This window comes from Spinacia oleracea, chromosome 6, assembly GCF_020520425.1.
Source record: "Spinacia oleracea cultivar Varoflay chromosome 6, BTI_SOV_V1, whole genome shotgun sequence".
Classification (NCBI taxonomy): Eukaryota; Viridiplantae; Streptophyta; class Magnoliopsida; order Caryophyllales; family Amaranthaceae; genus Spinacia; species Spinacia oleracea.
The window spans coordinates 27,517,691-27,589,779 of record NC_079492.1 but is presented as its reverse complement, the minus strand read 5'-3'; the positions used below and the strand labels follow the sequence as shown (position 1 = coordinate 27,589,779).

At 40.8% G+C, this 72,089-nt stretch overlaps 1 protein-coding gene across 1 annotated transcript; it reads right to left on the bottom strand.

The window, feature by feature from the left end:
• Positions 1 to 24,875: 24,875 nt before the first annotated feature.
• LOC110784017 (prohibitin-2, mitochondrial-like) lies at positions 24,876 to 56,518 on the bottom strand. The gene is made up of 7 exons (XM_056832043.1): positions 56,414 to 56,518; positions 49,837 to 49,870; positions 49,641 to 49,747; positions 38,136 to 38,252; positions 26,040 to 26,210; positions 25,740 to 25,952; positions 24,876 to 25,076 (listed from the first exon to the last, which is right to left on the bottom strand). The coding sequence occupies exons 1-7, from the start codon at positions 56,516 to 56,518 to the stop codon at positions 24,876 to 24,878; spliced, it is 948 nt and encodes a 315-aa protein (XP_056688021.1).
• Between the last annotated feature and the right edge of the window lie 15,571 nt (positions 56,519 to 72,089).

Sequence of the window (72,089 nt, the reverse complement as noted above, 5' to 3'; positions counted from 1 at the left end):
ATGAATTTTCGATTCATTTAATTCGATGATCTGTTACATGCCATTGGTGTGACCTTATAGGTTCAGTCAAGAGTAAGCTGTGAGCCTAATATAGATTAGAACTTACTGATCGAAAGCATTGCTTAAGCTAGCTGTTTCGATCACTTGATCTCACTGAATTAATTGTTCGTAATTAATCTGAACCTTGGTATTAGACTAATGCACCTTGGGTGAAGGACGCATTTCCTTCAGTTTCTCCTCAACTAACTGATCATGGGTAAATGCTTAGAAGTTAGGAAACTTACTGTTAGTGGAGAAATAAGTGGGATTATGGTTAAGTCTTGTGGACGCTATAAATAGAGGCTTATATCTTCATTCAAAAGGGTCTGACTTGTGTCATTCCATAAGGGTTAGCTGTGGAATAATGTTATAGAAAAATATGTTTTTCATTCCACGTTTTTGAGTCAGTTCCTACGAGTTCCAAGTTCCTACAAGTGACATGTTCCTCTTTGTTATACATACCATAGGGATACTAATCAATTATCAATCATCTATATTTTGAGAGTTGGTCAAGGGTTGAGTGAGCTCTTGTAATGGGGCATTGGTCAAGGTTTTGAGTGAATTCTTGTATCAAGTTGTGGGCAGGAACTTGAGTGAGTTCCTGATGTGTATGGGGGTAGGAACTTGAGTGAGTTCCTGTTGTATTTGAGTAGGCTTTCAGTGAAAAACAGGGAAGCTTTGAGTGAAGCAAAATAGTCAAGAGAGACTCATAGGGAAGTCAATGAGAGCGTAGTTGTTTGAGGAACAACTATTGGGAACTTGAGTTCGTAGAGGAACTCCAGTAATACCCGAGTTCAAGAGAGACTCATATATAGTGACATGTTACTCGGGTATTACTGGAGTTCCTTATAGGTTTGTAACAGAATTGTTGCCCTATAGTGAAAAGAGTTTAAGTCCTAGTGGGTCGAGGTTTTCTTTCTAGTTGGGCCTAGAAAGTTTCCTCGTAAAATCTCTCTTGCATTGTTTCTCTACTTGCTTTAAGTTCCTTTATAATTCCGCAAAATTGGCTAGCAAGATCCATATTACAACTCACCCTCCTTCTTGTAGTGTTCCATCCGAATAACAAAAGCCATATATCACAATTTCATAACATTTTTTGTGCATAAATATAATTTCACTTAACTTAAAGGGTTTAGTATAGCCAAGTAATTATGTCGTGCTTTTCCCTAAATACAAATGCAGCCCAGGAAAGGCTGACTTCGAGCCCGTGGCGTGCTGTTGCGTGCTTTTTTGCGTGATTTTAATTGTGTCTGGCATAGTGCCTTCTTTATCTACGTCCAACTGAAAGGTCCCTAGCTTGTGTAATGTGTATTGGTATGGAACACCCTTAATTAGTTTGCTCATTATCATATTTGATGTTGATAAGACAATAGAGAGTATTTGAGAAGTTGTAGTCTTTTTGTATTGCCTTGGTTTCTCAACAATCACAATCAGATATTTATACAAGGAATTAGGAGACTAGTAACCTATGGAAACTAATGGCCATAACGCTAGTAACATAAAACTAATGGAAACTAATGGCCATAATGCTACTAACATAAAACTAAATGGCAATAATACTAGCTAGTAACATAAGGAACTAAATGACACTAATTACAACGTTAATACTATAGTTAGTAATAGTAACCTTCTTCTAATACTCCCCCTCAAGTTGGAGCGTGAAGATCTCGAATGCCCAACTTGTGAAGTAGTGTCATAAACTGTGGTTTACCAAGAGCCTTGGTAAAAATGTCCGCTAATTGATTTCCCGTACGAATGTGGGATGTCACAATATTCCCAGATAATATCTCATCGCGAACAAAGTGACAATCCATCTCAATATTCTTCGTCCGTTCATGAAAAACGGGATTCGCCGCGATATGTAATGCAGCCTGACTGTCACAATACAACCTCATCGGACGATTATGTCGAACACCTAAGCAGAAAAGGATCGACTTTAACCATTTTAGTTCACACGTAGTAGTAGCCATCGAGCGATACTCTGCTTCAGCAGAAGAGCGAGACACGGTTGGTTGCTTCTTAGTCTTCCAAGAAATTGGGGTAGAGCCAAGCAATACAAAGTAACCCGTCAAAGATCGTCGAGTCACAGGACAACTCGCCCAACCACTGTCACAAAACCCATATATATGCAAATTACAATCTCTTCGCAAAAGAATTCCTTGACCCGGACAACCCTTTAGATACCTGAGGACTCGTAAGGCGGCTTCCCAATGATCAATCTTCGGTGCTCCCATAAATTGGGACAAAATATGTACGGAATAACACAATTCTGGACGCGTTATGGTCAAGTAAATCAAACGACTAACGAGTCGTCTATACTTCTCTAGCTCAGAAAATAACTCCCCCTCACAACGAGCTAGTTGATGATTTTGTTCCATAGGAGTGGCAGCGGGCTTAGATCCCAACAAACCTGCTTCACTAATAATATCCAGAGTATATTTTCGTTGATTAAGGAATAAACCCTCATTGCCTCGAGCAACTTCAAGACCAAGAAAATACTTCAGAGCCCCAAGATCTTTCATATGAAAGCATGTACTAAGATAATCCTTGAACTTTAATATTTCATCATGAGACGATCCTGCTATAATTAAATCATCAACATATACAAGAACATGCAATGAGACTGCACCCTTCGTATAACAAAATAACGAATAATCTGCATATGATTGCTTGAACCCAAAATGCTTCAAAGCTGTAGAAAGTTTAGCAAACCATTGTCGGGGAGCTTGACGAAGACCATATAATGACTTTCTGAGGCGACATACCTTACCTGGATAAGGGCAATTGAACCCTGGGGGAAGTTTCATGTATACTTCTTCTTCAAGATCGCCATGAAGAAAAGCATTGTGAACGTCCATTTGATGGAGTTCCCAATTTCGAGCAACCGCAACTGCTAAAAACCTTCTTACTGTCACCATCTTAGCCACTGGAGCAAACGTCTCATTGAAATCAATACCTTCAATTTGACGATTACCAAACACAACTAGACGCCCCTTTAGACGTTCAACAGAGGCATCATCCTTGAATTCAATTCGATAAACCCATTTGCATCCTAATGCCGTTTTTCCTGGAGGTAGGTCCTCCAAAGTCCATGTGCCATTTCGTTCTAGAGCATCAATTTCTTCTTTCATAACTAACCGCCACTCTGGACTTTTATTTGCCTCCTTAAAAGAGATGGGCTCGTCACCTGCCGTGATAGCTGCCAAAAATTGTTTGCGTCTCACAGAAAATGCATCACAATTTACATAATAAGCAATATGAAATGGGGTACCTTAGGACCGCTTTGAAGGGGGTGAACAAGTAGTAGTGAGAGGGTCTTTGACATGAATAGTGTTGGTGACGAAGCCTTTGAGTAGAGACGATGACTTCTTAATACGATGCCCTCTACCAAGTATCTATGGGGAAGAAGAAGTCACATTTGTAGGTGATGTGGCTGAATTATCTACAGCACACCTAGGTTGTGGTGATTGTTGCTCATGTATTTGTGAATGAGGGTTTGTGTCTTTGGCTATTGAAATAGGTGATATGGGTGGGTCATTCATGGGAATGTTAGGATGAGTTTGTAGCTCATTTTCCTTGTCTTGTACACTAGGGTTACTAGCATCCTCAAATAAAGTGTGGGAATTATCGACAGTATGCAACGGCACATCCTCACTACCAACATTGACGTGGTCAGCAAAAGGGAATTTACCTTCTACAAATAATACATCCCTAGAGAAAAAGTACACTTTTTTTTTTCTATGTCGTATAACCTCCAACCTTTTTGACCAAACGGATACCCCACAAAAACGCATTTTCGTGATCTTGGACCAAATTTGTCCTTCACCGTAGGTCGATTATTTGCATAACATAAACACCCAAAGACACGCATAAGAGAGTAATTTGGTGATTTTCCAAATAAAATGTCACAGGGAGATTTGTTTTGTAACATAGGTGTAGGAGTTCGATTAATAATGTATGCCGCCGTTATAGCGCTGTGAGGGGGTCAAAAAAGCACGAGGCTAATGCGTGACCTTGTCCCTCGTGGGTGGGACGTTTCTTTTTGTCAAATCAAGTGTAATTGGATTTCCTGTGAGTTTACACCCAATTGACTAGTAATATAGGAGTCGCCATTCAGTTTTTAACGACAATGAGAAAAACTGACAAAACCTGGTTATCGTGACATAAAGGGAGTGCAATTATGTTTGACCACGACGGCCGTAGGTTCCCTTGTGATCCCTGGTGTGGGGATCTCTCCACATACACCCGCAAGGTAGAGATTGAGGGTTCGGGGGACTGTAACTACCGGGAGGAGTACTCACTCTTTGATAACTCCAGAGGCAGGATATCCTTACTAGCTCAGCATAAATAATTGAAGGGACATGTGTTAACTATTAAACTAATATGAGTTGATTTTAACAATATGCAACATATAGTACTAGATCGAGCGAGATTATCTGATTTAGATTGTATTAAGGGACCTAGCATGATAATCCAATTTCCCAAAAATATCATATTTATTAGGCGTGATAGAACAATCAGATTTAGTTAGTTTAAAAGTTCATAAAAAGGGCGAGGAAAGCAATTAAATCATAGAAAAGGGACACGTTACGACGCACCCTTGAGAGGTGCGTCACGGTTCTCAGAAAACTAACCACTTTGACTTTGCTATTTCTCCTTTTATTTAACGAATCTCAAGTTATGGGACAGGATACGTTCTGTTCGATTTATGGATCGATTGCGACAGAACGCGTGATTAGTTTTGCAGCGTGAGGCTTAGGCTTAGGGGTTTAGAGTCAATACTCAGAATAATAATTGTGTGTTGTTTTCACGTCGAACTTAGGGCCCTATTTATAGAAAAGAGTTCGTGGAAAGATAGAATTGTAGAACTCTAATCCACGAGAAATTAGGAAACAACACGTCCCAGGTATTTTCAGCGCCCAGGCCTGGGCGCCGAAGATTTCGGCGCCCAGAGCCAGGCGTTGAAAATAGGATCTGGGCTGTTTTCTTAGTCAGATTCGGATTCCTAGAATCTGGAGTATTTGAGACTTAATCGATTCTTTTAGTGCGTATTAACCTTGTGACGGAATGCGTCTGGGCCCGTTACGAACTCTAGGCTCGTTAGAATTTTAATTAATACGTGACTCTTATTTTCGAATCATATTAGGAATAGGATTCTCTCGTAATCTCTATCTCATTTAGGTTTTATGTTGGAGTGCAACACCTAATTATGACAGGTTTCTATCTTTTATGACTTGCCACTTTTAACAACTACCCATTACGGCAGTTACTATTTTTAGCAGGTTTCCATAAATAGCAGGTTTTTATAAATAGCAGGTTTCGGGTGAAATGAAAAGGGGTGATCGAGATTCGTTATTTTATAGGAGATGCGTTGTCAAGTGGAGATTTATGCTCTCATCATCGAACCTTCCCTTTCGGGAATGGGGACAAAAGTAGGTGTCTACAGTTAGCCCCCACTTTGACTGAGTCTTGGAGTAAGACGATGGTCAAAGTATTAGACGGAGTGCGTCACACAAGCCATGGTGATCTGCTTTTGCGAGGGTCTCACGAGCCCCCGAGTGATAACATTTGACTTAAGGGTCATCACTTGAAGTGTCGACATATCCCTCACGTGTCATTGGGATTTGTCAACGGATAGTATAGAAACTCCCTCACTTTGTCATTGGAAGTATCTAAAGAAGCGTAGAAACTCCCTCACTTTGTCATTGGGACTAGCTACAGATGTTTTCGAAATCAAAGCTATAAAGTGTAATTGGGCCTGACAAGCCCAACTACGAGGTAAAAATGTTTTTAAAGATTCTCATTTTCAGGGTTAGCTAAATGAGAAAACCCCCTTGTTTTTACGGGACGTAAAACGAAGGAAAATCCAGCACATCGTTCTTTTTTTTGGAAAAACGGAAAACCAATCTTTTAAATTTTGGAAAAAAGGGAAACTACTCACATCGTTTTTTTGGAAAAAACGGAAAACCAAAAGCTACTCACATCGTTCCTTTTTTGGAAAAAACGGAAAACCAAAAGCTACTCACATCGTTCTTTTTTGGAAAAACGGAAAACCAAAAGCTACTCACATTGTTCTTTTTTGGAAAAACGGAAAACCAAAAGCTACTCACATCGTTCTTTTTTGGAAAAACGGAAAACCAAAAGCTACTCACATCGTTCTTTTTTGAAAAACGGAAAACCAAAAGCTACTTACATCGTTTTTGGGAAAAACGGAAAACCAAAAAAAAAGTTATCGCTGCAGCGACTAAGGACCTGCGCGGTTAGTGGCGCAGACCCCGTCGGCTAAAGATGACGAGCCTGTAAACATATATTTTTTTTTGAAGATTCTTTTTCGAAAACTGAGGACCTGCGCGGTTAGTGACGCAGACCCCGCCCGCTGAAGGTGGGCGAGCCTGTTTTTGTTTTTTGAAGAACTTATTTTCTTTCGAGGGATGCTCGGATTTAGTTGCAACCTGAATGTGGGTTGACAACGTGCTTAGACGGACCATTGTCTTGTGGTCATCATGTTTCATGGTTTTAAGCTAGTCTTTACGGCTCAATTTTGCCACTACCTGGTTCCTTGATTAGGGGACCTGTATAAGTATCAACGGCGACCTTTGTCTTGAGGTCGTAAACCGGTTTTATCTTTTGAGACATCCAGACACGGGACTTCGTACAGCGTAGTCTGGCAATATTGTTTTACCTTTGCATAATATATATTTTCTTTCGAGCCCCCAAGCACTCGTGCTTGACGGTCATTTCTTGTCAAAGAGGTTCCTTGGGGGTACGCATTCTGTAATGTCCTTGATCGTGTTTGGGATTGTGCTCGTAAGTGCGAGCGATCTTTGTAGTGGTGTGCTACTCTTAACAAAGCCGTGAGGTGCGACTTTCAGTAAAGAAATCGGCAATTTTCAAGTCGATTGAATATGGCAGGGCCCTATATACGTCGGAGCTGTTTTTGGGCCTGGGCTCAATTTCGGCGCCCAGGCCTGGGCGTTAGAAATAACTCACGCCCAGGTGGGGCGTTGAAAATGTTGTTTGGGCTGGTCTTTTAATGACATAGTTGGCCTCTTGTTCGTTCGTTCGTCTACTTCACTTGGAAATTCTACGTATTCTCTTCTTTTTTGTTTTTCTTTATTTTTTGGAACGTAGAATTTTATTAGAGATTATAATGAGTTGAGTGATCGTGATGATTTCTCGAAAAGCCGTAGCCGATTGGTGGACTACGGTGTTTGTCGCTTTGGGGAGATTTTAAAGGAACTGTCGCTCTTTAAGGTGTACAGTTATTGCAATAGCTGGGCGAGTCTATATGGCCCGAGGAACATACCTTGAGGCGTATATTTTGATCGCTCGTATATATTTTTCTTTTGAACGCGTTCGTGAATGTTCGATGTATGTGCGAACGGGCGTTCATAGAATGGCCATTGTGTGCGGTCCAATAATCAGTTTGCTTGAATCATTTTTTGAGCAATGACTGATTTTGAATAATTTGCTTAGAGGCTTGATAGGGTTCAGGCCCGTTCATGAAGTGGGCTTAAGCATCATGCCCTTTCAATCGTTCATTTGCTTCGAGATTTTTATTTTGCTATGGTCGTTTCGTAGCTTGGAGCCCCAAGTATGCATGTTGGGATGCTTCCTTTTGGCGTACGATTTTTGTAGGTTCTTTCGAGGAAGATGCCTTGGTGTTCCGCTCGTGTAGGTGCGAGCTATCCCTTCCGTGGTAGGTAATATTTTGCTACCTTTAATCCTTAAAGTAGGAGTCGTGTGGCTTGCATTTTGAATTTGGGCGATAAGTAGTCTTTACCTCTTTTACACATGCTCTTTGGTCGTGCCCGCATTAGTGCAATATGCCTTACTCTCTTGTTTTAGACTTGTACCGTGGGATGGTTAAACTTATGGTGCGACGTAGGCTTGTGTGGCCTAACCGCATGTATTAGAACATTTCTCCAGGTGTTGGGATATCATTATTATTTTTTGCATTGGAGTACTTCATCACGCCTCGTTCAGGTGTTCGAACAAGCGTAGCACCTTCTGTGTGGGCGTGCACGGTTTATTACTTCGTTCGATGCGAGGATTCATAGATGTTTCTTTCTTTTTATTTTCTTATATATCCTTGATTTTTCTTTCGCTTTTGCTTTGGAACGACTTAGACTGTGTAACGGGTGCTTGTAGGGCGAGCGTTATGTGCAGTAGTTTGATCGGAGTTTTGGTGACTCGCGATTTTCAGTTACCCTTGTTAGTGGGGCGACTTTATATACTCTAAGTAGTGCTTAGAATTTGAGAGGGGTTGTAGTCATTCTAAGGTTCGTTTTACATGATCAAACCTTAGGATTGTGCCCCTATGACGTGTGTATAGCATTAGCGTCGAGAATTTGCGATAAAATCGTCATTTCGAGCATTTTTAGGGTGTTTTTCTCAAGCCCCCAATTGTAGCTACGGGATTGGCTTGGTGCTATAATGTTTGGCATACGTTTTTATGCATTCATGGTGACACGGATCATGAATAGTTTGAACCAGACTCGTTTAGTGCGAGGTACGTTCGAGTAGTGATTTGCTTCTTCTCTTGTAAATGTCGTATTGTGCGACATTGCCATGGTCAAGGTAGTCACATGTTGGAGTGTGCCTTGACCAAAAGCTAGGTGCCTTTCTTTACCCATAATCATATTTAGAAATCTTTTTGACTCACTTGCAACATCGGGATAAACGCATACTTAGATTAAACCAACGACACTTTATTATGTTCGAAAAAGTCTTTGAAAATTATTTGAAAATTATTTAAAATCCGAATCCTACTGTGTACAATCCGAGGTGTCCTAAGTAAGTTGACTTATAGAAGGGTTCGTACAGGATTACATGAGTGAATCAAAATACTGTTACGATTTTTGGAATGCTGTCTAAGGATTTGCTGGAAGCCGGGGTGTAGATGTCAAGATATTACTTGTGCCCGTTTGGCATATGCTTTTAGGCTTTTAGGGCCATCTTTTCCAGAATTGCGGGAATATGAACCGCTTTCAAATTGACTTAGATTTACTTGGTGTAGGTCTGTACAAAAGGTCAAGGTATACTTATTTCTTTCCGTAGTTCTTTCATTTCAATCTTTTAGCCCCCAGTTGCTATTGTGTTTCCCATTAATGATGCTTTCAGATTTCGATTTTAGATGCCAGTGTCATATGTCTGAGTAAGGTGAGCCTTGGTTAAGTGCCCAGTCCTATTGACAATGTCTGTTTTTTTTCTCAAAGGGGATTCGCAAGCATTTGAGTTACCATGAACGGGTGCCCTGAGTTCGAAGGAACGATGGGGCGATGCCGTAGAATAATCCTTTTTATTGCAAGCTTTACTGCCTTTACTACTTGTTGGCGATTGTGACTGTGTCTAGTGGTGAAAGAAGGTCTTTAAGCGAACGACTATGTCTAGTGGTGAAAGAAAGTCTTTAAGTGAGTTAGTTCGCTTTAGGGAGGGTCAAGTCGAGTACTTTAGAGGTCATGGACGCTTGCGCTAGCCCCCATTCAATTGAGGCAAAGCGATCTTTTTGAGTCTTGGCTAAGTGCCTAGGAGTGTGAGTGCTCCTTCTGGCAAGGGTACGTGCCCTTATTATTTTTCGATGTGTGCTCGTTTTGGCATCTTGATGACTTGGATTCTTCCTTTGACTTAAATTTTTCTTTCGACTTGGGTTGCAAGTAATTAAATTTCAATAAGGGACTCTATTTCTTATTCTTGTTATTCTATAGGCTTTAATATTTTTGCAAATTGGTTGGACCGAATCATGGATTGCCCACGTATCCGCCTTAAATAGATTTAATTTGGAATCAGGTCTTGCGTAGTTCTTAGCCTAGAAAATGGTTTCTTAGAATGCCGATTTTAAACAAGTACGTTCTGAGGTGGAAACATATTATTTGAAACGGTAGAATAAGTGGAGTTTATTATTATTTTAATCTGCTGCCTTGCCGTAAGCCAAAAATTTGTTTTATATTTTTTTGAGTACATGTATTTTTTGGTGGTACGTATATCTGAATACGTGTTGTACCCCCCCAAGTGCTCGTAATTTTTCCGTGTATATGCGGATAAAATGACGAGCACTTCTGAACAAAATTTTAGCAAGCAGAGAGATTCAGCGCCCAGGCTGGGGCGCTAAAGATTTCGGCGCCCAGCTCTGGGCGCTGAAAATGATTTCTGGGCGGATCTTTTTTGGTGCGCTAAATGCTTCTTTTCCTTTGTAGACTAACTTTAGAGGCGCTTTGCGAAGTTTCTTTTTTATTATTTATTATTTTTTTGTACTTTTCATTTGTCTTCTTTTTTTATTCGTGACTCAAGACGGTTTGATAGGATAATTTGTATAGGTATTGGTCAAGCATGAGGATTACATCTGCTAGGACTCACAATTTGCAGCCTCAAGCTAGTGTCTTGAGTTTACATCAACCAAGGCCGATGAGTAGCATGGGGACGGCTCAAGGGTATATCAACAGGATGTATCCAAACAAGTTATATGGTCATTATGCTAATGGTGGTGTAAGAGCAGGTTTGGGCTTTGGAAGTAATGGGTACGACGCACGTGTCAATGGTCGTGCATGGTTTGCGGTTGACAACAAGTTCAAGAACAAGAGTCGAGGTAATGGTTTCTTGGGTTATGACAATGAGAACATGGATGGGTTAAATGAGCTGAACAGGGGCCCCAGAGCGAAGGCGTCTAAGAACATAAGGATTGGAAAGGGTAGACATCGTTGAATTTTATGATTTGGATTGGTTGACTCAATTCTTTTCCTTCGTTTACTTGGGTAAATTTCGCACTTTGGGAGGTACGGGCTATGTATTTTATGGCTCGCTCCTTTCGCTCTCCCTTTTCTCTTTCTATTTAAGTATTTCATGGCTTGCTCCTTTCGCTTCCCTTTTCTCTTTCTATTTTTTCTTTTTGCTTGGGATTTCTCCCCAACGTAAATCCTTCAAAAAATTTTATTTGGGCTAAGAGGTAGATGGTTGTGGTCTTTGGGTCACGAGGCGAGACTGAGTGAGCCTCGTTTGGTAGGCCTATAGTGGACCTTTAATTTTAGCGGGCCTAGGGTGGACCTTTAAATTGTCTTACTTTGCAAGCGTATTTAGTCGTTTCTTAAAATGTGCAAATAGCGTAGATTCAAAATGTTATTTTTACCTTATTGAAATTTAACGAAAGAATTACATCGAAAATAATTTTTTTCGTTTCTTTTCAGACTCCAGTTTCTGGGATTTAATTGGAAGTTGTGATTTAGGCTCGAACTTTCATTAATCTTTCTGATTATAACCCGTGTATGAATAAAAGGAGGTGGCCTAGACTCAAAATAGTGACGTGGCGTAAGCCTATAATACTTGACCAAGCAATTTTCAGACTTAGGCTAATTGGACCATAACTTTCGTTGGTTGACACTTTAGATTTTAACCCTTGGCCTTATGGTATGCCGATTTGGGTATTTTCATGGTTGGTCATGTTGCATTCATGGAAAATCTTTTAGTCCGTACTTAGTAGTATTTCAAGGAGCGAGTGACTAGAGAGGACTATGATAGTCGTGACCCAATGTGACCATAAGCCTTGAGGCATTTAATTTTTGCTAATGGTATTGACACCTTAGGTTCACTTTGGGGGTTGTGCGACTATGGAGGAATGATTTTCAGAATGTGACTGTTTCCATTTTGCAAATACTTGAATAATATATTCTTTTTATTGGTGAGAGAGAGTATTGGGGCCGTGGATTCTTAGCAAGGGATGACAATTACATATGGGTGCTTATTGATTTAAATGTTAGGAAGGGAGACTCAATATGGTTTAACCTTTTAACTTGCAGAACGACACCAAGCATTAGGACCGATTCTATGGATAAGACAACTAAGACTTAGGATTTAGATTGTACTTTGGCATAGCCTAGTCTAGACTCGGATTTACTTATTTTTCATTTGAACATTATTTTTCCTTGAAGACTCTATTTGAACATTATTTTTTGAATACTTTACCCATGTGACATTCATAGTTATTAGCATGTTCGGTTTTGATGCCGAGCATTGTCGTCGTAGGAGGCCTAACAACGACACAAAGAGTTATATTTTTTTTTTATATAAGTCGCTTTTGGAATCGAGTGCTTTTTCATACGCCCTCGTAGCAATTTTTTTTCATGAAAAGTTTTTTTGCTACGCATTTTCTTCATGCGTGGGCACCGAGGCTGCTGTGCCTGACCAAAAGGCCAGGCAGCAACTTCAGCGCCCAGCGTAGGGCGTGAGAAATTTCGGCGCCCAGCCAGGGGCGTTGAAAATGCGTCTCTGGCTGGTTCTCGTTTTCTGTTTGCGTCTACTTCTTGTTTATGCGACTTTAATTTTGCGTGCTTGCCTTATAACGTCCTTCACGCGTTGTGCAGCGTTTGTGGGATTCGTTACAGGCCATCCCGAGCGTCGCTTATTTTTGTGGCGATCGTTCGGGCTTGCGAAACACGTATTTTGGTATAACTCTTTGGCCAATTGGTTTATGAATGTCTGGGCAATTTTTTAAGGTCGTTGGTTTTCTAGGATTGTTTGTCACACACAATCACATATTTGCGCCTGGCTTGGTACCGCTTCTATCGCAGATCCAACACATGCCCCGGTCGAGGTAGTGCCTTAAACAGACGAATTTCGCCCAAGAGGCCAATCACGATGTAAGCCAAGGGGGCATGCACCAATGAGAGGGACCTAATGGGCGAGCGATTGGGTTTGGGACGGGTGTACTACTAGCAAAAGTGCCGAGTGGACAACATTCGAAGCGTATGCACCCCCCGGTTGGCAATGGGTATCCTTAGTCCCAACTCCCGAGATGAAACTTCCCAGGGAGCCAAGATTCGTTATGCGGTTCTGTCCGTTAACATTAATATGCTGATTTTCAGGTCGTCCCAACTTGATGGGGAAATAAACGCGGGGTAGGATCGTTTAACCCTTCGGCTATTTTGATTACCTACGAGCACGAGTATTTCCTTCACTATCCTCAGTGGAGTCGCCACTGTGAGGGGGTCGAAAAATCACGAGGCTAATGCGTGACCTTGTCCCTCGTGGGAGTGACGTTTCTTTTTGTCAAATCAAGTGTAATTGGATTTCCTGTGAGTTTACACCCAATTGACTAGTAATATAGGAGTCGCCATTCAGTTTTTAACGACAATGAGAAAAACTGACAAAACCCGGTTATCGTGACATAAAGGGAGTGCAATTATGTTTGACCACGACGGCCGTAGGTTCCCTTGTGGTCCCTGGTGTGGGGATCTCTCAACATACACCCGCAAGGTAGAGATTGAGGGTTCGGGGGACTGTAACTACCGAGAGGAGTACTCGCTCTTCGATAACTCCAGAGGCAGGATATCCTTACTAGCTCAGCATAAATAATTGAAGGGACATGTGTTAACTATTAAACTAATCTGAGTTGATTTTAACAATATGCAACATATAGTACTAGATCGAGCTCGATTATCTGATTTAGATTGTATTAAGGGACCTAGCATGATAATCCAATTTCCCAAAAATATCATATTTATTAGGCGTGATAGAACAATCAGATTTAGTTAGTTTAACAATTCATAAAAAGGGCGAGGAAAGCAATTAAATCATAGAAAAGGGACACGTTACGACGCACCCTTGAGAGGTGCGTCACGGTTCTCATAAAACTAACCACTTTGACTTTGCTATTTCTCCTTTTATTTAACGAATCTGAAGTTATGGGACAGGATACGTTCTGTTCGATTTATGGATCGATTGCGACAGAACGCGTGATCAGTTTTGCAGCGTGAGGCTTAGGCTTAGGGGTTTAGAGTCAATACTCAGAATAATAATTGTGTGTTGTTTTCACGTCGAACTTAGGGCCCTATTTATAGAAAAGAGTTCGTGGAAAGATAGAATTGTAGAACTCTAATCCACGAGGAATTAGGAAAGAACACGTCCCAGGTATTTTCAGCGCCCAGGCCTGGGCGCCGAAGATTTCGGCGCCTAGAGCCAGGCGTTGAAAATAGGATCTGGGCTGTTTTCTTAGTCAGATTCGGATTCCTAGAATCCGGAGTATTTGAGACTTAATCGAGTCTTTTAGTGCGTATTAACCTTGTGACGGAATGCGTCTGGGCCCGTTACGAACTCTAGGCTCGTTAGGATTTTAATTAATACGTGACTCTTCTTTTCGAATCATATTAGGAATAGGATTCTCTCGTAATCTTTATCTCATTTAGGATTTATGTTGGAGTGTAACACCTAATTCTGACAGGTTTCTATATTTTATGACTTGCCACTTTTAACAACTACCCATTACTGCAGTTACTATTTTTAGCAGGTTTCCATAAATAGCAGGTTTCTATAAATAGCAGGTTTCGGGTGAAATGAAAAGGGGTGATCGAGATTCGTTATTTTATAGGAGATGCGTTGTCAAGTAGAGATTTATGCTCTCATCATCGAACCTTCCCTTTCGGGAATGGGGACAAAAGTAGGTGTCTATAAGCGCATTCACCCCAAAAATGATAGGAAGATTGGCTTGAAAACGTAAAGCTCGTGCCACATTTAGGATATGTTGATGTTTACGTTCTACCCTACCATTTTGTTGAGGTGTATCAACACATGAAGTTTGATGCAAAATTCCATGTTCAGCATAAAATTTACTTAAACAAGTAAACTCCCTACCATTGTCACTCCTCAAGATTTTTACCCTTTTATTAAATTGTGTATGCACCATAGAACAAAAATCCTTAATTATTTGTCCAACTTCACTCTTTGCAGACATTAAATACACCCATACAGCCCGAGAAAAATCATCAACAATTGTGAGGAAGTAATATGCACCACAACTCGAAGAAACCTTATAATCACCCCATATATCACAATGAATTAAGGAAAATATATCGTCGGCTTTATTATCACTTAAAGGGAAAACACTTCTAGGTTGGTGAGCACGTAAACATACTTCACAAGCACAAAAATCATTATTCAAACTTTGAGCTTTATTCTCACTACTTGCAAAAATAGGTAAGAGGGACACGACTTTCCGAGAGGGGTGTCCGAGTCGTTGATGCGATAACTCGTATTTTCCAAACAATGTCGTATGGTGAGCTTGAATACGTTGCATCGGCTTGAACCAGTAGACCCCGTCACTTTGTTCACCCGCTCCAATCAGGGTCCTCGAATTGCGGTCCTGTATTACACAAAGCTTATCAGTAAATGTGACATTATAAGGTGCACTTGCAAGTAATTGTGAGACAGAAATCAAATTGCAGTTTAATTCGGGAACATATAACACATCATTCAAGATTAATGTGTCGCTCAATACCACACTTCCTTTCTTCGTCGCTATTACTTGTTTACCATTTGGTAAACCCACCGGTGAAGGAGAAGTATCAGTCAAGAGTTTGAATAAACTCTTATTGCCGCTCATGTGATTCGAGCAACCCGAGTCGATGAGCCATCTAGCGGCAAGGGTCTTACCGTCAAGCTTACCAGTCGAAGAATTGACGTTGTTGGAATTAAAAGCCGAAATAAATTTGTTCCATTGCTCATCCGAAACTGAAGGTATACGGTCTCCCTCGCTAATAGTTTCACTAGTAGAAAAAACCCTTATTGCAGCGGGCTTTTAGACCCCTGTTGCAGCGTACATCGTATGCTGCAACTGGGGGGCCTGCAACAAGTCTGAACTTGTTGCAGCGTACAATATTCGCTGCGAAAAGTGATTTTTTGCAGCGTACATATGCCTGTACGCTGCAACAAGTGTCTAAATTTTGGCCAAAATCTTGACTTGTTCCAGCGTACAAATAGGTGTACGCTGCAAAAAACCCAACCTGTTGCAACGAACATCTATTTGTGCGCTGCAACAGGTCTGATTTTTTGCCAAATTTTATCGCTGCAACAAGGGTGTAAAATTTTAGTTTTAGGGATACCTAGAGTGCCCAAATATAGAAACCTGTCACAACAATAATAGAACATCGCAACCTGTATAACAAATATAAAAACAATAAATGGTGTTTTAAAGATATCCCAAAACAAAAGTGCACCTACCATATACATGTAAATATATGTATGTTCCAATTTCAAAGTACGCATACATTTTAACATAAAGATTGTTCTATAACATCTAAACTAACTCGATCAAGCGCCCTTAGGCCAATAATAAATACTTGCAGCCCATTGCTCACGAACCACATCAATTTCCTCACTAGCATAAGACGTGTTCCTCGGAGTATAGACCCTTACAAAAAAAAAAATTTGATGGGAGCATTAGATTAAAGAGCAGATTAAATGCAAATTAAATATCACATTTTAAAATTCAAGCAACTAATGGCAATGTCCTAATAGTCTAAAATACGAATCAACAGTAATGAAAATTAATTAATTACCTCATCTAGCCTTAGGTTATGCTTATTAAACATGTAATATGTTTAAAATGAGTATTAGGTTCTATAGTTCAAAGTTGAGCGAAAATGCCTCATTTTAGCCTAAATATGACCTACAACGACCAAACAAGCATTAAATGTACATAAGTAGATTAGAACAAGTCTTAGAAACTTAAAAATAAGAATATTAAATTATTAATCATATAATAAGTTTAAAATGAGTCCTTAGGTTATTTAGTTCAAAGTTGGGAGCGAAAATGTCAAAATATGACCTATAACGACCCAATGAGTCTTAAATGTGCATAAATAGATTGGAATGAGTATTATAAAGTTAAAACTAAGCATATTAATCATGTATAAGGTTTAAAATGAGTCTTTATGTTCTTTATTTCATAGTTGGGAACGAAAATATCATTTTAGCCTAAATATGTCCTATAATGACCAAACAAGCCTTAAATGTGCATAAATAGATTGGAATAAGTCTTAAAAAGTTGAAACTAAGCACATTAATCATGTAAAAGGTTTAAAATGACTCTTCAGGTTCTTTAGTCCAAAGTTGGGAACGAAAATGTCATTTTAGCCTAAATATGACCTATAACGACCCAATGAGCCTTAAACGTGCATAAATAGATTAGAACGAGTCTTAGAAAGTTAAAATTATGCATATTCAACATGTAATAAGGTTAAAATGAGTCCTTAGGTTCTTTATTTCAAAGTTGGGAGCGAAAATGCCTTATTTTAGCCTAAATATGACCTATAACGACCAAACAAGCCTTAAATGTACATAAGTAGATTAGAATATGTCTTAGAAACTTAAAAATAAGTATATTAATCATATAAAAATTTAAAATGAGTCCTTAGGTTATTTAGTTCAAAGTTGGGAGCGAAAATGTCATTTTAGGCTAAATATGACCTATAACGACGCAATGAGCTTCAAATGTGCATAAATAGATTAGAATGATTCTTAGAAAATCAAAACTAAGAATATAAAACATTTAGTAAGTTTAAAATGAGTCCTTAGGTTCTTTATTTAAAATTTGGGAGCGAAAATGCTCATTTTAGCCTAAATATGACCTATAACGACCAAACAAGCCTTAAATGTGCATAAGTAGGTTGGAATGAGTCTTGGAAACTTCAAGCTAAGCATATTAATCATGTAAAAGGTTTAAAATAAGTCCTTAGGTTCTTTAGTTCAAAGTTGGGATCGAAAATGTCATTTTAGCCTAAATATGACCTATAACGACCCAATGAGCCTTAAAATTGCATAAATAGATTGGAATGAGTCTTAGAAAGTTAAAACTATGCATATTAAATGTATAATAAGTATAAAATGAGTTTTTAGGTTCTTTAGTTCAAATTTGGGAGCGAAAATGTCTCATTTAAGCCTAAATATGACCTATAACGACCAAACAAGCCTTAATGTGCATAAGTAGATTGTAATAAGTCTTGGAAACTTAAAATTTAACATACTAATCATGTAAATCAGAAGAGAGGGTGCAAGAAAATGATGTGTAACAGAAGGAAAATAATTTCACCTGACTGACGAATCCGGTGTCAAGCATCCAATCAACAGGGATGTGAAAAGACTTGAATCTGTTGGCTGCTGATTCTTTTAGTCGCGACAGATTATAAACCCCGTGCTCTAATCTGTTTCAATTAGCATATCATGAAATTGCATTAGCTAGTTGAAATCAAAATGTTATACAGAATTGCAACAAAGAAAAAATGAACATGAAAAATGGATGTTTTACGGTACCATCCACATCAACAATTAATCCCACTCTTGAAGTTACTACATTTCCAATGTCTCCTAAAGCTGTTCTGTTTCTTCTATCTCCTCCTCCTTAAACATTATTCTGTTGAACTCCACCTGTTCATCCAAGCACCCAGTCATCCTCTAAATTGATTCAACAGTAAATCCAAAATTGTGTACACACACATTACAGGTTCTACATTGAACCAACTATTAATTCAAAGAATCCTACTGTATATGTTTTAACCAAATAGTGCCAAGAAAAGGAGAAAAAAAAAGAGAAAAAACCAGATGGTATAACTTCACATATAAATTTGTAGATGTATAGCATTGTGATCTTAGTATACATGCATAACAGATAGACATCCTTGTATATGTTTTCACAGGTTGTCACTGAGTCAGAGCATTGAGGAATTTCTCGAGTCAGTTTGGCCTCCTCCCGAAGTTCCTTGATATCTTTGGTTAATTTATTATTCCTTAAGACCTGACATCTATGATTTTTCTGCAAATTGATGTAGATGGGATAAGACAATAACAAACAGTCATGTAAATAGGTTGAGAAACCTTAGCTAAACTAATGGAGTAAATAATTCAGGACAAGTGGATAGAACTAAATGTGTAACAAGTATATTCGAGTTGTCAAGTCTAGTGATAATAAGACATCTGGTTATATGTTCTTGCAATTGTCAAATTAGATGGAGACAAAATTCACAATTTACATCCTCCCTCAAACTTCAACTTATTCAATGCAAACTCTAATAATCTCGGCAGCATGTATACTCAACCTCTTATTAATGATTCACTTTTATCATTACAACTTTTTATTCTGCCTCAAAGAAATAGTTAGAGATACAAAATGAAGACCCCAGTCCTCCAATGAAGTAAAGACAGAAAGTACATGCACACACAGTCTCACTGCCACCCTCAAACAAACACATAAACACACAGATACACACACACGTATAAGCATATAGTTCATGCAATATTCTTTAGCAAAATAACATCGTACTGAGGCAGGATCAGACCCTCTTGCCTATCTGCAAGAAACAAATTGACATGAATACCAGGATAATAGCTACCTCTAGAAGAAACAAATTGACATGAATACCAGAATAATTCAACGTATGTGTTAAAATCCTTACAAATTTGCAAAATTAAGGAGAAAATTCAACAAACACTAACAAAGCAGAATCATGAGCCATAAGTTGCAAATCAAAATAGTAAAGAAAAAATTGTCAGGTAAAGTGATAACTGGATTGGATGACAAGGATGATGGGTGTGAAAATCAGGAAGTAGAATACTATAATGTGAAGAAATTGTCAGGTAAAGTGGAGACGAGAGTAATGACTTGTTAATGCAGGATGGTGTTGTTCTCACCATACGTAGTATGCAAAGGGTGGCTAAATACCTTTTGACTGCCAGAAAAGCTTTGTCAAATGACAAATATACTTCTGATATCCTGCTCCAATTAGTAACCGTGAATGGAGGATATCAGAATTATATTTATCACCGTGAAATCCCGTCTAAACAAATCCTTGGTGAAGCGTGAGCAACTTCTTTTGATAGTACTAAACACATAAGTTCTGTTGCAGCAATACAGTTCTAAAAACTGTATTGTGAACTGTTTCACTTATTTTTCTAGAACCTTATAAATCACCAACAATGAATCAAATTGGTTTGCCATTATGGAAAGAATTCTAACATGGACAGAACACAATTTAAATAACTAAAATTCAGCTAGATGTGCATAATACCAAGCTGGAACGAATTCGTGCAGACTTACTGAATCCAAATGGTCGAAAGAAAATACTGATATTTTCCCTCTAAAAATGAAAATACTGATCTTTGAGTACATGGACTTCAGAACATGCATTCTTTTCTATTCCCTAATTCTTGTCGTTTTATCCTACTTTTCTTTCTCCAAATTACTTGTGACTTTATGAAACAAAAAGTACTACTCCAAACTTGTTAATTTTCATTACCAAGAAATACATATTTTCTTCTTTTTGGATAGGAATAACCAACAAATCTACTGCGTACATTAACCTTAAACAAGGCAGTGTAAAGGCAATCCATGGCCTACCATAACCCAACAAGTAACCACAATAACAATAATCGTATAATCATGTATGTATATGTGACACATACGTGATATTTTCATAAATTTATTCTACAAAATAGGGGGGACCAAAACCTTAATTCACAGATTCATTAACATTGATTTCAAAATAACACAGAAGGAAGCTATTCATTGAATCATTGCCAAAAAAAAAAAATTAACATTGAAGTTAGATGAGAACATCATCAAGCCATCAATACAGCTGATATACAGAAAGATACTAGCTAGAGGATTGGTAAAGGTATTCAAGTAATAAGAACTGAAATATTGTATAAACTAAAAACAAAGGTAAGTAAAAGGGAATTTAAACAAACCTGAGACTGATGAATACCTGTAAGTGATTTGCAGAAGTCAGACAGTAGATTATGATGTGTAGGCCGCACATACATCTGAAAACAGTCCTCCAATTGGCCAGTTCTACTGTTCACAAGCACGGATGGGAACTCAATTATTTCCTGTGGGTGAGGATTCGTTTCTTTATACACATCCTCAGTCAACCCCATCTCCTTCATCTTCTTCTTCCTGTAACTGCGTTTCAGCATCTTGAATGCCTCAATCGTGTCCGGGTTCTTCAATGCTACTTCCTCACCCTCATTGAGCGATTTTCTGGCGAAATCCGCCCCAGGAGAGAGAATCTCCTCCCATGGCTCCCAACCTCGTTCGACCCAGTTCAGCTTTGGGGCTTCTTCCTCGGTTTCGGTGTCTTTCGGGCCGAATTGCTCGAGGAAGGTCTCGTCGACCGGGAATTCATCAGAAGCGTAGGATTTGGGGGGAATTGAGAGAAGGGGAGAGGAAGAAGAGAGGAGAGAGAAATTGGGGTGGAAATTAGGGTTATGGAAAACGGGAATGCTGAGCGGATATGATTTTCGAATTTGGGATAAAATGTTAATTTGGTCTGAATTAACTTTGCAGCGAAAAAAAAGTTGCAACATGATATTGTAGGGGGCTTTTACATGTACGTTGCAAAATAAAAGGGTTATTGCAGGGGGCTTTTACTCTGTACGCTGCAAAAAGCTATTTTGCAGGGGGCAATTAATTTGTACGCTACAACAACCCTTTATAAGGTTTGACCCGCGTTGACCTACTAGTTGTTGAAGCGTATTAATACATGTACGCTGCAACAAGGGGGCTGCAACAAGGGTTTTTTCTACTAGTGTTTGGTGTGTCGCACTGCCTGAGCCGCGACCAACAGCATTAGCTACTGCATTACCACGCCCACGACTGGTGTTACCCCGACCACCACGACTGTTGCGTCCCCTTCCCCGTGATGTTACCCTATTTTCAGAATACCACCAATCTGGGTATCCTAGCAATTCAAAGAAATTCTCCTGATCATGGCCAGGTTTACCACAATGTGAGCAAGTGGTATTGACACGAGGTTTGTCAGACCCCTTTACAGCCATTGAAGAGCGACCCCGAGCCGCTCCTTGGGATGCAAATCTAACAGCCTCTGGTTTCCGATCTGAGGCACGAGTAACCATGTGGTTTCTCGCTTGTGTTTGTGCTTTTGAGAAAACCACACTCAATGATGGGAGGGGATCCTGCATTAACATATTATTTTGAACATTACCATAAATGGCCGAATCGAGTCCAATTAAAAATTGATGCACCTGTACATCTTCTCTTTCTTTAGCCAAAGCAACCTTCGAGCCACAAGAACAGATACAAGAGCATGGAGGGGTTAAATATGATGCAAGCTCTTGCCATAATAGACGTAGTTTTCCATAGTAGGTGACCACCGAGTCTCCTCCTTGTTCACAAGTGGCAATCTGATTCTTTAATTCATTAATTCGAGGTCCGTTTCCAGCCGAGAAACTTTGTCGAATATCATTCCACATGTCCTTTACATTATCAGTAAGAGGAATAGAGGAACGAATGGATGTGTCAAGTGTGTTATGTATCCAAGCACCGAGCATGGAATTCACCTCCACCCATAGAGCCATCTTATCGGGTTCTTCCGTCGTCGGTGGTTCAATCGTGCCATCAAAGAACCCAATTTTGTTGTTTGCTTTAAAAGCATTGCGCATTGATCGAGCCCATTCTTCATAGTTTTCCCACGCAAGACTACCGGCGAGATGACGATGCTTGTGTTTGATGCGGGGTGGAGATAGTAAGGGGAGGATGCATCAATCACCTTGGTTTCAGTCATTGTGGGAAAAAAATTAATTTGATATGTTGATTAATGAACCTACTCTGATACCATAATAAGACAATAGAGAGTATTTGAGAAGTTGTAGTCTTTTTGTATTGCCTTGGTTTCTCAACAATCACAATCAGATATTTATACAAGGTATTAGGAGACTAGTAACCTATGGAAACTAATGGCCATAACGCTAGTAACATAAAACTAATAGAAACCAAAGGGAGACTGAAAGAAATAGTGCCCTTGGTCCAAGTATGCATATAATATTAAGTCTAATAAATGCGGTTCAGTATTAATTAACAAGTTAATAATTCAGTGAGATCAAGTGAGCTGAATGCCTAGCTAGAGGCCGCTTCAGTTCAAGTGGAATTAATGATATTAATCCACAGCTTACTCTTGACTCAACCCGTAGGGTCACACAAATAGTACGTAAACGGATCAAGTATTTAATGGCATTAAATACTCCATCTATGGATATTCGGAATCGACGGATCTTGGTTTCAGTGGGAGCTGAGATCGTCACAAGGCAAGAAATGAATACTCCGGAAACGATGATATTGCCGGAAACGGAAATATGGATCGTATCGGAAATATAAATATTATCCAAGTCGTAGATGTTGCCGGAAACGGAAACATGGTACGTATCGGAAAATATTATCGGAAATGGAAATATTGCCGGAATCGGAAATATTGCCGGAAACGGAAATATTGTCAGAATCAGAAATATTATCGGAATCGGAAAATAATTCCGGAAACGGAAATATTAAATATTTGTTCGAAACGGAAATTAATTCCGGAATCGGAAATATTAAATATTGTTCGTATCGGAAATGAATTCCGGAATCGGGAAATTAATCGGAAGCGTATCGTACGAATTAGCATCGGACGAGGCCTGTCAGACGAAGGCCCAGCACGAAGCCGGGCCATCGCCCAGCAAGCCAGCGCGCCACAACGCACCAGCTAAGGCTGCGCCAGGCCCACCGCAAGGCAGGCCCAGCGCGCGCCAAGGCTGCTGCAACGTGTGGGCCTCGTGGCAATGGGCTGCGAGCTCGCGGGCTGCGCGCGCGCGCATGGCGCCCCTCGTGGGCTGCTGTGCGTGCGTGTGTGTGTTTGTGTGCTATACGAATCCTAAAGCTATCAGGTTTCGACATATGATTAAATTCCTAAACCTAAAAGGATGAATTAATTAAATAAGAATTCTATTAGGATTCTAGTTTAATTAATTCGTATCCTAATAGGATTCCAGTTCCTTTTCCATACCTCTATAAATAGGTGCCTAGGGTCATAATTTATAGACACAATTCAAGTATTCAAAGTGATTTTTGAGAGCAAAAATTCAGTCATACAATTGCCTACAATAGCCGAAAATTCTAAGTACCTTAAGGGCGATCCTAGTTGGTCAAGCTTAAGGCGGATCCGGACGTGCTGTGGACTATCTACGGAGGGACGACATTTGGAGTCCTAAAGTCTTGTTCTTGTTCGGTTCGGGCGCAGCTAGGGAAGACACGCAACAAAGTGTATGCATCTAAACTATGCTAAATGATTATGTGTAAATAATATGCTTTTCTGGATTTATGGTTTTTCCGCATGATTTATGTTTTGTCATATGAATCATAACCTAACACATAATGCTACTAACATAAAACTAAATAGCAATAATACTAGCTAGTAACATAAGGAACTAAATGACACTAATTACAATGTTAATACTATAGTTAGTAATAGTAACCTCCTTCTAATAGATGTCGTAAGTAGCACTACATATTCCTTAATTTCATTATTCAAATCAATCTTACATTTTAATTTCAATATTCATATCAAACTGATATTTTAACTGTACATCAAAAAACACAAACGTACAAGTAAAAGAATAACTCAAAAGTTAATATGATACATCTATTAAAGAACGTAGCAAGTCATACAAGTACTTAACTTAGTCCACCAAACATCAGGCAAATGAAGTCGTAGTTTCTTAAAGAATCCTAAATAGAAATTGGAAATTTAATTTAGACAAACTATCTCCTCGTTAAAGAAGTCATAACGGGAGCCTTGTGCACTAGGTACAATCTTTATCTTCTCGTTAATTTCGTTTTCTTCTTGGAATCTTTTATACTCCCTCCGTTTCTTTTTGTTGTATCCGTTTCCATTTTAAGCGTTTCATATTGTTGTATCCATTTAGAATCTATTCTATTTTTGGACATACATTTTATCCTAAAATACTCTTATATTTCTATCTAATTACCAAAATACCTAAAGATTCTACCCATATTTCCACCTAATTTTCTCCACCCATAATATTTAATTCTTTTCCCTTCCCCATATACCCACTCTCTCACCTCCTTTATCACCCATCATTATCACTCCTCTCTCTTACCTTATTTCTTTATTATTTTCTCACTCCTTTATTTATTATAATCTCTTACACCCAATCATTACACTTATACCCATACAAACCAATATTTCAATTTTCTTAAAAATCACACCAGATTCCAAATGGATACATCAAAAAGAAATGGAGGGAGTAGGTTTTATATTTAAGCTTTTAAGGTCGATTAAGAGATTATCTGTAGAAATATAAACTTTATTCTTTGTAGTTGCAAGTGTTTCTGCTGTCTCTTTTGATGCTTCGATGTGTCTCAATGCTATGAATGCTTGATTATCAGACACAGATTGCCCAATTAATCTAGCACTCTTTGCTTCACCCTGCATTTAGTTAATCACAACAAGTCAAATTCACAATTCAATTTTACTACGGAGTATTCCGTAAACTAGAGGGGCGCGGAGGATCTCATCGTAAAAAGTAGAAACTAGAAACCACGACAACTCTTTCTATTTAATGGGTGACTTCTTATTTCCCCTTTTATAATAGGCGACTTTCAATGTCTTATTGGTCGCACCCGAATAGCAATATGGGAGAGTCAAAAGTAGACTTGTTCAACGGGTTGGGGGTCCAATAAATAATATAAAAGAGATGACATGTAGCATCACTTCATGCAAACATTGTGTTTTAAAATATTAGAATAGATTAGGCTCAAGCACGAATTTCTGGGCCCACACAAGGGAACATAAGCTTGGACGTGCTTGGGCTACTTTTGCAAATTTTCACCCCGGCCTACAAAATACAAAATAAGTGGATTTGGAATGGGCCTGACCCGTTAAGGCTCAAGTGTATTTGGGGGCGACCTGAAGTAGGGCCCACCCCACAACTATCTTTAGTTAAAACCCAACAACGGTAAGCCCAACCCTTGTTGTTTAAACTTTAAACCCAACAACCACCCCTAATCATAATTCATAAGCTCATAAGTCAAAACAAATTAACAAGAAATGAAGGTGAAAAGGAAGAAGAAAGAGTAGTGTAAAAATGACCTGAGCTCTGATGATAGCAGCTTGTTTCTCTTGTTCAGCTTTCTCTACAACAAATTTAGACCTCTCGGCATCCTGTTGAGCAATCTGCTTGGCTTCGATCGAGTCTGTAAACTCTTTTCCGAAATTCAGGCTTGTAATCGACACATCGTCCACCTCCATGAACAAGTTTGATGCTCTCTCTGTCAATATTTTTCGAATTTCCCTACTCACATTCTGAAAAAAAAAAAAAACAAATTATAAAGATTACAATAGCATCAGATGATTCTGGTTAACCGAAGACTGATAAGAAAACAAAGTAACCTCCCTTTGAGTGAGCAGTTGACTGGCATTGTATTGGGAAATTACAGCCTTGAGAGTTTCGTGAATGATGGAAGGTAACACTTTTTCGTCATAATCCGTGCCCAGGTGTCTGTAGATTCTTGGCAATTCCTCAACTTTCGGACGGAAAAGGACTCGAAGTCCTATGTTAATCTGTTAACATGATTTCAGAGCTTCAGGTAAAAAGAAATGCAGAGTAATTGGTATGTTATATTCAACTGATTCCCACTTTACCAACTGTTTGGGCTCCCAATTGATATTCAATTGGGCCACTAAGTCCAAAGCCCAATGGCTCTAAGCAACTGCATCAAACCTACCACTATGGCTATTCAGCCATCCATTAAGGCCCAAGGCCCAATAGCAATAAATGACCTATGGGCATTTATTATGCAAACACTATAAATAGGCCACCAAGGCTCACACCTCAAGGTACGTCCAATTTTATCGCCTTAAGAGTACTCTTCTAGAAAACTTCTCTCTAGAATCCGAGCATCGTTCTTACTTAGGCATCGGAGGGGCTTTCCTCGGAAACACCCCCGAGGCTAGTGACTTTGCTCTTGTGCAGGTGAATTCGGACTCGACTCATTCAAGCAAGCAAGATCTTCAACACATACGAAAGGGCCTTCATTCGAAGCCCATTGTTTCCATCTTTACAACACCGGAACAATTTGGCGCCGTCTGTGGGGAAGAACACTTCAAAGCCTTTGACTGACATTAACCACCTCTTTCTGCAAAATGGTTAATGATGTTATCAACAACAATGATGACGATATGATAGTGCGGTCAGATTCGGAATCTGACGAAGAGGAGCACCCTCAATCGGTAGCGAGGTCACAGCCAAGCAGAGCTACGACCGCCACAAACGCAGGACCTCCGATTCCAACTAGGGAAGAGCTCACTGCGGCCATGACCATCATGCAAAACTTCCTCTTCAATGAGAAGCAGCAAGGATTGGCAAAAGACCGCAGAGAAGAGAGGAGGACCAGGCGAAGGCTGAACGAGCCACCCAGTGTAGAAGTGTCCAGACCCGAACGAGAGCTCCTTCCCTTGACAAGAACACACCTGACGTCGAGATGGATGGAAAGCACGTGGGACACCCAAAAAAGGGCACAACAACAACCATATTGGTTTGCAAGACCATCGCCTACTCCAACAGCTCTCCAAAGCGAATCGACTACTCATAACTCTCGGATCCGAAGCTCGGTGCTCAGCAGGTTGAGGCCCTCGGTCCACTCAAGGTTAAGACCCTCGATCCATACGAGACTCGGGGTAGGCGAATCAAGCAGATCTGGCGAACGACCCGAGGTCAGTAGCCGAGAAAGAAGAAGAGACAGGAGGCATGATCAAACCCCTAGCCCCCATCGTACGCCCGAACGTTCTAATCACAGAACCTCGGCGAACGAAGGCATCAGGGCTAGACTCGGGAAAAGAATCATGACTCCCACGTCATCCCCTTTCTCGGACGAGCTGATCATGGAAGAAATACCGAAGGTAAGACTGCCAGCACACCTGACATATAGCGGAATCACAGATCCGAGGGATCATGTCATCTCCTACGAACAGCAAATGTTCTTGAGCCCCTACTCCGAAGCATGTTGGTGTAAATATTTCCCAACCACGCTAACCGGAGTGGCGGGAGAGTGGTTTAGATCGCTGCCGAAGGGATCGATCAAAAGCTGGAAGAAGCTGAAAATGAGATTCTGCACACAGTTCGTGAGCAACAATCGCCCCGAGCGAACCACAGCAGAACTGACCTCAATCCAACAAGAAAGAGACGAAAGTCTAAGAGAGTTCATGGCCAGATTCATGAAGGAATCAACAAACATACCAAACTTGCAGCCAGACGTGGCCATCTTCGCCTTGAAGCACGCGCTCCAGGAAGGGAAATTCCGTGACAAGCTCTCGATGAAAAACCCCTCCAAAATAGCCGACGTGCTCCAAATGGCTGATGCATTCATCAGAACCGAAGAGTTCAACAAAGCCGCTGCAAGGTTGAAAGGATCGTCGGATCCGAGAGACACAAAAAATGCCCAGAGCAAGCCCGAGGGCAGCTCAAGGAAAGGGAAGGAGAAAGTAGGAGTTAGAGAGATGAGCCCGAAGAAAGACGGGAGAAGGGGTGAACTTCAACCCAAATACGCTAACTACACTCCACTAACTCTGCCCCGAAAAGAAATCTTTAGCCTCAAAAAAAATGATGAAAGGTGGAAACTACCTGGGAAGCTCAAGTCCAACCCAGCTCGGAGAAACAAGAACAAATGGTGCGAGTTTCACGATGACTTCGGTCACCACACCGAAGAATGCAATTCGCTGAAAGACAACATTGAGGAACTCGTTCGCCGAGGTTACCTGAAACAATACTTGTTAGACCGAAGGGAGGAAAAAAAAAAGGCCGCAAGTGGCAAACAACACGAGCAACCCCAGAAAAGGGTCTACGAAGCAACAGGGCACAAGAAGAATGACATCCTAGTGGTGTTCGGGGGACAGAAGTCTGGCCAGGCCAGCAAGAAACACCTAAGAGCTCTCACCCATCGAGTCAACTTCAGCGCAGTGGGAGACAACCAACCACACCCCCCGAACGTGACCTTCACTGCCGATGATTGCTTCGGAGTCCAGTACAAACATGACGATCCTCTAGTCATTTCCATGGACCTCAATAACCACAACGTACACCGAGTGTTGGTCGTCGGAGGAAGTGCCGTCAACATCATCTTCAGAAACTGCTTCGAGCAACTGATCCTCGAAGAGTCAGAGGAAGCATTGACGAAAGTCAGTTACCCTCTGATCGGATTCAACGGATCCGCAGCTATCCCTCGAGGAAAGATCACCCTGCCAGTCACAGTAGGCGAAGGCCAAGCCGCAAAAACCCTTCGGGACGAATTTTTGGTGATGGACTGCGACTCCGTATACAACGTAATCATGGGAAGAACCATGATTCACAAGATGCAAGCAGTCCCCTCCACATACCATCAGCTGATGATATACGTCTCGGACGCAGGATTCGCCGAACGAATTAGAGGCGGTCAAGAGGTTGCAAGAAGAACCTGCCACACCGCCGTCCGAAAGCCCAAATTAGGAGACGGTTCCGAGGCGGAGAAAGATGCTCCAGGAGAGGAGAGCGAGGCAAAAAGGGGGAAAGCAGGCACGAGCAGCTTATCTCCCGCAGAGGTCGATGCCCGCCCCGAAACCCTATCTCCCGAACCAGATCAGGAAATGGAGGATATCTTCCTCGAAAAGGGTTCAGACAGGAGCGTCCGAATAGGCTAGGGGCTAAGATCGGGGCTCCGAATCGATTTGATCCAACTGCTCAGGGATCACAAAGACATTTTTGCATGGTCAGCAGCAGATATGCCAGGGATAAATCCGAAGCTGATTTGTCACAAGCTGGACGTCAACGCTAAAGCCCGGCCAATCAAACAAAAGAAGAGGAATTACTCCTCGGAGAAAAACAGAGCCATCGCCGAAGAGGTGAAAACGTTGCAGGAAGCCGGATTCATCGAACCATGCATGTACCCAAAATGGTTGGCCAACGTGGTGATGGTCAAGAAAGCGAACGGCTCTTGGCGAATGTGCGTGGATTTCACAGATCTGAACCGAGCCTGCCCCAAAGACTGCTATCCCTTGCCGAGGATAGATCAATTGGTTGACTCCACCAGCGGCCATGCACTGCTCAGCGTCATGGATGCCTGTTTAGGTTACCATCAAGTGTTCATGCACCCCGACGACAGGGCGAAGACAACATTCATCACGAGCGCAGGAGTGTTCAACTACAAAATGATGCCCTTCGGCTTGAAAAATGCCGGCGCTACCTACCAGAGGCTAGTTGATCACGTCTTCGCCGACCAGAAAGGGAGGAACGTCGAGGTCTATGTGGATGACTCCATCGTAAAAAGCATTAAGGAGGAAGACCATGTCAAGGACTTGGCAGAGACCTTCGGAAACCTGAGGAAATACAGCATGAAGCTGAACCCAAAAAAATGTGTCTTCGGGGTGAAGTCGGGGAAATTCCTCGGATTCATGGCGAGCGAAAGAGGAATCGATGCGAACCCGGACAAAGTCCAAGCAGCGTTGGATCTGCCCGAGCCGAGGACCAAGAGAGACGTGCAGAGGCTAACCGGCAGGTTAGCCGCACTAACAAGGTTCATATCAAAAGCCTCGGACAAGGGAGCCCCTTTCTTCAAAGCACTAAAACCAAAGAGCCTCCCCGGGGGAGAAGCAGCACCAATCAAGAAAAAGGGGTCCCGAGGAAGGTGGACCCCGAGCTGATATGGGAGCAGGAGCAAAAAGAGGCTTTTCAGCAACTCAGAGCCCACCTAGCTCAACTGCCGACACTGGCCAGACCAAAGGAGGGGGAAACCCTGTACCTATATGTCGCAGTCAGCCCTGGAACCGTCAGCGCAGTGCTTCTTCGGGAAGAAGAGAAGAAGCAACAGCCAATCTACTTCACCAGCCGAACACTCACAGGGGCCGAAACTCGGTACCCGCTCATCGAGAAAGTCGCATATGCAGTGGTGGTAGCTGCACGGAAACTGAGGCCATACTTCGACTCCCATCAGATCACAGTACTGACCGACCAACCACTCGAGAAAGTACTCGACAAAATAGAGAGGTCAGGAAGATTGGCTGCCTGGGCCTTCGAACTATCAGAGTTCGGCATCAAATATCAGCCGAGGACCACCATCAAAGCACAGGCGTTGGCAGACTTCTTGGCCGAGTGCTCATACCAGGAAATGCTGGATGATACAAAAAGCACTTGGGAGGTCTTCACTGACGGATCTTCCACAGTAAACGGCTCAGGAGCAGGAGTTGTACTAATCCCCCCAACGGGGAAAAGCATAGAGTATGCATTGAAGTTTGGATTCAAAGCAACTAACAACGAGGCCGAATATGAGGCCGCAATCGCAGGGATAGAGCTTTGCTTATCCCTAGAGGCCGAGCATGTTTGCCTCAAAACTGATTCCCAGCTTGTAGCCAACCAGATCCGAGGGAAGTATGAGGCCAAGTGGCCCAGCATGACAGCTTACTTAGCGAAAATTAAATCCTTAACGTCAAAGGTAAGATCCTTTGAAGTCATTCTCATCCCCCGAGGACAAAACACGCAAGCAGACGCACTGTCAAAACTCGCAAGCTCAACACTCATCGACCTAAACAGGTCGGTCCACGTGGAAGTTCACCAAGAGAGAAGCATTGACTTGCTACCCCCCACAGTATGCAGTTTACGTACCGAACCCAGCTGGATGGACGCAGTAATTGCATACAAAGAAAGGGGAGAACTTCCCGAAGATAAGCTACAGGCGAGAAAGCTGAAAAGATTCAACAAGTGGTTCATCATCAACGCCGAAGGAGAGCTCATGAGGAAATCATTCTCCGCTCCACTGCTAAAATGTGTGGGTCCAACAGACGCTGACTAAATCCTAAGAGAAATCCACCTCGGGATATGCGGAAACCACATCGGAGGCAGGACATTGGCACACAAAGCCCTTCGGGCCGGATACTGGTGGCCCACTATGGTTTCCGATGCAAAGCAGATGACAAGGAAATGCGAGAAATGCCAAAAGTTCGCACCAGCTATCCATCAACCAGCTCAAACCTTACAATCAACACTGTATCCCTTACCATTCGCACAGTGGGGGTTAGACATCATTGGTCCCTTCCCCTCAGCTACGAACCAGAAGAAGTGGTTGATTGTAGGAGTCGACTATTTTAGCAAATGGATCGAAGCTGAAGCTGTCTCCTCCATCACCGAACCTCAGGTCCGCAAGTTCATATGGCAGAACATCATCACAAGGTTCGGCATACCAAGACTGGTGGTATTCGACCACGGGAAACAGTTTGATAACACCCCGTTACAAAAGTGGTGCAAACAGTTCGGCATACACCTAGCTTACTCGGCAGTCTGCCACCAACAAAGCAACGGGCAAGCCGAAGCTGCAAACAAACTCATCCTCAACGCACTCAAGAAAAGAGTCGAGGATGACAAAAATAAGTGGTTAGAAGAGCTACCCGGAACGCTATGGTCCCTTCGGACCACCGAGAAAGAAGCTACTGGGCAAACACCGTTCCACCTTGTTTACGGATCCGAAGCTGTCATCCCTGTGGAAATCGGAACAGAAAGCTTGAGGATCCAGGCATACAACAGGTATGATGGACTACAAGGAGAAAGCAACAACCAACTTCTGTCTGAAGCTCTCGACCTACTAGACGAAGCTCGGAACGATGCGAGGACACTCAACGCAGCTTATTTGCAGAGGGTCAACAAGCATTATAATCGTAGAGTCAACGCCAGACCCCTAAAAGTCGGTGATCTAGTACTCAGAAACGCCGCCTCGGTTCAGAAAGGACGGACCCATGGCAAACTCTCAGCCACCTGGGAAGGACCATACATCATCCATTCCGAAAAAAGGCCAGACACGTTTATGCTGAAACAGTTAGATGGAACAATCTTGAAGAACCATTGGAATACCGATGTTCTCAAGAAATATTTTGTATGATCTCTGTCTATAAACAAAGTAAGTTGTTTAATGAGAAGAGGAAAGCCGTTTGGCACCATATGTTTCATTAAACCTATCTCTATATTTCAAATTCATTGTCCCTTTATATATACATGCAGCCTCGGATCTGATCAATCCGAGACTAAAAGCAGGTTGACTTTGCCCATTCCTTGATAAAATGCAAGAAATGACCAAATCATACACTTCGGGGAATCGTCCAGAATCATCGGATTCGCGATACCCCGATAAACCTTGTTTGCAACAAACAGTCGCTCGAATCAAGTTATAAAACTTCGGCTCAGATCCACGGATCGCCATAGTCATAACTAAGAGGCAGACTAGCGATCTCTTGCCCAGGTTTCCGAACCACAAGAGATCGGAAGAACAATTCAGACCTCTGAGCAGATCGACGGATTTGAAGAGTCTGGAAATTAAAGAGTCTCTTAGCAGATCTACGGATTTGAAGAACTCGCAAAATTAAAGAGTCTCTTAGCAGATCTACGGATTTGAAGAACTCGCAAAATCAAAGGGTTTCTTAGCAAGTCTGCGAAAAAGAAGAGCTCGAAAATCTACGGATTCAAAGGCAAAAACTTAAAACTTCGGAAGTGCAAAAAAATTGAAAAGAGGCAGCCAAGTAACAAACATTCATTTTTCATTCAATATTCGGGGGAAGTACAAATACATCAAACAGCTCGGTGCATACCCGAGGACCCTCAAAAATTGAAAACAAAATGAAACAGTTAAAATCGGCAGCCATCAACAGACAATACCGGCCTACCGAAGTACTAAGAAAGCAAAAAGAAACAAGTACAACGCAGCGCCGAGGCAAAAGGGGGAAAGGCAAGCACACATTCGGAAGTCCTCAACTGGAACCAACCGACTCTGAAGAAGACGACTGCCCGAATCCCTAACTCTTGGGAGTCTCAGGAGCAGCCCCTAGGGGAGCATCCTTAGAAGAACCCCCAGCAGTAGTGTCACCTTCAGAATTCGCCTTCTGGGCCCGAGCCTCTGCAAGAGCAGCTTGGCGTTCAGCTTCAGCTTCGTCTCGGTCAGCCTGGCACTCCACCAAGTGATCCTGGGCCCGCATCCAGAGAGGCACTTTCTCATTCCAAGGGAAATGAGGCATATGCTTCGCAAACATGCGCCGAGCACCCAGGATAATTCTAGTACTGCTCTCTACACTTATCAGCAGTGTAGAGGTCAACTCGCTCTTGCTCCAACTTCCGAATGGCCGCATCCTTCTCTCGGATCTTCAGCTGGAGGACAGGCACCTTGTCAGCTTGGTTCTGAATCATCTCCCGATTCTTGACAAACTGACAAAGCCTCGCCTCCGCATCCTGGCTCTGCTTATCGGCCGCCTCAAATTTAGACGTCATCTCCTTGAGAAGTCTGTCTTTTTCTTCAAGTTCGCTCGCAAACTTGGCGGCCATATCTTTCCTCTCCTTGTCGAAGGAAGCTATTTTTTCAGCATCCTCTTCGACTTGGAAGGTGAGCTTTCCAACTTCGGCCCCGATCTGCTCAGCAGAAGCTCTAGCCTCGCGACTGTACTGAAGGTACAGCTGCTTGACCTCCACAAGCTCGGAGAAGAGCTGCCCAGCCTTCTGGTCCAAGATAGGAATATCACGAGCGTAAGCCTCCTGATATCTCCTCAGTTGTCTCTCCTCAACCGAGCTGCACTCGGAATCGAACGAGGACCAGAAAACAGCCTGGGAGCGAAGGAAAGATGAGCAAAAGTAGGAAAAACATAAAACAAAAACACTACTCAAAGAGAAAATCCAACACTTACCTCATTCAGGTAGTACTGGGCCATCATAGCCGGGTTCCTCTCTTCAGCGCCAGGAACCCTCCACTGCGGATTGGCCCGAAGAAGATTCTCCCGAGCAGCTTCGGGACCCACTAAAGATCCCACGTGAGCCATGGGATTCTCTCCCAAAACCGGAGCCCTAGCATACCGAGCCATCGCCTCCCTTACTTCCTCGGGGATTCGTTTCAGCGGAACATCCGAGCAAGGGTCAGCATGGATCAATCTATCCAGGGCCGAGGTCGAAGTAGAACCCAAAGTTGAGTGACGCCTCTTCCTCGTCAGACCCTGTTCGGGCTGCTCCTCCTCAGCAGAGGGAACATCCTTCTCAGCCTCGGGAACCTCAACATTGGGGTCTGTGAGATCCACCATCTCCTTATCTGGACTTCTCTCTCTTTCGAGAGGACCGTCAGCAGATTCCTTCTTCTCCTCGGCCACGATAGGGACATCCGAGCCAGGAACAAAGTCGGCTTCAATCGCCTCCATCACCTTGGTGATATCCTGAATCTCGATCCCTAAAGTAGAAGACGGCTTCAGCGGAGAGGGGATGGTATCTTCCTCGGCCAACGGTTGATCCACGGGCGGCGGTTCCGCAACCACCACACTCTTTAACTTCTGCCCTAGCAAGGGCATGAAGTGAAGAAGATTCTTGGGAGGAGGCATGTCTTCCGAAACCGTTTCCTACAAAACAAGCGTTCAAATATCAGCTTCGAAAAAGGAAAAGACGGACTACAAGAAAACTCCCAAGTCAGAGCAAATACCTTATCCGAGGACTGAGAAACCTTCGCCTTCTTCGGATGCGCAGAAGACTTCAGAAGAGTGTTACCCTTCCTTTTCCTTTGATCCTAAAAAAAGGAGACCAAGGATCAATAAATTGAGAGGAAGACAAAAGAGGAAATAAAGAAAAAAGGTGAAGTACCCGGTTCCTAGATAAAGAGATATCTATCCGAGTCGGAGATGAAACCGAAGGAACGGCACGCGGCACAGCGTCAGTCCCAGGACCCTAGAAAGATGGTCCAGGACCAAGACGTTAGACGACGGCCAACCAAAGAGAAAGAAAAGACAAACAAAAACCGAGCCTATAGAAACACTCACCGGATCCGAAGTTGTCCTCAAAACAGGAAGCACAACCTTCACTGGAACAGCTTCGGGAGAGGAGGCAGAATCCCACGGATCAGCTCGAACTTTGGATATCCGAGCAACACCCGAAGGAGACAACACGTAATCCTTCAGGCGAGGATTACGAGGATTCTCTTTCCCGAACTTGTAATCAGGAGCCGAGTCGTGAATAGTCTTCAGATCCAAAGAGATGCCCAAAATCTTAGGATCAAGGCAGCTAAAGCCGTACTCTGCAAAAACAAAGCACAAAATGAGTCAGTAAAACGAAAAAAAAAAAAAAAAAGAGGAGGACAAACTCACTGAAACACGGTCCCAGCCGAAAGACACTACCCCTGTCAAAAATCCTGCTGAGACCGGCGACAGCAAGAATGTCCTCCCGCAAGATGTAGTTAAGGTTCGGGAGCCAGCTAGACGGCAGTTTATAATTATCCTCCCGAGCCAAGAACCACTGGAGGAGATCCACGTAGTGGTGATGGTTCCGATCCGGAGCAGCCACGCCCCTCATATCAGGATCAGGAGTCACAAACCACTTTGGAGGGCGATAAAAATTGGGGTGCTTCGGATCCGTCGGCACGCGAACAAGCAACCACTCCGTCTTCCACTTATGGTTAGAACTAAGGTAAGGGTATGCCGTAATATAGTTCGGCTCCCCTTTCTTTCGGGACTTTTTGTTGATGATGGTCCACCAACCATACCCATCACCCTTGGAAGCATGGTTGAAAGACAGATCGTGGAGATCCCGAAAAACGGCGACAGAGCAGGGAAAGTTAACGAAGTCGCACACCCATCTAAATCCGATGATGTGCCTCATAGACTTGGGTGTAAGTTGGGCCAAACTGATGTTGTACGACACCAGGAGCTCGGAAATGAATGGATCCAAGGGAAAATGGAGACCGTTCTCCAAGTGATGAGTGTACACAGAGATGAACCCCCTCGGCGGATGAGTCACCCGAGGACGCTCCTGATCGGGAAGCTCACACCAGTTCCCCAAGGCGTGCTTGATTCCGTATAGCTCCTCGGCCCTCCGATGGTAGTTCCCCATCTGCGCCTCCACTAACCAGTCACCACTGACCGATTTCTCCAACGGACCATCGATCTTGGTGGTCTCATGCAAGATCGGGGCATACTTGCCCTTCGGATCAGCTTCAGTCCAACGAACTGGAAACTCAGGGTAAGTACGGCGTACACCCGAAGAACCAGCTTTCTTACCAGAAGTAGCACGTTCAGACACACCAGACCCGCCAACAGCACCATCTTTGGAAGCATCCCAACCAGTCGAACGTTTCTCCACCGGCCTCTCCGAAGGCCCACCCCTTGAAGTCTTCTGTACCCTTCCCGAAGGCACATCCTCCCTCTCACTAGAAGAGCCAACGACGAACTTACTTTTTCCCTTATTCTTTGCAATGGTCGCGAATTCTCCGTCTAGGGTTTAGATTGAGGAGTAGAGGAAAGAACGAAAAAGTAAGGAAAATTCAGAAACAAGTTACCTTTTTCCGAAGCGGAATTCGCCGACAAAGCGAACGACACAAGTTCCCGAAGTCTAGAGCTGACCGAATTCCGTAGATCCGAAGAAACTCGAAAACTGCGATCGCTAGAAAAAGAGAGGAAGTGTGTTTGAAAGAGAGAGAAAGTAAAAGTTTGAAGAGAGCTAAGCACCCAGTATTTATAGAAAAAAAGAGGCGCATCAACTTCTTTTCAAACCCACGATCTCCACGACACAATACAAGTCCCAACACTTGTCATCAATGCAAATCATCCCTTTTCAAAAAAAAAGAGGGAACTTTTGGACTTCTGACAACTGGAAACCCACCCATTTAATTCTAAATGGACCGGGTCTGGGGGACATGTTGTTTGGGCTCCCAATTGATATTCAATTGGGCCACTAAGTCCAAAGCCCAATGGCTCTAAGCAACAGCATCAAACCTACCACTATGGCTATTCAGCCATCCATTAAGGCCCAAGGCCCAATAGCAATAAATGACCTATGGGCATTTATTATGCAAACACTATAAATAGGCCACCAAGGCTCACACCTCAAGGTACGTCCAATTTTATCGCCTTAAGACTACTCTTCTAGAAAACTTCTCTCTAGAATCCGAGCATCGTTCTTACTTAGGCATCGGAGGGGCTTTCCTCGGAAACACCCCCAAGGCTAGTGACTTTGCTCTTGTGCAGGTGAATTCGGACTCGACTCATTCAAGCAAGCAAGATCTTCAACACATACGAAAGGGCCTTCATTCGAAGCCCATTGTTTCCATCTTTACAACACCGGAACACCAACTAACATAGTCTGACATTCACTGTAACATCTATACTAATATATTAAAAGGCGTTTAGCAAAATGTATATGGATCACGTATATCCCCTCCATATAGCCACGTCACCACTAATAAGCATCATGACATGTTATTGACAACCAAAAAAGCATGTAGCAAGGATCGAACATCAAACCTCGTGGATTAAAGTTTCATTTCCTACCATCTCAACTAGCTATTATATTTGTTATATTTTCCAATATAAATGTAAAATACAGTCTTTTAACAATCGGCATGTTTTTACAAAAAGTAAAACCCGGAGCAAAGCCCGGGCCACACACTAGTTTACTACTATACGAAGTAACAGTTATACTTTGTAATTGTACAAGAGGAGTATACAATCATAAGCACATACCATTTGAAGGTCATGACTTCCACTGGTACTTTCAACAAGCTGGGGGCGTGAACGAATATCGTAAATAATTGGCCTCTCCAACCATGGAATCACCATATGTGTCCCTTCAGGGTAAACCTGCTCATTAAAACTTTGCAATATTATATTGAAATTTCTTATATACATTTGTCAACCAAACGACCCGAAATCATACCAAATAAGAAAATTTCAAACGACCAGCAACAAAAGAAAAAAAAACAGTCACATAAAACATTTAAATCAGACCAGACTAAAAAATTCATACCAAAGCAGAAACTAAAAAAAATAGATCAGGTCAGGGGAAGAGAACATAATCGTCCAAATGTGGAAAATCGATTTAGAGAGTATTACCCCCGTTTTCAATCGAAATAATAAGGACAATCCACCTTTTCACGTTTGCCAATATAAATGTTTGGACAATAATATCCTTAATTTTGTATTCGTAAAAATTATAAAAAGTTCATATTCCGAAAATACAATTGAGACGAATCAAATAAGACGCCACATGACTATATTTTTCCTTAGTCATAAATCATAGATGATAGTCAAATTGAAATCAATAAATAGTGTCAAATATCAAAGTATAATACCCCGAAATTTTAAATTCGATTTATTAAAATTAAATATATTTATTAACTTGATTTCGTTTTTAATTAAATTACGAATAATCGAATTTCGTTATTTTAATCGTTTTTACGATTTATTTTAAACGAAAAATTTATAAACTGAAATTATTTATTTTCGTTAACGATAATTTATTTATTTTTAAGGAATTATTTTAATTAAACATTTTTATTTCTGAAAATTAATTACAAATTCTGAATTTTTGCAAAATATTGTGAATTTATTAAAAAAAAAAAAAAAAAAACAATGAAAATGTCTGCTTTATTTCCTTGCTCCCCACGCACAAACCAGGAAGTCAAAAACTTCCTTCCTTCCCACATTTCAGTCCAAATGCAGATGCTTGGACCCCAAGCACAATTCCTAGCTTGTTCATCACAATTCTCATGTACAAATTCAGAATTTTGGATGGAATTTCAACAACAAAAACACCATTTCAATCTCAATCTCAATTCTTGTTTATGTGATTCAATCCAACCAACCACCAACAACCACCTCAACCACCGTGCACCACCATTATCACCACCACTCAACACCGCCCAACCACCCTCGATCACCACCACACTTCCCTCACCCTCTCCCTCCTCCGCACGCGTCCCCTGCCCCGTTCCCCTGTCTCCCTTGCCCTCTCTGCCACGCTGCACCACCCATGCCACACACCACCTCCCACCCTCACCACCATCACCTACCACCAGTCGCAGCATCCCTAGCCACCCAGACCACCGTGACCCTGCAGCACCACCGCACGCACACCCTTCTTCCCCTGCTCCCTCCTCTCTTCTCGCCTCCCCTGTCTCGTTCTCTCCTTCTCTCGTCGCACCACCTCCCACAACCACCACCACCTCCAGCCACCCTCATCATCTCTCCAACCAACCTCCGCCCCTAAAACTCCGGCGAACTTCCCTTCCCCTTCCCAAAATCCCGATCAAAAAACTCACTCCCAAACTCCCCTGTTTTTTTTCGCCTCCTTCGCACTCCCTCCTCCTTCTCTCGCCTGCTCCGCCGCCGCTCAACAGCCGTCACCACCTCCGTCGAAATCACCGGCGAAGCCCAGCCCAGCCTCCACAGTCTCTTCTTCTCTTCCTCCCTTCTTGCTCCCCTGTTCGTGCCTCCATTCGAAAGAAAAAGAGAAAGAAATCAGTTTCATTTGAAACTTGATTTAATCCTCCCTCAAACCTAAATTCAGATTGGGCCATTTTATAATTTGGGCTTTTTGTGTGAGTTAAGCCTGGTTTATAATTTTCAGAATCTAATTTATCAATTCTTAGGGTTTAATAATTTTTACGAAGTAAATATTTACTAATAAAAACTGTTTATTATTTTTCAAATTTTATTATCAATTTTATGAGAATAAAGATTCTAGTTTTATTTATCAAAACGGAATTTTTTAATATTATTTACATGAAAATCAATTATAAAATATATATATGTATTTCGATTGAAAATTCGATTAATAATAACATTTTCGTTAAATTCCGAAAGTATAATTTTATTAAAAATTCGTTATTTATATTAAAACTCGTTATTTATAAAATTCATTACTTATAAAATTTATGATTTTATAAAATATTGATTTTAAATTATATTATCGATTTAACTAAAATAAGTTACTAAATGGATTTATCAAGGACAAAATTTAAATAAGATTTTCGTGTAAATTAATTAAGGAAAATATATATATTTCGATTGAAATTCCAATTAATTATATTCTTCACTAAAATTGGCGTTTAATTATATTTTCATTAAAACTATGAAATTATATATATTTTTTTAACATTATTATTAGAAAATTGGTTAATTATAAAGTTTCGAAATTATTAAGTTAAATTATTTATCATTTTGGTACTAATTCAATTATTTAATATTTTTAAAGAAATTGGACTCGGAGCTCAGGACGAACGAACCAACGAAAACCCTTAGCAAATCGCGGAAGTGAGGTAACGGCTATTGCTAGTACCCGCAATTCCCTTTTAAATGCGTTTATGAAATTACAATGTTATGATTTATTTATGAATTGAATGCTTTGACATGTTTTATGAATTGCGGGAAATGAAATGTGATTTGATTGGATTATTTATTATAATATGATTGATTGAAATTCTTATAAAACGATCTTTATAAGAAACCATGAATGAAATGATGTTTATATGATGCCAGGAAAGAAATGATATTTTATTGATCACATGATCTAAATGATGTTTTATCATGATCTCATGATCTAAAGGAATTATGTTACTTCTACTGAAGTAAAAAGGCTAAAATGTAAAATTAAACGAAACATGATAAATGAAAGTGAAATTCCTAGTCCGTTTGGCAGTATATGTTCACAGGTTACGATTCTCGGTCATGCATGTACCCATGGGACATCCGCCCATTGAGCCAAGGCTCTCATGTTTTCGGGCCAAGGCCCCATGTTTATGGACAGCGGTCCATCGTGGAAGACGTTCCACCATGTCATACTTGCCACGACTAGCATGTGCACCCTAAAGTTGAAAATGAATTAAATAAAGGACTTTATAAAATGTTTTACATTATTCTATTCTCCCTGTGTTATTAAATAAAATGAATTGAAATGAATTTATGTTGCTAGAATAGTTCGTTACTGAGTCTTTGGCTCACCGTTATTTTGTTTTCTGTTTTAGGTACCGCTGGATCGATGGGAACGAGTAGTGGCGAGGATTTCACTTTAATAATTCCCACCTAGTTTATGTTTTAAGTTTTAATAGTTTAATTAAAGAGTTTTAGTAATTTATGTACCTTTATTTTGGTAATATAAAAGATTATTATATTAATTTTTGGAATTTAATATCTTATGATTGATGGTTGCTTTGTAATTCCCAAGAGGGAGTTACGGCTGGTAATGCCCCGACCAATTAGGTTAATTTCGCTGCTAATTATGCTTTACTAATGTAATTAGAGGTCGGGGTGTTACAGTTTGGTATCAAGAGCAAAGGTTCTGGACCATAAGTGCTAAACCTTACAGGTTTTCGCACGAATAGAATTCATTATGCTTTAAGTAAAGAATTTTAAGGAACGAGTTAAAAAGAATGTTCTAAAATCTTGCTAAATTAAAATGAATATGAGTGTGAGTGTAGGAACGGGATCAAAGGGTTTATTTTATATCATTATTTCGCTTCAACCTGATAAGATATGTTATGCAGAATGTCGACCATCGATGCTATCAACGATGTTACGAACGGAGCTCGCAACGAGCATCATGTTCACGATGATAACGACATTACTCACGAGGAGTATGTCCATGTTAATGGCCATGAGGAAAGGATGGAACGATTGGAAAATGTGAGTGCAATGTTGGCCGAATTAGTCCATGATTCTCGGAAAAAGAAAGATGTTAGTGGGAACGAGAGCGCAACGATGTTCAAGAACTTTTCGTCACTCAACCCACCATCCTATGATGGCAAGCCCGATCCAGTTGAGTTCGAGGATTGGATAAGTCGCATTGATCAGTTGTTTGAAACCCTGCAATGCCCTGAGAAATGGAGAGTTGATTTCGCAGTGTTCTACTTGTCAGGCCAAGCAGGATTATGGTGGAAAGTTAACAAGGAACGAAAGAATGGGCCTGGATTTGGTTGGAACGAACTACAGAAGTTAATGAGAGACAAGTTTTATCCACCATCCTTAAGGAAACAAAAGGAAGATGAATTTCTCCACCTGCAACAAGGAACAATGAGCGTGCTGGAATACGCAAATAAGTTCATGGAGTTGTCAAGGTTTGCACCAGACTTGGTGTCGACAGAACAGTCCAGGATGAACCGTTTCGAACGAGGTCTGCACCTTAAGTACCAGGATAGGTTGTCCACTCAGAGGTTTACTTCATACCAGGATATGGTTGATATTGCAGCTAATGTGGAGCGAGTGGTACTACTTCGAGAAGCGAAGAATGTTGGGTATAAAAGGGGAAATGATAACCAAAGCCAAGGAGGAGCAAAGAAGCCTAACCAAAGTTACCAGGGAAATCAAAGGAGGAATGATGGTAATCAAGGAAATAATAGGGGACAAGGATTTCAAGGAAGGAACAATCGGTCGCAAGGATGTGCCAAATGTGGAAAAAGGAGTCATGTGGAGAGTGAATGTCGTATTGGCACGAATGCTTGCTATCGATGTGGAAGCCATGATCATTACGTCAAAGATTGCCCAAATCAAGTGACGCCAACCATGAGAGGACCAGTTCCAACTAACAACGATCGTGGTCGTAACAACAACAACGCCTCAGGTTCAAACCGCAACCCACCTCGACCACCGCCAACTGGAAGAGTTTTTGTGATGAGACAAGATGAAGCAGATGAGGATGATAATGTTATCACCGGTACCTTTTCTATCCATTCGTTACCTGCCCATGTTCTTTTTGATTCTGGAGCTTCACATTCCTTTATTTCACCATTGTTTGTTAAATGTTTAAGTTTGAAACCATGTTGTGACTTTCATGCTATGAGTGTTTCCCTTCCTAGTGGAGAAATAGTGAAATGTAGAACCATGTATAGAGATTGTCCCATTGTAATAGAAAAAGTAGAGTTCCTAGCCGATTTAATAGCTTTTAACCTATCTGAGTTTGATGTAATCTTGGGAATGAATTGGTTGACTAAGTATGAAGCTAACCTTAATTGTTCGAGGCAAAGTGTGACCCTTAGAACACCAAATGGAGATAGAGTTTCATTCCATAAGTTAGTAAGAAAACCAACGATTCAAATTGTCCATGCTTTGAGAGCACGTAAAATGATTGAGAGTGGTTTATCTGGTTACCTATGTAGTGTTGTTGACCTAAATACCCCTGCACCTTCCATTATTGACATACTTGTTGTTTGTGAATACCCACATGTTTTTCAAGAAGAAATACCTAGTATGCCCCCACCAAGAGAATTAGATTTCAGCATTGAATTAATTCCAAGATCCACCCCTATTTCTAAGGCACCATATAGAATGGCACCAGCTGAGTTACAAGAATTAAAGAAACAATTAGATGAGTTACTTGAAAAAGGATATATTCGACCTAGTGTTTCACCTTGGGGAGCTCCTGTCTTGTTTGTGAAGAAAAAGGACGGAACTATGAGGTTATGCATAGATTATCGAGAGTTAAACAAGATTACGATTAAGAATAAGTATCCTTTACCCCGTATTGATGATTTTTTTGACCAACTTCGAGGTGCAAAAGTGTTTTCTAAGATTGATTTGAGGTCAGGTTACCATCAACTTCGAATTAAACATGAGGATATTCCAAAGACAGCCTTTAGAACTAGATATGGTCACTATGAGTTTGTTGTAATGCCTTTTGGGTTAACCAATGTGCCAGCTGTATTTATGGATTTGATGAACCGTATTTTTAAACCATACCTTGATAAGTTTGTAGTTGTTTTCATTGATGATATTTTGGTATATTCTAGGAGTAATGAGGAACACGAGGAGCATCTGAGAAAAGTGTTAGATATGTTGATTGAAAACCAGTTATATGCTAAGTTGTCGAAGTGTGAATTCTGGCTTAAGGAAATATCATTTCTAGGACATATTATCTATGAGAAAGGTGTATCTGTTGATCCTGAGAAAATAAAAGCAATTGTGGAATGGCCTAGACCAACTAATGTACCTGAAGTACGGAGTTTTATGGGTTTAGCTGGATACTATCGAAGATTTGTTCAAGATTTCTCTAAGGTTGCCTTACCCATAACCCGATTAGTTAGAAAGAATACCAAATTTGTGTGGAATGATGATTGTGAATGTGCATTTCAAGAACTTAAGAAACGACTTACCACTGCCCCTGTTCTTACCCTTCCATCTGGGACTGAGGGATTTGTTATTTATAGTGATGTTTCTAAGAATGGGTTAGGATGTGTCTTAATGCAAAACGGAAAAGTTATAGCTTATGCTTCACGCCAACTCAAAGTTCATGAACAAAATTACCCTACCCATGACCTCGAACTTGCAGCTGTTGTTTTCGCCCTCAAAATTTGGAGACATTATTTGTATGGAGTTTCGTGTCAAATTTTCACTGACCATAAGAGTCTTAAGTACATTTTCACCCAAAAAGAACTCAACATGAGACAACGTAGGTGGTTAGAACTTCTTAAAGATTACGATCTTGATATTCAATATCATCCCGGAAAGGCTAACATTGTTGCGGATGCATTAAGTCGGAAGTCTCACCTAAATTCTATCCTAACGTTTTCCCGAGCCAACCAATATGATCTACAAAAGATGGAAATTGAGTTTACCATGAAAGGAAACCCTTGTTTGAATGTGTTGGTAATGAAGCCAACTTTGATTGATGAAATTAAGGAAGCACAATGTAAGGACTTGCAATTAGAAAGAATAAGGAGTGAAGTGGAAAATGGGAAGTCACCTGGTTTTGTCATTCAAGAAGATGGCACGTTGAAGTTTCAGGGAAGATTATGTGTGCCAAATGATGAGAAGTTGAAAAAGAGAGTTTTAGAAGAGGCTCATAGTTCACCATACTCGATTCACCCTGGAGGAGATAAGATGTATAAGGATTTAAGACAAAGGTACTGGTGGAGCAACATGAAGCAAGAAGTGGCAGAATATGTGGCTAAATGTTTGACATGTCAGAGAATCAAGATCGAGCATCAAAGACCAGCAGGTTTGTTGCAACCTCTGGATGTGCCAGAATGGAAATGGGATTCAGTTTCAATGGATTTTATCATAGTTTTACCAAGATCAACCAAGGGAATGAATGCTATTTGGGTTATTGTTGATCGATTAACGAAATCAGCGCATTTCTTGGCAATGAAGAGCAATTCGAGTTTAGACCAACTGGCTGAGCTATATGTGAACACTATTGTGCGATTGCATGGAGTGCCTAGTTTGATTGTTTCTGATCGTGATACGAGGTATCAATCAACCTACTGGAAAGAATTGCAGAAAGCTCTTGGGACGAAACTTAATTTCAGTACTGCATTTCATCCAACGACTGATGGACAAACAGAACGCACTAACCAAATTGTTGAGGATATGTTGAGAGCTTGTGTTTTAGATTTTCAAGGAACTTGGGAAAAGTTTATACCTATGGTTGAATTTTCGTACAACAACAGTTATCAGGCCACCATTGGTATGGCACCTTACGAAGCACTTTATGGAAGGAAATGTCGAACACCATTATGTTGGAGTGATATCGATGAGGCGCGTGTTATAGGACCAGAATTGATTCAAGAAACTACTGACAAGATTCGTTTAATCCAATCAAGAATGATGGCAGCGCAAAGTAGGCAAAAGAGTTATGCAGACCAACGAAGAAGACCTCTAGAGTTTGAGGTTGGAGATCACGTGTTCTTGAAAATTTCGCCAACAAAAGGAATAATGAGATTTGGTCAAACAGGAAAGTTGAGCCCAAGATACATCGGGTCATATGAGATACTAGAAAGAGTAGGTGCAGTAGCATATCGACTAGCTTTACCAACCGACTTGGAGAAGGTTCATAATGTGTTCCACGTGTCGATGTTAAGAAAATATGTTCCTGATCCTAGCCATGTGATTACGCACGAACCCTTGTTATTGCGAAATGATTTGACTTACGAGGAGAAACCAATTGAAATTCTAGAACGAAGAGAGAAACGACTTAGAAGCAAAGTAATTCCAATGATTAAAGTCTTGTGGGCCAATCACTTGACATCTGAAGCCACATGGGAAGTCGAAGCGCAAATGAGATCGAAATATCCCCAGTTATTCGTTTAGAAACGATAAGATGTATGAATTTTAATATGCTACTTGAATGATTATGTTATTCCGCCATGTTTGTATAACGAATAAAACGATTAAGTATGAATTATATGACTCTATGAATGGCTAGTTCGACTGAGCTCCAGTTTCGAGGACGAAACTTTTTCTAAGGGGGTAAGAATGTAATACCCCGAAATTTTAAATTTGATTTATTAAAATTAAATATATTTATTAACTTGATTTCGTTTTTAATTAAATTACGAACAATCGAATTTCGTTATTTTAATCGTTTTTACGATTTATTTTAAACGATAAATTTATAAACTGAAATTATTTATTTTCGTTAACGATAATTTATTTATTTTTAAGGAATTATTTTAATTAAACATTTTTATTTCTGAAAATTAATTACAAATTCTGAATTTTTGCCAAATATTGTGAATTTATTAAAAAAAAAAAATGAAAATGTCTGCTTTATTTCCTTGCTCCCCACGCACAAACCAGGAAGACAAAAACTTCCTTCCTTCCCACATTTCAGTCCAAATGCAGATGCTTGGACCCCAAGCACAATTCCTAGCTTGTTCATCACAATTCTCATGTACAAATTCAGAATTTTGGATGGAATTTCAACAACAAAAACACCATTTCAATCTCAATCTCAATTCTTGTTTTTCTGTGATTCAATCCAACCAACCACCAACAACAACCACCTCAACCACCGTGCACCACCATTATCACCACCACTCAACACCGCCCAACCACCCTCGATCACCACCACACTTCCCTCACCCTCTCCCTCCTCCGCACGCGTCCCCTGCCCTGTTCCCCTGTCTCCCTTGCCCTCTCTGCCACGCTGCACCACCCACGCCACACACCACCGCCCACCCTCACCACCATCACCTACCACCAGTCGCAACATCCATAGCCACCCAGACCACGTCACCCTGCAGCACCACCGCACGCACACCCTTCTTCCCCTGCTCCCTCCTCTCTTCTCGCCTCCCCTGTCTCGTTCTCTCCTTCTCTCGTCGCACCACCTCCCACAACCACCACCACCTCCAGCCACCCTCATCATCTCTCCAACCAACCTCCGCCCCTAAAACTCCGGCGAACTTCCCTTCCCCTTCCCAAAATCCCGATCGAAAAACTCACTCCCAAACTCCCCTGTTTTTTTTGCCTCCTTCGCACTCCCTCCTCCTTCTCTCGACTGCTCCGCCGCCGCTCAACAGCCGTCACCACCTCCGTCGAAATCACCGGCGAAGCCCAGCCCAGCCTCCACACTCTCTTCTTCTCTTCCTCCCTTCTTGCTCCCCTATTCGTGCCTCCATTCGAAAGAAAAAGAGAAAGAAATCATTTTCATTTGAAACTTGATTTAATCCTCCCTCAAACCTAAATTCAGATTGGGCCATTTTATAATTTGGGCTTTTTGGGTGAGTTAAGCCTGGTTTATAATTTTCAGAATCTAATTTATCAATTCTTAGGGTTTAATCATTTTTACAAAATAAATATTTACTAATAAAAATTGTTTATTATTTTTCAGATTTTATTATCAATTTTATGAGAATAAAGATTCTAGTTTTATTTATCAAAACGGAATTTTTTAATATTATTTACATGAAAATCAATTATAAAATATATATGTATTTCGATTGAAAATTCGATTAATAATAAAATTTTCGTTAAATTCCGAAAGTATAATTTTATTAAAAATTCGTTATTTATATTAAAACTCGTTATTTATAAAATTCATTACTTATAAAATTTATGATTTTATAAAATATTGATTTTAAATTATATTATCGATTTAACTAAAATAAGTTACTAAATGGATTTATCAAGGACAAAATTTAAATAAGATTTTCGTGTAAATTAATTAAGGAAAATATATATATTTCGATTGAAATTCCAATTAATTATATTCTTCACTAAAATTGGCGTTTAAATATATTTTCATTAAAACTATGAAATTTATATATTTTTTTTAACATTATTATTAGAAAATTGGTTAATTATAAAGTTTCGAAATTATTAAGTTAAATTATTTATCATTTTGGTACTAATTCAATTATTTAATATTTTTAAAGAAATTGGACTCGGAGCTCAGGACGAACGAACCAACGAAAACCCTTAGCAAATCGCGGAAGTGAGGTAACGGCTATTGCTAGTACCCGCAATTCCCTTATAAATGCGTTTATGAAATTACAATGTTATGATTTATTTATGAATTGAATGCTATGACATGTTTTATGAATTGCGGGAAATGAAATGTGATTTGATTGGATTATTTATTATAATATGATTGATTGAAATTCTTATAAAACGATCTTTATAAGAAACCATGAATGAAATGATGTTTCTATGATGCCAGGAAAGAAATGATATTTTATTGATCCCAGGATCTAAATGATGTTTTATCATGATCTCATGATCTAAAGGAATTATGTTACTTCTACTGAAGTAAAAAGGCTAAAATGTAAAATTAAACGAAACATGATAAATGAAAGTGAAATTCCTAGTCCGTTTGGCAGTATATGTTCAAAGGTTACGATTCTCGGTCATGCATGTACCCATGGGGCATCCGCCCATTGAGCCTAGGCTCTCATGTTTTCGGGCCAAGGCCCCATGTTTATGGACAGCGGTCCATCGTGGAAGACGTTCCACCGTGTCATACTTGCCACGACTAGTATGTGCACCCTAAAGTTGAAAATGAATTAAATAAAGGACTTTATAAAATGTTTTACATTATTCTATTCTCCCTGTGTTATTAAATAAAATGAATTGAAATGAATTTACGTTGCTAGAATAGTTCGTTACTGAGTCTTTGGCTCACCGTTATTTTGTTTTCTGTTTTAGGTACCGCTGGATCGATGGGAACGAGTAGTGGCGAGGATTTCACTTTAATAATTCCCACCTAGTTTATGTTTTAAGTTTTAATAGTTTAATTAAAGACTTTTAGTAATTTATGTACCTTTATTTTGGTAATATAAAAGATTATTATATTAATTTTTGGGATTTAATATCTTATGATTGATGGTTGCCTTGTAATTCCCAAGAGGGAGTTACGGCTGGTAATGCCCTGACCAATTAGGTTAATTCCGCTGCTAATTATGCTTTAATAATGTAATTAGAGGTCGGGGTGTTACACAAAGTTTCCATATTATTTCGAAACGGATGGAATATTACCTTTTCCTTAATGCCATCAAGGCGGCTAAACACAATAGCTCGGCAGCCAGGTGCTACACTGTAAAAGCTGCTATACACTGCGTAGGCACCTAGTACACCAGCCGTGCCTACCCCAACAAACTTTTAAGCCGCAATGCTTAATTGCCCTAGTTTTGCAATCCATTGGTTCATCATTTTCCTACAACTCAAACTGTACCTGCCTTGATTGCCAAACAAACAATGCTACATGACTACATCAGCAAAAAATAAAAAGAAAAAAACTTTGTCTACTCATTGGATAAACATTGATAAAACTACTTTTTTTTTATTACGAGGAATCCAAGTGCTTTCGTGCATGATCGAGGACGATAAATATCAAGGGCATTGATAGTCTTTACTTAAACCCTAATTCTACGATTTACATGCATGATTATTACATGATTTCGAAAAGTTGCATTAACGGTTAAAACAATAAACGAATAACTAATAACCAATAAAAACAACAATGTAACATCGATATAACTGTGTAATTTTCGCCGTTTTGGCCATGGTGAATTTATATAAGATCACTAATTTGTACTCCCCGTACACAGAACCCTTGTTTCGCATGTAATTTTTCTATTTATCTAGGGCTATTATGTTAATGTTAATAATGTACTTAGTACTTCATACGTGACATTGTGACAATAAAGAATTTCAAGCCGTAACGAGATATACAACGATTTTTCGAGACCATAAATTAATAATAATAATTTTGCCTATTGGGAAGAAAAGGAATCAGAAAAATACCTGAGAGAAGTATTTTGGAAGCAGTCAGGAAGAAGAGAGAAATCCCACCTGCTAGGCTAATGCTATTGAATGTTTTGGGTACTCCGAGTTTCTTTTTCATCAAGCCGAAAAACCAAGTGTTAATGTCGAAAATAACCCTGAATTAAACCTTGGTTTAAGTTTTAAATCTGACATCAAATATGGTTTGGGCCAATGTTAAGATTTAACTGATGTGTCTAGGACTAAAACCGAAAAGGCACTTGGTCCAACTTTATTTAAAACAAGCCCAATTGTTCATGGTCAAATATGGACTCATATAAAGGAATATCTAATTAGGTCCAAGGTATAGTCTCATACTCTCATATATGCATGTTATCCATTATTTATATTTGCCCATTTTCAGATAAGATGTGGCCATGTGGGTTTGGTCTACAATAATATTAATGTTGATCCAAAATCAATATTTTATTTAGCACTATTTTTAAATACATAGAAACCTTTATTGTTCATATAGTGCCTATAATAAATTAAACACCAAATTTCTTTGATATAATAACCATTTTTTGAATCATAGTAACCCTATGTTTTTAAAAGTGATTAGTGACTTAAAATCGTATTATTCAAGCTCAACATGTCCCAATGACACAAATTTGGTACTTCTACATTTTTTTTCATAATAATCCTAATAACATGTCAAAATAAGTTGGAACAAGTTTTTGACTTTTTTTTACACATGGGGTACAATAAATTTAGTGTGAACCAAGTTCATTTAAGAATTGGTGTATGGCAGAATACCAAATAAATTAATGGTTAAGTTGACATACTTAATGTAAAAATGTTACTCCCATTTTTAGTTGAATTTGATATAATAATGATCTCAGTAGGGGATTGATAATAACGAAAAAAAAGTGGGTACAAAAGTTAACGAAGATGAATTTTTTTATGATAACAAAGTAGGAAATAATAAACAATCGAGGAGTACAGGTAAAATTTACTAAAAATGAAATCGTAACTTCTAAAATGGAGGGAGTATATGGAGGAGTTTATATGGTACTACATAAGTCATTCACATTGATAATGAGAGGTTATGAGTTCTAATGTTATTAGAAATATTTTTTTTTAAAGGTGAATAGATAAATGGAGTGGAAACAATTATATGACTTAGACTCTGTTCTTTTGGATTTAATTTGAGTTCAGCTCCATTCAGTTCAGTTTAGTTCAGTTTAGTTTAGTTTAAAAGAACGGCATTGTGTTCATTATTTGTCTTTAATAATCTTATTATATTATTTTGTTTATTATTAAAATGTTAAAAATGACTATCATTATAATGCAATGTTCATCTTTGTATATTAATTATTGTTATTATGATTGTCATTATTTTTTTTATTATTAATTATTAAATATTATTATTATTATTGATTCTTAATTATTATTAGTAATTACAACTTATTATTTATTAATTGCTATGGAGTACATCTTAATTATTTATTTTTATTTTTATTTAATTTTTATGATCATTTATTAATTACTACGTCTTAATTATTTATTATTTACTATTTATTGTATTATTCATTATTCATTATTAATTATTAATTATGAATTAACATATTTAATAGTTAATTATTAATAATTAATAATTATTTATTATTTTTTTGACAGTCAAATTAATTCATTGATAAAAAGTCATACGACATCTGCATAAAGATTTAAGTAGCAATCGAATCAAATAAAAACTTCCTTTCAACATGGCTACAATCGTAGTATATTAAAAATTATGTACATTTTGTTTTATATCGTTGTGATTTACAACCTTCTTTGACGAGGGGGTCTATAGATCTGTTGTAGACGTGAAAATTTTAATTTTTGTCTAATTTGTCTGATTTTAGTTGAAATATTGACATCCTTTTCGATCCTGGACAAATATTTACCAAAGAAACAACTTGTGAGGGGGTCGAAAAAGTAGCGATGATTATTCAACGACTTTCCCTCGAGTGTGGAAATCTTTATTATGTAATGAGGGACTGACTGGGTGGAAATAGCCGCCTTTTTACTAGATCGTGAAGTAGCCATTCAGTTTTCAACAACATTTAGGAAAACTGACAAAACTCAGTTATTGTTTGACGCGAGTAGTAGCCGAAACCCATGCTCACGTATTTGACCACAACGGCCTTAGCTTCCCTTTTGATCCCTGATTTGGAGATCGCCCAATGTACATCCGCAAAGTAGAGATTGGGGGTTCGGGGGACATTTACTAATACGGGGAGTGCCTAAACATTAGCCAATGTGACGGTCCTTACTAGATTAATGCATCGTAATAAATACAAGAAAGGGACATGCGTTAGATCTACATTACCACTATGGATTGATTTTAATGCAAAAGTATTAACTAATCAACGTCAAAGGGGTGATTTAGGTTAATTTAAGGTACCTAGCAAGATCAGATTTGTCCATAATATCCTTTATAGGGTGATGAAAGTAATAAATCAGATTATGTGAACAAATTTATAGGGTGATGAAAGCAATAAATGTCAATGCACGTTACAATATAGTTTTGGCTATGCTACGGTTCTCAAAAACACATACTACTTATCTTTGCTAGATCTCTTTTTAAGCTTAGAGCTCCCTAGTGGCTGACTGATTATCCCCGAGTCTTGGTTTGAGTTCTCCAGAGTATCCCCTTAAATTTTCTTAGTTTAGGCTAGGAATTCGGCTATAGTCTGATCAAGGAACAGAGCGATTTGGGTGTTAATCCAGGCAGAGGTTTGATAACAAGACTTAGCAAGGCTAGGGTGATTATGAATGTAGGGACGTGTTTAAGCTTCCGTTAATACTCAAGATTAGGGTTTGAATGATAATCGATGTTGATTTCCGGAGGTTTTAGACCCCTATTTATAGTAGAAAATGCCCGGTCAAAGATAGATGTTCGAAGAGTTAGCCTGCGTGGCTAGCGATGGAAATTAATGGGTATCAGGCAGCTTCAGATGTGTTGAAATCCACGCCATCCTTTGAATATTCTGGAACTTTATTCGCGTTTATGATTAGGTGAAACCCAAGTTGCAGCGCGGGAATAAAGTGGCGCTGGAGTACAGTGCGAGAATCTTTTAACGCCTGCCTTCCCAGCGCTAGAAATACCTAGCGCTAACAATTTTTCCAGGTTCTGGATTCTTCCGGTTTATTCCCAATTCTATCTCTTTTCTTACGGTTTTAACTCTTCTAAAAGACTAATTGGAGTGAAATTGTATCTTTAAGTCAATATATATCTTGTTCGTATTCTATATTTAATAGCTACTGGAAATGACAGTTACTATAAATATCAGTTACTATGAATGGAAATATTACTTTCGAGTATCATTTCAGTCAGCTTCAGGATGCTCGTTGATTAATCAGGAGATCATTGACAAGTAGTTTATGGTTTCATCATTGAAATTTCCGCTTCGGGCCAAGGGTCAAATGTGTCATCTACACAACTTGAACTAAAATGAACACACACAAATTAACTAGAATAAAAGCCACCATAGAGGTACTTACTACACTGAAAATATTTAGTTTTATTTAGATCTAATGCAAAAAAATAAAACAGAAGTGAAGAGAAATGATTGGAAATAACCAAATTTCCGAAGATATTTGGCTATTTTTTCCCTAACAAACCCTAGTTTTTGTAAACCTTAAAAAGAGAGAAGAGGGAGAGAGATTCGCACTTATTATTTGCTATTTACTACGGAGTACTTATTATTTATTACTTCCTCTATTCTCATTTATATGACACAATTGGGGTTTTGACACCATTCACAAAAGCTCCTTTGATTTCAATTTGTGATTTATACTTTAGAAAAAACATAGTCGTGTGGGGTCTTGTTTGATTCGTCTCAATAAATATTTTTTAAATATAAACTTTTAATAATTTTTTATTATCCATAATTGTAGATATTAATGTTCGAAATTGTGCATTGGCAAACGTGACTAAATAATTGTGTCATATAAATAAGAACAAAGGAAGTGTTTATTACTTATTATTAATTATTCATTATTCATTATTTATTGCTTTTTGTTTGTCATTTATTATTTCAGTTCCATTCATTTCAGTTCAATTCAGTTCCATTCAGTTCAGTTCAGCTTATTTCAATTATGTTCAGTTCAGTTCAGTTCAGCTAAATAAAGCTTAGAAGAATAGGGCAATAGAGTGACGCGATAACATGTATTGTCGTTTATTTTTAAATGATTACTAATATTCATCTAATTGAGGCGACATGAGCTTTCATGCAAGCCTAAAATCTGTTTAAATATTTTTTTACAGGTTTCAATTTATTAGAACGACACATTTATTAAATGATCCAAATTTATGAATGATACTCTCTTCGTCTTAAAAGTATCAAATACAAAGAACAAAAAGAGAAGGAGAGAGTAGTTTCTTGCAAACAAACTTTTTTTTTTTCACATTTGAAAATTTCAAAATGAAGGATAAATATCATATATATCCTAATTGTTTACTTTAAAAAAAATCAAACACTAATTGTAAATAAACAACGTTAACTGAAAATATTACCGTCTAACATTTTATTTCATTTTCTTACACAATTAAAATAAAAGTACTCCTTACTTGATAGCATAGTGCCCGTACAATGCACAATTTATAATTCAAATTACGAAATCTAAGTTATAATAGTAGAAAACTATTATCAAAATAGAACTTACATATATATTCTTCTAATTAAATCAATGATGGATAAATTTGTTACTTTCCCATTTAGTATCTTATTTATTAAAAAAATAAAACAAAGGGTACATAGATAAAATTATGTGGTACTCGCCCATCTACCACATTACCCGATCAATTCACCTACCCCCGCCATTTACTTTATTTAGATAGAGGCGACTTTGAGGCGGGGAGGGGCCTCCACACTCGTAACCACCTAAAATATTATCCCCATCCTCGCCACCCACGATAGAAACAATAATACTAACCCGACCATCCACCCAACCCCCTTACTGAAGGGTAAAAAAATAAAATTCATCCCCGCTCAATCACCCACCCGCGTATTTTCAGCCTCAAACCCACCCCTAGAATCAACATTTTTTGTTTTGGTAAGAGAATTTTGAATTACTCTATTCTAGAGTCTTCGACAATTTGGCTGTCTGATTGGAGTAATTGAATAAATAAACAAAACAGTATAATATGTAGGTTAGTAGGGTTTTTATAGTAGATTCACAATAAATTGGTTGAAGGATAAGAGATGCGAGCATGGCTGATAAAAAAATCCATGCATCCTCGTCCAGCAACATGCGGGCGAGTACATTTTTTAACCCAATCACCCACCAAGTTTCCTCCACCCCGCTCACCAAGGGCTGATGCACGAGGCATATATATCTCCCAAAAAAACCCGTCCCACTGACAATCTTTTGTCCCTATATTCGTTAAATAAGTCACTTTGTCTTTCAGCTAACTTTTGAATATATTGACATAAGTTTATTATTAAAACTGATTGTATTAGCTATAATATTGATGAAAATATCTAAAAGTGACATAAATAATTAGAATTGGGTGACGGTGCTCAAATCCAATAATTCAAACTCGCCCCATCACGAAGGTGGTTACATGTTATCCTTATATCTGCTCTCCACCACCAAATCTCTGTTTATTAGTCAATATTAGTTTATCATCTATCTTTAATCTTCATAGTTAGCCCAATCTTAAATCCGAACTCGCCATCAAGTGTGATGCATGATTTATATATCAAAATGTTAATTTACACGAAATTTTATATATAAGTGATATTACAATCATTAACATTAACATACCAAAAATATTTTTGTCATTGCAACCATATTAATAATTTTGTTATAATATAAGATACTACTATGTAAAATATAAACCCTTAATTATAAGATATAACCATTCTTTCGCGCACAATGTTTGCCACATATTGAGTGCGAAGGATAGTAGCCAGCTGTCGGAACAAGGTGATTGATCCGCTGGGGATAGTTTTGAACCAATTATGTACTATACCATATAAAGTGGAAGGGAAAACCTTGCACGACATGGAATCAGTGTCCATGTATAGCATCATATGCCCCTCATAGACGAACAATTTATTGGTCGAGTCTGTCTTTCCATAAAACTTAGAAGTGGGCATTTTTATCTTTTCCATTTGGATAATATTTCACCGCAAAAAGGTGATATGTCAAGTTTAACTATATCTCGATTAGGGTTCAGAGTACCTGATACAGAAAGTTATGTTGGCCTAGTCCTTTCTTCTATTTCACCCCTTGTTCTGGCCCTGATAGGAGTTGCACTTTTAGCACCGCGCTCCTGAGAGTCAGCGCCTTCCAATTCCTCCGTGAGATTCCTTCTCCATACATGTGGACTGCTCTGGGGTCTGGGCCGTTTCTTCTATCTCAGGATGAAACTTCTTGGTCTGGACCTGAGAGGGAGGTTAAGTGAGAGATTCTAGATACTTGAGGGTTGTGCACATCTGGTCTGGCAAGAATTAGGAAGCCAGCTGCTCCCGAGAAGCTACGGTTGGGGCCTAGAGGACCTGGCTTGGAGTTGCCCTGATCTCAGGAGGTGACGATTCTTTCTTCTGTCCAACATCCTAGGGAATGTTGAATTGTTACATGGTAAGAGGCTTTGAGGTCATTGGGGTGGTTTTTGGAGTGGGTATTTCTATTTGTTGTTTCATCAATTGATCTGGCATTGGTGTTGTTATTGCTCACTTAGTTGGGTGCTAATGTTTAAGGAGAAGGTCTAGAAAGTTTCCCTCCTTCTAGCACCACTTGTTCCGAGTATGGAACTGGGAGAACGATCTAGTAGTGCCTTGTCTTGTCAAGCAGAACAAACGTGAGCTAACCTCAGGGGTTTGACTGAGGAAACCCCCTCTAGTACTTAAGTTAGTAAACATGTTAATATTCCTAGAGAGAAAAAGTAGTGAGGGATGAGAGCTTGTACTTTTATTGAACGTGTTCTCAAATGAATGAGGAGAGATGAATTAATATGTGTGAGGGGGTCGAAAAAGCACGAGGCTAATGCATGACCTCGTCCCTCGTGGGTGTGACGCTTCTTTTTTATTCAATCAAGTTTAATTGGATTTCCTGTGAGTTTACACCCAATTGACTAGTAATATAGGAGTCGCCATTTAGTTTTTAACAACAATGAGAAAAACTGACAAAACCCGGTTATCGTGACATAAAGGGAGTGCAATTATGTTTGACCACGACGGCCGTAGGTTCCCTTGTGATCCCTGGTGTGGGGATCTCTCAACATACACCCGCAAGGTAGAGACTGAGGGTTCGGGGGACTCTAACTACCGAGAGGAGTACTTCGCTCGTCGATAACTCCAGAGGCAGGATATCCTTACTAGCTCAGCATAAATAATTGAAGGGACATGCGTTAACTATTAAACTAATCTGAGTTGATTTTAGCAATATGGAACATGTAATACTAGATCGATCGCGATTATCTGATTTAGATAGCATTTAGGGACCTAGCATGATAATCCAAATTCCCAAAAATATTATATTTGTTAGGCGTGATAGAACAATCAGATTTAGTTAGTTTAACAGTTCATAAAAAGGGCGAGGAAAGCAATTAAATCATCGAAAAGGGACACATTACGACGCACCCTTGAGAGGTGCGTCACGGTTCTCAGAAAACTAACCACTTTGACTTTGCTATTTCTCCTTTTTATTTAACGAATCTCAAATTATGGGACAGGATACGTTCTGTTCGATTTATGGATCGATTGCGACAGAACGCGTGATCAGTTTTGCAGCGTGAGGCTTAGGCTTAGGGGTTTAGACTCAATACTCAGAATATAATTGTGTGTTCTTTTCACGTCGAATTTGGGGCTGTATTTATAAGGAAGAGTTCGTGGAAAAATAGAATTGCAGAGTTCTAATCCACAAAGAATTAGGAAAAAACACGTACCCAGGTAATTCCAGCGCACGGGCCTGGGCGCCAAAGATTTCGGCGCCCAGAGCCAGGCGTTGGAAATAGGGTCTGGGCTGTTTTCTTAGTCAGATTCGGATTCCTGAAATCCGTAGTGTTTGAGACTTAATCGAGTCTTTTAGTGCGTATCAATTTCATGACGGAATGCGTCTGGGCCCGTTACGAACTCTAGGCTCGTTAGGATTTTAATTAATACGTAACTCTTATTTCCGAATCATATTAGGAATAGGATTCTCGCAATTTTCTATCTCATTTAGGATTTATGTTGGAGTGCAACACCTAATTCTGACAGGCTTCTATCTTTTATGACTTGCCACTTTTAGAAGCTACCCTTTACGGCAGTTACTATTTTTAGCAGGTTTCTATAAATAGCAGGTTTCGGGTGAAATGAAAAGGAGAATTGAGATTCGTTATTTTATAGGAGATGCGTTGTCAAGTGGAAATTTACGCTTTCATCATCGAACCTTTCCCTTTCGGGAATGGGGACAAAAGTAGGTGTCTACAGTTAGCCCCCACTTTGACTGAGTCTCGGGATGAGACGATGGTCAAAGTATTAGACGGAGTGCGTCACACAAGCCATGGTGTATGTGACCTGTTTTGCGAGGGTCTCACGAGCCCCCGAGTGATAACATTTGACTTAAGGGTCATCACTTGAAATGTCGACATATCCCTCACGTGTCATTGGGATTTGTCAACGGATAGTATAGAATACTCCCTCACTTTGTCATTGGAAGTATCTAAAGAGGCGCAGAAACTCCCTCACTTTGTCATTGGGAGTAGCTACAGATGTTTTCGAAATCAAAGCTATAAAGTGTAATTGGGCCTGGCCTAGCCCAACCACGAGGTAAAAATGTTTTTAAAGATTCTCATTTTCAGGGCTAGTTAAACGAGAAAACCCCCTTGTTTTTATAGGACGTAAAACGAAGGAAAATCCAGCACATCGCTCTTTTTTGGAAAAAACGGAAAACCAATCCTTTTAATTTTTGGAAAAGGGAAAACCAGAAAAAGTTATCGCTGCAGCGACTAAGGACCTACGCAACTTGTGACGTAGACCCCGCCAGCTAAAGATGGCGAGCCTGTCCGCTAAGGGTGGACGCCCCGTCCGAAAAAGTGGACGAATCTTGTTTTTTTGAATATTTGAAAATAAGGACCTACGCGGCTTGTGACGTAGACCCCGCCGGCTAAAAATAGCGAACCTGTCCGCTAAGGGTGGACACCCCGTCCGATAGAAGTGGACGAATCTATTTTTAAATTTGTTTTGTGTTTATTTTTTTGAAAATAAGGACCTACGTGGTTTGCGCCGTAGACCCCGCCAGCTGAAGATGGCGAGCCTGTTTTGTTTTTGAAGATTCTATTTTTCGAAAACTGAGGACCTGCGTTGCTAGTGACGCAGACTTCGCCCGCTGAGGGTGGGCGAGCCCATTTTGAATTTCTTATTTTGCCTATGTAGAAGGGCTTTTGTGATTACAACCTGTTGGTGGGTCGCAATATTTCTTGATCAGGTGTGTCATATAAGTGGGTCCACACTGTGTATATTTTTAACGATATTGCAAAATACCGTTCTTGGGAAAGAAATATCAAGATAACAGATATTTTACACAAAATAGGGGATTGCGCGTGCCCGACAGCGAATATTCGCTGTCTGGGAAGCATTTTCAGCGCCCAGCTCTGGGCGCTAGAATTTCTAACGCCCAGAGCTGGGCGTTGAAAATGCGAAGGGGAGACGGGTCTTTAAATTCGCGGACCGTCTCCTTCTTTTCCCATTTCCACCATTTTCGCTCAAGCTCTTTACCTCTTTCAACTGATTTCTTACGCGTTTCTTCACTTTTCTTTACGAATTCTACTCCAAATTACTTCCTAATCTTCCCAATGTAAGTCATTTTCAGTAATTTTGAGCTTTTTTGTCAATTTCAGTATTTTTGTCAAGTATTTTTATGCATGAAATTGATTTGGGGGTTTTTGATTTTGTGCCCCTTTCCTTCAATTGGATAGTTGGAAATGTTCCTCATAACATGTTAATTAGTTTGTGCATGTTAATTTTCGTAAGTATGTTGATTCTTGTTGAATTTGGGCATTTTCATGCTAGCCCCCAAGTATACCTACGATTCTAGTGTTTTCTTACAATGTAGGTGTTTTTGGTATATTGCTTGCGCTCCTCATAATTAATGAATGACAAATTATGGAAGAATTTTCATTTTGTTGGAGTTAATTAAAAAATTTCATTAGGGAATTTTTTGCTCGATATGAACTTAGTATCATGTCTTAGGGAACAAAAATTGTATGACTCCATTTTATGAGTGGAATGCACTCCTTTAGTGATTGGTGTGAGTGTCAGTTTTGTTAAAGGTATACTGCCTTATTGTATTATTGATCAGCATGCCTGACGAGTCGTCACCTCCTTCTGGTGGCCACGAGGAGCGTGGCATGACGCGTCAGTCTACTAGCGCGGGTCCCCTATGGGTGGGTCCCGATATCTACGACGGTCGTGATCTGCACTACGACCTAGAGCACCACGTGACTTCCCGCCTTCACGCGAGGAGAGAGACTACGGTTCGCGGCTACGGCGCAGCGACGAGTGAGACCGTTTTTAGTTTCCTGAGCTCGGACGCCCAGGCTTTGGTGAGGGCGAGCTCACTGTTTCCGGTGGTCGAGACCTTCTGGGAGATACTGCGGCTTAACATCTCCCTGTCCTTTCTGCGGTCGTTCATGAGGTGGTGGTGGGATACCACCAACACCTTCCATTTTCCTTGGGGCGAGATGACGATCACTCCCGAGGACTACACGGCTTTGACGGGCTTGACCTTTACACGGAACCCCGTTCGTCTGAGGTCGGATGGCCCACCGCCGACTGTTGCTGAGGGTACCAGGCTCCTAGGCTCGTGGATGGGCAGGAGATTGCCTTCGTACCAGCCCCGTGGGATACCTTTTGCTGACCTGATGTGAGCCTTGGAGCATGAGGTAGAGGAGTCGTCTTCGAGACAGGCTCGACTGTTCTACCTCCATTTTATTACTTCCACTTTTCTATCGGGTCCGACTGACACCTTTGACCCGAGGTGGATAGGCATGGTGGAGGACGTGTCTACACTGGGTGACTATTGCTGGGGCGATTTGGGCTATGCGACGCTCGTCGGCCAGATGAGTTTGGCGGTGCGCGACTCGGACCCGAGTAGACGTCACTTTGTCATTACATTGGCGGGAGTGCCGCGTTTGATTGAGGTATGTGCCTAGACTTTTTTTTGTTTTCTCGCTTTTACCGGGCCTCTTTTTTTTTGACGTTTTATTGTTTTTTCCTTTTGCAGCTGTGGGCCTTTGAGCACTTACCTTGGCTGGCTCCCCGAAAGGGGCAGAGGCCTTTGGAGTACCCTGCCGGTCGTCGTTGGGGTTGGAAGAAGAAGCTGACAGTGCGTCCACCGCCCGATACCGTGTGGGATCTCATTCGGGACGGGAACCGTGAGCATGTGCAAAATCTTATCCTCTATCTCGTATTTCGTCATTCTTTTTATTTTCTATGTGCGAGATCTGACCGTGTTTGTACAAAAAGAGGTGGTTTGGACCCCATGGCTCTCTTTTAGGGGTACTTATGCTTCGGTCAGGGATAGTCATGCCCTGAACCAGATGCGGGTCTTGTTCGTCGGCCGCCGGGACCCTGTCTGGTACCTGGGAGAGCGGGTACGTATGCAGACGGTCGGGGCTTTTTCGGTGCCTAGGCCTCCGCCTGCGACCATGCTGTCTACTCGTTCGATAGGCGAGTCATGGAGGGTCCACTCGAGGACTGGCGTGCCGGCGACGGAGTTGGTGATAGAGGGAGCTATCATCAGTTTATCCAGGATTCTCTTCGTCTTGCGGAGCCTGGCGCTGTAAGTCGCCCTCTCTTTTCGTATTGATTTTAGTGTTTTCATGCTCGTGCTCATTTGTTTATGTTTATTGTGTTTTGTGCAGGAGTGTCCTGACCCTTCGTTGGGGGGATGGGTGCTTCCCGATGCTCGGATCTCGTATACCGGAGAGAGTGGATCCGAGATTGTGGAGACTTTCCCGGAAGACCGGGTTTTCCATGCTCCGCTCCCCGAGGGAGTACAGGCGGTATGCACCTTTTATTTGTGCACTCTTCTTATATCTTTCTTTTTTCTTTTGTTATTAACATTCCTGTTTCAGGTTCCGGCCCGTACGGCCAACGCGATGGTGGGGGTGATCAACCGGTTGAAGTCCGCGTTGGTTCGGGCCCGATCTGCACTTTCTTGCAGGAGCCCCCACTCTACTCGGGTAATGTGCCCTCTTTTTTCTTTTGACCTGTACCTTTTGTTTGGCTTTCTGTTACTCACCCTCTTTATGTCTTTTCTTGTAGACGGGTGCTGGACGAGCCGGGGCCAACGACGCGGGTCCCTCGGGCGGGGGACACGGTCGTGAGAGAGAGAGGGCACGACACTCGCCCCTACGGCATCGCCGTTCCGATGCGGGGGTGAGTTCTTCCGGGGAGAGGTCCGAGCCGGAGCGTAGGCGACGTTCCGTGTCGGTGGCCCGAGAGCCTAGCCCCGAGTTGAAGTCACAGCCTCATTTTTGGGGTGATTCTGGCTGGGGGCCCTCATACCACTGGGAGTGGAGTGGATGGACCGGCGAGGCTTGGAGACATGGAGCTGATGACGAGTCTTAGGCTTACCTCCTGTTTTGTATATATTCATTCTTGTATTCCGCATGTATATATATTTTTTGCGATTTTTTTGGTGCAAGAATGTTTTGAGCCTTCCGTGGGCTTTGCTTTAACATATTATAGTAATATTAGCTTCCTAAACCAACGACGAATTTTGAAAAGAGAAAGAATTCCGTAAAAATAATGAGTTCATACAAGAGTGCACACATATTTTTAGACTAACCGACTACTTGAGGTATTACATATGCATGTTCACTATTTTTCCTTTTTTTTTTGCCGACTCGTGCCATACTCCTTTGTTGGGCTTGTTCCTGAAGATTCTTGTGGCTTTGTTTTTCATTCTATTTGATCTTGCCCGTGCATGGGTTAGGGTATAGTGCCCTTTGCAATATCCTTTCTTCTTGATGCGTTGCATGACTTTATTATTTTTTAATTTTTATTGGACCGAATCCTTGATAAGGATTGCCTACGTATCTTGTCAGAATCAGGTCGCGCGTAGTTCTAGCTTTTGATTTTTTTTTTTGAAAGGGTGTTCATTACACGTCTGCTTCCCCCCCAAGTGTTCGTGGTTCTTTTGATGGTTCGAAAAAAGGAGTACGAACACTTGCAGAAGCGGGAGGATAGGTGGCAAGAGAGAATGATGCCCATACAAGGGCGTAGGAAATATCGGCGCCCAGGCCTGGGCGTGAAAAATAACAGCGCCCAGTCCTGGGCGTTAAAACATGGTCCTTCGCTTTTTTCTACTTTATCGAGTTTTATGCCGTTTGCTTAGAGTAATGTGCAGAATGCTTGCTTATGAGTCTTAACGTGTTTTATTAGATGCCTTAACTCCGGGCTGAATTTTATTAAATATGGTACTTTTTCAATTGGTCTAAGTTCGTGAGGTTAGCGAATTTCGCTCCATCTATATCAGCTAGTTGGACTGCTCCGCCAGGTAGGATGGTCTTTACAAAATATGGTCCTGTCCAGTTAGGCCGGAATTTTCCTCGAGGGTCCGAAGTAGGTGCGCGGACTTCTTTTAATACAAAATCGCCTTCTTTGATATTTCGAGGTTTGACTCTTTTGTTGAATTGCCTTGCGATGCGCTTTTGATACACTTGCACGTGATGTAAAGCTCGTCTAAAAGGACGAGCTCGTCGTACCTAGCTTGAACCCAATCAGCCTCGGGTAGCTTGCTTTCTAGGACGATCCGGAGGGAGGGAATTTCCAACTCGATCGGTTGAACTGCTTCCATTCTGTATACCAAGGAGTAGGGTGTTACTCCAATGTAGGTGCGGATTGAGGTTCGATAGCCCCATAATGCGAAGTGTAATTTGTTGGTCCAATCCTTATAATTTTCGGCCATTTTTTCGATTATGACTTTAATATTTCTGTTGGCCGCCTCTACCGCGCCGTTCATTTGCGGCCTGTAGGGAGAGGATTTATGGTGTTTGACATGATATTTTTCGAACAGGTCTTGGACTTCGGCCCTAAAGTGGGAACCTTGGTCACTTATGATTTCATGTGGAACCCCGTATCGACAGAATATGTTCTTTTCTAGGAATCGAGCGACATGTTTGGCCGTTAATTTTGCATAGGAGACCGCCTCTACCCATTTAGTGAAGTAATCAATTGCGACTAAAACGTACTCGTGTCCCCCTACGCCTGTTGGTGTTACCTTGCCAATTATATCTATACCCCCGGTGGAAAAGGGCCATGGGGAAGTGAAGGTGTATAGTTCTGAGGGAGGCAAATGGTTAAGGTTACTGAAGATTTGGCATTTTGGGCAAGTTTTTACAAAGTGATGGCAATCGGTTTCCATAGTGGTCCAATAGTACCCTGAGCGGGATATTTTTCGGGATAGCATTTTTCCGTTCATATGGGGTCCGCACACGCTGTATGGTATTCTTCCATTAGTCTTTGGGCTTGGTTTTGGTGGACACAAAGTAACTTGATTTTATTCGGCATGCACTTGTACAGTTCTCCTTGGATTATGCTATATTGTGAAGCGAGGAGGCGTAGGGCCTTTTGTGCTCGCGGGGAGGTGTTTGGGGGAAATTCTACACTTGTTTTGTAACGAAGGATGTCCGTATACCATGGTTCTTCTTCGGTGTTTTCAGGTTCGGAGTCTATGGCACAACAATAAGCCGGCTCTTTCCTTCGCTCAACCCGAAGGGTCATCCCTTCCCATTCATTCGGGATGTTGAGCATTGAAGCTAGCTTCGCTAGTGCATCCGCGAATTGGTTGTCGTCTCTTGGTAAGTACGTATACTCGATTTTTTCAAATTGCTCGACTATTTGGTCTAAGTGAGCTTGATATTTTGAGAGACTAGTGCTTCGGACCTTCCATCTTTTGGATATATGGTTGATTATTAGGGAAGAATCCCCGAAGACTTGTAGATGTTTGACTCCGAGGCTGACTGCGGCCTCTAGCCCAACTATGCAGGCCTCGTATTCGGCGGCGTTGTTTGTGGCCTCGAAGTCAAGTTTGACGGAAATTGGATATGGGCCCCTTCGGGACTGACTAGGAGAACTCCGACGCCGCATCCTTTCTGGTTGGACGCGCCATCGAAGTATAGTGTCCAATAGTCGTCTCGTATCATCAGAAGTTCCTCGTCAGGGAGGAAGTAAGCTTCCGTGGTTTCCTCATTCGTGGCATGCTCGCTAGGAATTCGGCTACCGCTCTTCCTTTGATTGTTTTTTCTGGCATGAATTTTAGGTCGAATTCTGAGAGCATGACTAGCCACCTGGACAGGCGACCATTTAGGGCGGGCTTTTCGAACATGTATTTTAAGGGGTCTAGTTGTGACACTATATGAACAGTGTGGGTCAATAGGTAATGTCTGAGTTTTTTTTATGCCCAGACGAGGGCGAGGCAGGTTTTCTCAAGTTCTGTGTATCTCGTCTAGTACTGTATGAACTTCTTGCTCAAGTAGTAAATGGCTCGCTCGGATCCATGTACACACTGTGAGAGCATAGCTCCCGCTGCAGTATCCGTGACGGTTAGGTATAGGCGTAAAGGGATTCCAGGCAAAGGCGGGGAGAGGACGGGTGGTTTGCTTAGATATTCTTTGATTTTATCGAAGGCAGTTTGGCATTGTTCATCCCATTCGACTTTTTCTTCTTTTCTTAATTTTTTGAATATTGGCTCACAAGTCATAGTAAGCTTGGAAATGAACCTACTAATGTATTGCAACTTTCCTACGAAGCCCCTTATCTGTTTTTCAGTTTTTGGTGGGGGCATTTCGGTAATGGCTTTGATCTTGGATGGGTCAATCTCGATTCCTCGCGTACTAACAACATATCCTAGCAATTTTCCAGAGGTTACCCCGAACACACATTTTTGTGGATTTAGTCTCATGTTATATTTCAAGATTCGGGTGAAGAACTTTTTAAGTGCCGGGAGGTGACCGTGCCGGTCTTTAGATTTGACGATCATGTCGTCCACATATACCTCGATTTCTTTGTGTATCATGTCATGGAGTAACGTGGTGGTTGTTCTTTGATAGGTGACCCCCGCGTTTTTCAAACCAAAAGGCATCACAGTGTAACAATATGTACCCCAAGGGGTAATGAAAGTTGTTTTTTCCATGTCTTCTTCTGCCATGAGTATTTGGTTATATCCGGCGTACCCGTCCATAAAGGAGAGGAGCGCGTGCTCTGCGGTGTTGTCTACTAGTATGTCAATGTGAGGTAGAGGGAAGTCATCTTTGGGACTGGCTTTGTTGAGGTCTCGAAAGTCTACGCACATTCGCAGTCGTCCATCTTTTTAAGCTACGGGGACAATATTGGCCACCCATTCTGGGTAGTTGGAGACTTTTATAAAGCCGGCGTCTAATTGTTTAGTGACTTCTTCTTTTATTTTCAAGGCTATCTCTGGTTTGAGCCGCCGTAGCTTTTGTTTTACTGGCGTCATTTTGGGATCTAGCGAAATTTTATGCTCAGCGATTTCTCGATCTATTCCTGGCATGTCTTTGTAGGACCAAGCAAAGACACCCTCGAATTCCCGCAAAGTGGAGATTAGATCGGCCTTTTCAGTGGGAGTTAAGGTGAGGCCAATTTTAATGATTTTAGGATTTTCTTCTGTTCCAATATTTACCGATTCTGTGTCCTCAATTATAGGAGTTTTGAGTTCTTGTTCACTTACAGCTTTTATTAGTTCGGTATATTCCTCTTCTGGCTCTTTTTCGTGCTCATTAGTGGCGAGACATTCTGCATTATTATTCGGATTTTTAAGCGGCATATACTCAAAAGTTTTTTTTATCTTATTAAAGTCATGAAGCATTACATCAAAAAGATCTCCCGGAGTCGAGATTTCCGGGTCTAAACCATTTTTGGGAGGGGTTACAATTTTGCTAGGTTCGGACTCGGAGTCAGACTCCGATTCAGACTCTAATTCTTCGTACATCGGACCCTCTCCCGCAGATATCTTGAACTTCATCCCACGAGCATTAGTCCATTTGAAAGTCTTGCGCCACCCTCGTTGGATTTGGTCATCTTTTGAGGGTGATGGAGCGATCAATTTAGTAGGATCGAACACTTCATCTTGAAGAGCTAATGCCATAATTTCTGTTTCATTCTTCGCTCTTTTCTTTTCTAACCCAAACGATAGCCCGAAAGCATGTGAGTTGGGGAGCGTTTTTGGCATAGCACGATTCTTTGGGGCGAGTGGCCTTTGAGAACGTAAAGGGTCGTGTCCCAGAGCATGCATCTCTTGGGCTTGTGCGACCTCTAGGTATAGATGTTCGGGATATGCTTCTTCCATCGCGTTCCTTGATGGCTATCACGGGCAGGTATTCAGGGGCCCTGCATTATTGTTGTGGAGTAGGAGACACATTAGTTTTTTTCGTGAGTCGGTTTTTTTAGACATTCTATGACTACCCTTAAGTCGGACTAGTATATTTGGACTGCTATGTGTGCACTTTGAACTCTTTATATTTTCGAAAATCTTTGCCCGTGTGACATTCATAATTATTTGCATGGTCGACTTTTAGTGCCGAGCATTGCCGTCGTAGGAGGCCTAACAACGACGCAAAGAGTTATTAATTTTTTCACGAGTCGCTTTTGAAATCGAGTGCTTTTCTTACGCCCTCGTAGCAATTCTTTTTACGAACATTTTTTGTGCTACGTATTTTCCTTTTGCGCGGGCACCGAGGCTGCTGCGCCTGACCAGAAGGCCAAGCAGCAACTTCAGCGCCCAGCGTCGGGCGTGAGAAATTCTGGCGCCCAGCCAGGGGCGTTGAAAATGCGTCCCTGGCTGATTCTCGTTTTCTGTTTGCGTCTACTTTTGTTTATGCGACTTCGATTTGCGTGTTTGCCTAGTAACGTCCTTTACGCGTTGTGCAGCGTTTGTGGGATTTGTTACAGGCCATCATGAGCGTCGCTTATTTTTGTGGCGATCGTTCGGGTTTGCGGAACACGTATTTCGGTATAACTCTTTGGCAAATTGATTTATGAATGTTTGGGCAATTTTTAAGGTCGTTGGTTTTCTCTAGGATAGTTTGTCACACACAATCACATATTTCGCTACACATAACTAACATTCATCATGAGGCGATAATAACATGTCATGTAGTTTATGATAGGCTTATATGGGTAGTTATTTGCGCCTGGCTTGGTACCGTTTCTATCGTAGATCCAACACATGCCCCGGTCGAGGTAGTGTCTTCAACAGACGAATTTCGCTCAAGAGGCCAACCCGCAAGTGCAAGCCAAGGGGGCATGCAGGCGAGAGGGACTTAATGAGGGAGCGATTGGGTTCGGGATAGGTGTACTACCTGCACAAGTACCGAGTGGGCAACATGCGCGGCGTATGCACCCCCATATTGGCGAAAAAAGGTATCCTTCGTCCCAACTCCCGAGGGAGCCGAGATTCGTTATGCGGTTCTGCCCGTTCACATTAATATGCTGATTTTCAGGTCGTCCCAACTTGATTGGGAAATAAACGCGGGGTAGGATCGTTTCACCCTTCGGCTATTTTGATTACCTACAAGCACGAGTATTTCCTTCACTATCCCCAGCGGAGTCGCCACTGTGAGGGGGTCGAAAAAGCACGAGGCTAATGCATGACCTCGTCCCTCGTGGGTGTGACGCTTCTTTTTTATTCAATCAAGTGTAATTGGATTTCCTGTGAGTTTACACCCAATTATGTTTGACCACTACGGCCGTAGGTTCCCTTGGGATCCCTGGTGTGCATGGGGATCTCTCAACATACACCCGCAAGGTAGAGATTGAGGGTTCGGGGGACTATAACTACCGAGAGGAGTACTTCGCTCGTCGATAACTCCAGAGGCAGGATATCCTTACTAGCTCAGCATAAATAATTTAAGGGACATGCGTTAACTATTAAACTAATCTGAGTTGATTTTAGCAATATGCAACATGTAATACTAGATCGATCGCGATTATATGATTTAGATAGCATTAAGGGACCTAGCATGAGAATCCAATTTCCCAAAAATATTATATTTGTTAGGCGTGATAGAACAATCAGATTTAGTTAGTTTAACAGTTCATAAAAAGGGCGAGGAAAGCAATTAAATCATCGAGAAGGGACACATTACGACGCACCCTTGAGAGGTGCGTCACGGTTCTCAGAAAACTAACCACTTTGACTTTGCTATTTCTCCTTTTTATTTAACGAATCTCAAATTATGTGATAGGATACGTTCTGTTCGATTTATGGATCGATTGCGACAGAACGCGTGATCGGTTTTGCAGCGTGAGGCTTAGGGGTTTAGAGTCAATACTCGGAATATAATTGTGTGTTCTTTTCACGTCGAATTTGGGGCTGTATTTATAGGGAAGAGTTCGTGGAAAGATAGAATTGCAGAGTTCGAATCCACAAAGAATTAGGAAAAAACACGTACCCAGGTAATTCCAGCGCCCAGGCCTGGGCGCCAAAGATTTCGGCGCCCAGAGCCAGGCGTTGAAAATAGGGTCTAGGCTTTTTTCTTAGTCAGATTCGGATTCCTGAAATCCGTAGTGTTTGAGACTTAATCGAGTCTTTTAGTGCGTATCAATTTCATGACGGAATGCGTCTGGGCCCGTTACGAACTCTAGGCTCGTTAGGATTTTAATTAATACGTAACTCTTATTTCCGAATCATATTAGGAATAGGATTCTCGCAGTTTTCTATCTCATTTAGGATTTATGTTGGAGTGCAACACCTAATTCTGTAAGGCTTCTATCTTTTATGACTTGCCACTTTTAGAAGCTACCCTTTACGGCAGTTTATAGGAGATTCGAGTGAAATGAAAAGGGGAATTGAGATTCGTTATTTTATAGGAGATGCATTGTCAAGTGGAGATTTACGCTTTCATCATCGAACCTTTCCCTTTCGGGAATGGGGGCAAAAGTAGGTGTCTACAATATGCATACTATTTAGTACTTTGGCCTATTCAGATGTTGTCACGCGTATGATATCGATGTACTTGCTATTTGTCGCCTTGCTTAAGGGCACCTCCTGTTGTTGTGTCGTCGGACTTTGGTCTCAGAGCCTTTCGGCCTGCGTGGTTGACCTGACACTTGACAGTCTTTATTTAACAACCTGCAAGCCTTTTCACTAGGCGGTCTTCTTTGGATCACATTGCTCTGCTATATTCATTATGCTCTGATAGGTCTAGTATGTCCCCGTAAATCAATCAATGATATTTAGACATTACTCGTTCACGAGCGAAGCCTCCAATCAAAAGAGACCAGTCGTCACTAAGAGCATACTCCCGGGTACCTTGATCGCTCTACAAGATAAGGTGTTATTGCTTGTTTTCTTTTAGCATTAACACACTTAAATACAAATAGGAATATCTTTTGTTTAACCTCCCAAAACTTTAACCAACTCAGCAGTTAGGCTAGTTGAAAATTTGGGGTGTGTTATGTTGATTCTGAGTTTTGATGATGACAACGCAAACTTTCTAATTATTGTTTAAGTGTGTTATTGTAATACTAAGTTAGGAAGCGCCTGAGTTGGACAAACTAAGCACGTGGAAAAAGCAGAAGGAATAAAAGGAGCTCCGAAAGAATCGATCAGTTTGCAAATGTTATCAATGGTTGATCCTCAGGAAGTTGATCCTCAAGTGTGGTTGATCCTCAAGTAGTTGATCCTCTAGAGGTTGATCCTCAGGAAGTTGATCCTCAAGAAGTTGATCCTCAAGTGGTTGATCCTCAAGAGGTTGATCCTCAAGAGGTTGATCCTCTAGAGGTTGATCCTCAAGTGGTTGATCCTCAAAGAGATTGATCCTCAAAGAGGTTGATCCTCAAAGAGGTTGATCCTCAATGAGGTTGATCCTCAAAGTGGTTGATCCTCTTAGAGGTTGATCATCAAAGTGGTTGATCCTCTAAGAGGTTGATCCTCGAAATGGTTGATCCTCCAAAAGGTTGTTCCTCAGGGGCTGATCCTCAATCCTCAACTGGGTGATCCTCAGACGGCTGATCCTTAACGGCTGATCCTCAACGGCTGATCCTCATATGGTTGATCCAAAATAAGTTATTAAGCGAGCTCCTCATATATTATGAGGATCATCGAAGTTCCGGAGAAGGAACAATGCGTGAAGCGTTCAAGCAAAGCTTCAGAAGGTGCCAATATGAAAGCTACAACATATGAGTTTATGTTTAGGTTTTATGTAGGTATTTTAATATTGTTTATGCATAATATGGAACAAAAGGAACACGTGTGTTTTAATACGTTTTGAGAAAATAGTATTAGTAAATAAAATAAAGTTTTATAAAGAAAATATCTTCGGAAAATAAATAAAACGATTTTAATAAAAGCAACGTTGAATTCTGTTTCAGAATTCCTTGGTTTCCAAGAAAAGGGTTTTACTTGTTCCTAAAACTACTCCCACTATTTTCTCTGAAATGAACGTGTTAAAAGTGGTTTGAAGAAGTCTCCCTGTTTCTCTCAAGTAACGTGCGCGTTACTGGTCCCAGTAACTGTTAGTGGCAGTTGAGGGGTGTTAGGTTATGATACATATGACAATTACATAGATCATGCGGAAACAACCATTAACCCAGGAAACATATTATTTACACATAATCATATAGCATAATTAGATGCATACTCTTTGTTGCGTGCCTTCCCTAGCTGCGCCCGAACCGAACAAGAACAAGTCTTTTAGGACTCCAAGTGTCGTCCCTC

What these genes read in the sequence shown, in the direction of transcription:
- LOC110784017 (XM_056832043.1), bottom strand. Translation starts at nt 56,518, where the DNA reads ATGCCCACTTCTAAGTTTTATGGAAAGACAGACTCGACCAATAAATTG. An exon ending in TTGTTTGGCAATCAAGGCAG is followed by an intron (nt 49,748 to 49,836) that starts GTACAGTTTGAG and finishes TTGTTGGGGTAG; the next exon opens with GCACGGCTGGTGTACTAGGT. An exon ending in AACTGCTCACTCAAAGGGAG is followed by an intron (nt 25,953 to 26,039) that starts GTTACTTTGTTT and finishes TTTTTTTTTCAG; the next exon opens with AATGTGAGTAGGGAAATTCG.